The 59,627-nt window shown below is 39.2% G+C and overlaps 11 protein-coding genes across 11 annotated transcripts; 5 read left to right on the forward strand and 6 right to left on the reverse strand.

Moving 5' to 3' along the window:
* Positions 1-7,501: 7,501 nt before the first annotated feature.
* Positions 7,502-7,865, reverse strand: MELLADRAFT_90374 (uncharacterized protein; the record flags this gene model as incomplete). The annotated part of the gene is made up of 2 exons (XM_007413593.1): positions 7,502-7,698; positions 7,862-7,865. 2 exons carry the CDS (start codon positions 7,863-7,865, stop codon positions 7,502-7,504), a joined length of 201 nt encoding a protein of 66 aa, XP_007413655.1.
* Positions 7,866-22,347: 14,482 nt separating this feature from the next.
* Positions 22,348-24,324, reverse strand: MELLADRAFT_109503 (uncharacterized protein; the record flags this gene model as incomplete). The annotated part of the gene is made up of 7 exons (XM_007413592.1): positions 22,348-22,387; positions 22,447-22,737; positions 23,029-23,305; positions 23,378-23,449; positions 23,751-23,822; positions 24,069-24,143; positions 24,168-24,324. The coding sequence occupies 7 exons, from the start codon at positions 24,322-24,324 to the stop codon at positions 22,348-22,350; spliced, it is 984 nt and encodes a 327-aa protein (XP_007413654.1).
* Positions 24,325-28,462: 4,138 nt separating this feature from the next.
* On the forward strand, positions 28,463-29,580 carry MELLADRAFT_65780 (uncharacterized protein; the record flags this gene model as incomplete). Its single annotated transcript, XM_007413463.1, has 5 exons — positions 28,463-28,702; positions 28,961-28,970; positions 29,037-29,185; positions 29,252-29,340; positions 29,406-29,580. 5 exons carry the CDS (start codon positions 28,463-28,465, stop codon positions 29,578-29,580), a joined length of 663 nt encoding a protein of 220 aa, XP_007413525.1.
* A 598-nt stretch (positions 29,581-30,178) lies between these two features.
* Positions 30,179-30,800, reverse strand: MELLADRAFT_90376 (uncharacterized protein; the record flags this gene model as incomplete). The annotated part of the gene is made up of 4 exons (XM_007413591.1): positions 30,179-30,224; positions 30,291-30,316; positions 30,389-30,401; positions 30,505-30,800. The coding sequence occupies 4 exons, from the start codon at positions 30,798-30,800 to the stop codon at positions 30,179-30,181; spliced, it is 381 nt and encodes a 126-aa protein (XP_007413653.1).
* Positions 30,801-38,454: 7,654 nt separating this feature from the next.
* Positions 38,455-40,037, forward strand: MELLADRAFT_109505 (uncharacterized protein; the record flags this gene model as incomplete). Its single annotated transcript, XM_007413464.1, has 3 exons — positions 38,455-38,617; positions 38,707-39,754; positions 39,851-40,037. The coding sequence occupies 3 exons, from the start codon at positions 38,455-38,457 to the stop codon at positions 40,035-40,037; spliced, it is 1,398 nt and encodes a 465-aa protein (XP_007413526.1).
* Positions 40,038-40,682: 645 nt separating this feature from the next.
* On the reverse strand, positions 40,683-42,864 carry MELLADRAFT_117395 (uncharacterized protein; the record flags this gene model as incomplete). The annotated part of the gene is made up of 2 exons (XM_007413590.1): positions 40,683-41,761; positions 41,841-42,864. 2 exons carry the CDS (start codon positions 42,862-42,864, stop codon positions 41,016-41,018), a joined length of 1,770 nt encoding a protein of 589 aa, XP_007413652.1.
* A 466-nt stretch (positions 42,865-43,330) lies between these two features.
* Positions 43,331-47,636, reverse strand: MELLADRAFT_90379 (uncharacterized protein; the record flags this gene model as incomplete). The annotated part of the gene is made up of 13 exons (XM_007413589.1): positions 43,331-43,691; positions 43,734-43,869; positions 43,956-44,229; positions 44,296-44,379; positions 44,446-44,805; positions 44,885-45,025; positions 45,103-45,299; positions 45,368-45,524; positions 45,729-46,176; positions 46,272-46,539; positions 46,642-46,865; positions 46,936-47,487; positions 47,563-47,636. The coding sequence occupies 13 exons, from the start codon at positions 47,634-47,636 to the stop codon at positions 43,331-43,333; spliced, it is 3,276 nt and encodes a 1,091-aa protein (XP_007413651.1).
* Positions 47,637-50,782: 3,146 nt separating this feature from the next.
* On the reverse strand, positions 50,783-51,721 carry MELLADRAFT_65785 (uncharacterized protein; the record flags this gene model as incomplete). The annotated part of the gene is made up of 1 exon (XM_007413588.1): positions 50,783-51,721. The coding sequence occupies one exon, from the start codon at positions 51,719-51,721 to the stop codon at positions 50,783-50,785; it is 939 nt and encodes a 312-aa protein (XP_007413650.1).
* A 4,167-nt stretch (positions 51,722-55,888) lies between these two features.
* Positions 55,889-57,479, forward strand: MELLADRAFT_49604 (uncharacterized protein; the record flags this gene model as incomplete). Its single annotated transcript, XM_007413465.1, has 5 exons — positions 55,889-56,206; positions 56,271-56,306; positions 56,434-56,819; positions 56,903-57,130; positions 57,215-57,479. 5 exons carry the CDS (start codon positions 55,937-55,939, stop codon positions 57,477-57,479), a joined length of 1,185 nt encoding a protein of 394 aa, XP_007413527.1.
* A 170-nt stretch (positions 57,480-57,649) lies between these two features.
* Positions 57,650-58,288, forward strand: MELLADRAFT_38247 (uncharacterized protein; the record flags this gene model as incomplete). Its single annotated transcript, XM_007413466.1, has 4 exons — positions 57,650-57,777; positions 57,856-57,918; positions 57,981-58,149; positions 58,223-58,288. Coding segments are annotated over 4 exons (426 nt in total), but the record flags the coding sequence as incomplete, so codon positions are not given.
* Positions 58,289-58,457: 169 nt separating this feature from the next.
* Positions 58,458-59,062, forward strand: MELLADRAFT_72619 (uncharacterized protein; the record flags this gene model as incomplete). The annotated part of the gene is made up of 1 exon (XM_007413467.1): positions 58,458-59,062. One exon carries the CDS (start codon positions 58,484-58,486, stop codon positions 58,820-58,822), a length of 339 nt encoding a protein of 112 aa, XP_007413529.1.
* Between the last annotated feature and the right edge of the window lie 565 nt (positions 59,063-59,627).

A 59,627-nucleotide genomic window follows, 5' to 3' on the forward strand; every position in this document is an offset into this window, starting at 1 on the left:
AGCATATACACAGCATATACACAGCATTTGATCATAAGAATAGAGATTAGTCATGTTTTACTGGTCAAATTAGTAATGAATCTTATCAGATGATGAATAGAAGATCACATCCCATCATAGTAATGATCATAATGGGGTAATGAGCTACTGATGGCGGCATTTAGGAGTGTAGAGAGTGGTTGAATCATTAGATCATAGCTGTTTACCAACATTTTAGTCATCTTTTGGTTTTTTAGATGGTAAAGAGGGTTTTTAAGAGCTGTTGACCACTCATTGATTTTTATATAAACTTGTGTGCTTTGTGCGAAATTATGTTTCCTTTCTTCTTCATCTCTGACAGAGCTTGAATTTTATTTATCATTATAAATTTATTATAGCAGTACTAGGTCACTCAAACCAGCCCTTCATCAGAGGAGAAATTTGTTTTATGTGCTTTATATGACACTGTAATTCTGGAATAATATCAAAAAGATATTGAGATTATTTTTCTACATTTTGACTCGACTGGAATAACACTAAAATTTTGTTGAGATTAATTAAATCAGGTGCTTTTCTCTTATCAAATCAGTTATATTTCTCTGGTGCCTTATCAGTACTCAAGTCAACAGTTTCTCTTCCTGATTGACTTGTTTTAGAAGAGCAGTCCTTAGACAACTTCTACTAGTCATTTTTATTGGTAGATTATCCTCTTCCAGCTCTGTATAACCCTTGTTGGGTTATAAGTTCTACAACGGGCTGATTGTGTTTTTGTTTGCGAATATGTTCATTCTCTTTGTCTGAGTCCTGTCGCTAGTCAACTGTGGGTGGACCCGATTGTTTCTGGTGTTTGACAGTTGGAATCAATCACTAAAACCAATAGAAATTGGAGATAACAACCAAAAAAATAGTGACTTACCAGTGGCCAAAGACGACCTGAACCTGATGTATTCACAGAGGATGGGCTAGCTACCCCAACCTCTGAGAACAAGACCAAACGTTCTCGTCGGTTTCGGTTCAAGGTACCGGTAGCAGTGCCCTACGTAAAGTTTGTATCAATAATACAAAAGAAAGAAGATCAACTAATCAGATACAATATTTATGAAATCTAAATAGAAAAGAAACCGGCTTACTTGGAATAATGAAACTAAAGCACAAGCTGGTTCACCAAGATCTAGAGCACCACGTAAAGAGGCCGAGCGCTCTCTGCGACGATGAACATGTCCATCGCGCACATCCCTACCTAACCCTAAGTCTACTAGACCACGGCGAGAGTCGGAAGAGGGAACAATCATTCCAGGCTGGCGTCTGGCAGGTGTAACTACACAAGAAGATCATTGAGGTTGACTGGCAGGTTCTTGGTCCGCAGGAAAAAGTGTAAGAAGTGCGAAAATGAGTTAATGAACAAATGCGTTTGTTAAGAATGATCTAAGCGGAATTTCTATATTGGGTGTAACATTAGTATAGTTGACTAAGGAAAAAGGTGAAAATGTACTTACTCTCTTTCCGAAAGATGGGGGAAAGAGAGCAGTACAATAGAATTGATCACATATAACCAGAACAGAAACTACAACCAACAGATTGGGATTGATGTTCACTAAAGGTTGTTGGTTTTGTGTTCACAACTCACTTCTAGACACAAAACCACTCTTACACAGAAACAGAAAAATGGAATACAAACAACCCCAACTGCACTTCTACACAATGCTACTTACAATTCATAATACTTTATAGCAATGTTCAGTCTTGATTGTATTTTGACATATGTAAGAACAATTGATAATGAAACTGAAATACCATAATGCAAATATGAAAAACACAACTTTTGCACTAAAACCCTTGAATTGACTAATGATGTGATAAATCTTTGATTTGTCTTGATTATGGTTGGTAGTTCCGAGAAGCGTCAAAGGTCGGACCAGCGAGTATTACTCTGCCAACTTGAGGCCAAGCCACAAAACTCACTGAATTTGGGAGCCAAGGATACTGTTGGACTCCTGAAATTAATGGCAATCCAGATATGCCACTGGAAATTCAATATTTGAACTTCTTGTTTTAGTTGGTTTCTACAACATAACTAAATCTTGTCTTGAAGTGTAGTTTTTGATAAATATCCGGTCCAAGATTTGACGCTTCTTGGCACTAGCAACCATACTCTTATAAATAAATCACCACAACATGCCAAGAATAGCTGTTATGATAAGATCTCAACAATCCTCACTTCATGGTCCTTTGGTCAACGTCGCCACAGTTACTTTACTAGTAAAGTATTGTTGATACCCGGTAAAGTATCAAAAAAACAATACTATAAATTTGGTCGGCAGTAAAGTATTGGTTGACCAATACTATCCTCAATACCATATCAAAAACCACAATACCAAAAAGACCTAAGTTGAGTAAAGTATCTCAAAGCAATACTGTTACTATACTCAATACTGTATTGGTATTTGCACCACAATACCAATACTGTACTCGGTACCTAGGCCTAAATGAGAGAAATTATTGACCAATACTTCTCCTGCAACTGCTGGGTAAAGTATTGGTTTTCTGATAATTTACTCAATACAGTATCAAAATCCACAATACCATCCCAAGGACCTGGGAGTAAAGTATTGGTCAGACTGATACTAAGTATCAAGATACTTATAATGGAAAAAAGTTACTTTACCATTACTTTACTGTAAACAGTAACGTAACTGTTGCAGCGTTGCTTTGGTTCTGAACACATTGATCAATCTGGGCTTTGTAAAACATTGTGATATGTGAACCCTGCCAATTTGGGCACTTCAAATTGAGATTGACAAGGGGGTATCTGAGATCAAAGTCATTATTGGGTGTTTGAATTCACTCTATTCCTTAGTTCCTATCATATGGACCTCTCCAGAGGCTCTTAAAAACCTATATCAAACATGTGTTGTGTGTGCATGTTGGGGTGCTAAAAAACCTTAAATGGTGATTGTGAACTGGAAGTATTGGGAATACAAGTTTAGTCATATCAAGCACATTTACATTGAACAACCTCCTGACAAACTTTGAAGTATGTGCAATGACAAAAGTGAACAGTCTTATTGGAGTGTTTAGAGTTGGTGTTCCTCTTTATTATGATTTGTCTTGTAGGTGTTGGTCATCTCTCAATTCAATGTTGAATTATTTCACAATTCAGCTGTTGATGGCATGCCCACACATTCTCTACTGTTTCAAACAATCCACTAAAAATTAAGCTTGCCCTACAGAGTGCCAGGAGCCCCGCCATGGGCCTGGGCCCTCAGGGCGCTGACCCTGACATTTTTGGTCCAATCCCTTCAATACAGGCCCAAAACAGGCCCTGGTCTGCTTGAAGATGCAGCCGGGCCTTTTAAGGGCCGGCCACATTGCGCCAGGGCCAGGTCATAGCCCTAGTTTCAAGAGTCACTTAAGCAACAAGACTTACTATAATTTAACTAGTAATAGCAAACCTAACCCAAACCTAACTCAAAGAAACACAAACCTAAGTGCCAACCACAAGTTGACGCCTAGGTCTGGAATATATAAACTCCTCTTCTTCCCACTCTAGAAGAAGAACCAACTTATTATCATTCCACAACTCCTCATCACATCTTACTTGATTCTTCACCAAGAATACTTAGTATAGTGATATCAACGCTGCCACAGTTACTATACCGGTATAGTATTGGCGATACCGAGTAAAGTATTGAATCTACGATACTAGGCTCAAGGCACTTTAGTAAAGAACCGGCAATCCGATACTGATACCCGATACGGTATTGGATTTCACGATACCATTGCTGAGCAAGTCAAGTAAAGTATTGCCAATACCAAGTTCAATACCGGTACTGTATTGAGTATCAAAAATCTTTCCGATACTGTCACGATACCGATACCCATACTGGTATCAGCGCCAGAAAAGCATAACAAGGCAGTATCGTTGATTGCATTTGAGTGGGGATTGAAAGAGCAAAAAAAACGAGGCATGATTCAAAAAGGAATGGAGAAAAAAAACACGTGTGTTTGACTTGAGAAAGGAGGACTGAAAAACTTGAACCGGTTTCAGAGAAAGTAAATATAAAAGATAAAAAAAGACAAAAGCAAGATTTGTTTTATTCTTTACATTTGGTTTTACCCCCCCCTCTTCTCTTACAATTTGCTTTGTCCAATGTCATACTCTCTGCCATACATCTTTGAGGTTCAACAAATTCTTCACCTTCTATAAGAACCCCATCCCTTGTCCACATACAAGCTCCTACCGAGCGCTCTACTGTTGCAGGTTTCAAAGCGCCTCGATCGCGGCAACAGACATCTGCAGCACATGAGAATGTCCTCTCAACTGCACACGATGCCCCACATCCAGCTAGATAGTCTCTGGCCAAATTCAATAGCACTGGGTATCTTGATTCATTCACCTAGTAAAACAAAACTTAAGTCAGCTTCGAGTTAGACAAATGATCAATAGAAATCAAAATTTATATAACCTTCCACCATTCTAACGCCAGATTTGCGTCCTTTTCAACTGCCTTGGATGGCTCATCAACACGCTCAAGGTAGTTGATCAGTTCGTTTTCCGAGCAAGTCTGCACCTTCTTTTGATGCGCTCGAAATCCATTGTCCTCTTCGTCCTCGTCCTCGTTTGATTCAGCCATACCATCTGGATTATTCTTACCTTCATTCATTTTGCGTTTTCAACCGTCGAAGCCAGTTTGTAACAATCCTTGAGCTACCTTGAATTCTTCAGAGCCATCCCCAAAAGCGAATTGAAAATAATCCGTGCGCCAGCTGGGGTGAAGGATAGTGGCTAGGATCAAGACATCCGATTTGAGGGCTTCAGTCAAGTATGACTTCACCCGGACATGCATTGCATGGTACATCGGGAATAGAGGGTCGGCTCGGGAACTACAGGAATCAATCTTGTCTTGAAGCGATTTGACGAGTTTGACATAAGTAGGAATGACTAGAGAGCCAGTCGGAGCATCGGCTTTGAAGACCTTGGTCAAAGTTTGAAATTCCTGAGTTTCCAGCACCATATTATCAGTATATTATTGTTAATATGTAGATGTAGTTACGAGAGATTGAGATTGATGATGACTTACACGAAGCACCTTAATCAATTTCCCTACTTGCTTCCATTGTTCAGGGGATATGTAAACTTTATTGAAGATACCACGAGGTTGATCTTGATTCGGATCACTAGGTCCCAGTTCGGCATTTTGATGTTTGCTGTTTTTGCCTTTAGAGATCTCCTTCTGATCCACTTTGAGCATTCTGTCAATGACCTGATTTTGAAAGAGCAAATCAGCAGCGGAAATTCGATTAATTAGATATAATATATGAAATGAAAAGAAATGTACAAACCTCTTGCGCGTTGAACAGCCTTTCCCAACATTGAAGCTTAATGTTCCAACGGATTCCATATCCAGGGATCGGCCGAGGAAAAGAAACATCCATACTTTTGCAAGTGGCATCAAAAACCTGTAACATTCTGGAAGATCCGCCAATCTTCTTAGCGATTTCATCAAGCTGAGAAAAAAAACATTAAATTAATTATAAAATTGATCCAGAAAAGACAAGTTCAAAAAGACTTACCACGAGTGTCAAAACATATACTGCATTTGCCTCTGTACAATCGGTTGCGGGCTGAGCGGGAGGATCCGTTGCAGATTGATCAGGAGATGGATCAAATGGTCCATCAATCACATTGTACCATTGATCTCCAACTTCTTTTCCTGGTAAGTGAGTAAGGTCGTTCTCTTCTTCATCTTCCAATTCAGATACTTCAACTCCTAAATCTTGTTCTTTGTTGACATCTTCTTGTTTATCTTCTTCTTCTTCAGGAATAGATGACATCGAATGTTCGGAAAGGAGGAATTCGCCAAGGATTGTAGACTTAACCAAAGGAGGAGGTGGAGCTTGAATTCCCAACGCTTGAAGGCCTGCATTAACTACCAATGCGATTTTGTGACCGGCACATCGAACACGGTCAGTTGCCTCGTCAAATTCAAAATCTTCATGCTTGTCCTTGGCAACTTTTGATAGTCGTGCTTGCATGGCTCGAGCACATGTGTCGTTATTGCCACCGGAATCATGAGTCTGTGAGACCATGTGTAATCCATAACTTATGTATGTCAGCCAGGTTTGATGAGCGTATATGTTTAAAAAAAGTAAATATTAAAAGATAGTGACTTATCTTAGAGTAAAGCTTGTGCTTGACAAGTACATTGATGAGTGGTTCGGCCAACCATTCACCTTTATGGTGCCACACTATCATTTTCATGGACAGATGTCGAGTGATATACTTCCACTGAGAATTGATGTATGTGACCGACGCCGATATAAATCCGTATCGGTTTCGAGGTGAAGTCCAGGCATCGAGGATAAGGCCAAACTTGGAAGTATTGGCCTGATTTAAGAAACATCAGTGTTTGTCAAAAACAAGCGTAAAGAGTGCATAAATAATCCTTACTTGGAGTTCCGATATCACAGTGGATCTAAGCCCAAGATACATCTTGTGAGCAAACCACGCCACCCAAGTTCGTCCATAGAGTTGAGCCAGAGGGTTCGCATATCGAAAAGCCGCCCAAAGAGCCGGATCTTCAATTTGCAGCCAAGGTTGAGAGGTCCGTACAACCCACATTCCGACGAGTTGATTTAAGATCAAGTTGGAAAAAGCAGTGGACTTTGGAAAATACGACTCCATGGCGGTTTGAGTCATGGCGGCTTGTTTAGCTTGTCTAGATAGAGCTCGTTCTTCAGCAATGGTGATTGGCAGGCGACAACCGGCCGCTTGGGCTTCCTCCCGTCGGGTGCAACCTGGTTTACCAGATTTCCCAGCCTGAGTGGAGCCATCTCTATGAGCCAAGAGGTTGGAACCTGAACCTCCACCACCACGAACTAGCCGATCACACCACTTGCAAGGGAATGAATTCCAGGGACCTTCATTGGGCTTGATTCAAATGATTACATTAGCTTAAGGAGGTCAAACGATGAGAGTGTAAGGATGAGTAAGGAGAAATTGACTTACATCTTGAGCTCCTTGCTTCGGAGCTTCGAAATAGTCCTTAATGTTATCATAAAGGTTCTTGTCCTCGCGATCAATGGCTGTTTTCACTTTGTCGTGTTTGTCTTCCGAATCTTGTGTAAAGTCGACAACAAGCTTTGGTCGTTTTGTAGTACACGGCGAGCTCTGTGACTATCACACAAAACATTAAAATGTGTCAGATAATGTATTTCTTTGTTGATGAATCTAACAAAGAAATACAATCTACTTACCTTGTTCTCGGGTTGATAATCTTTCAGAGAAACCATTGACTTCTTGGTTGCGTTTGAGGTGCTACAGCGACTCCGAGATTTGGCAGGCCTTTTTGTTCGAGGTTTAACTTTCGATTTTTGCTTTTGCTTTTGCTGAACTAGAACTGAGGCATCTGATTCTGATTCTGGTTCGTCTTCGTATGTACTGGCCTCATCTTGAACTCGTTTATTTTTACCTTTCTTCATAACCTGAATTACTGACTGTTCTGATTCGGATTCGGAATGGTTATTGCGAACAGACTGGATCGATTTTCGAGAATCTGATGGGATTGAAAGCATTGTACGAGAAGATGGGAGCCGAACTGGCGTAGTTCGGGTGCTTCGACGTGGACCAACCGAGGAGGATATATGTGTAGGAGATGATGCTGCTAGTCGAGAGGAACTTATTTGACGAGAACTCGGCGACATGATGGCGGAGGACAACTGTTGGTAATAGTTTCGGAAATGTGAAATAGGAAAAGTGAAAGAGGAAAAGTAGAAAAGTAAAAAAATAACAGAGTAAAAAAGTAAAAAAGACAAGAATGGGATGAATACGAGGTTCAGCTCTCATCTCTCTGAGTATTTAAAACCAAGAGAAAGGACCTACACATTCATTCGTTGTGTCTGGAGCAAAATCGTTCAGATTCTGATTACTTACGTACGGTGCTATGAAAGAGGGCCAAGTGAACATGGCGGCAATGGAATCGTTTTGTTGAATATCCTGCGAAAAGAAAAGGTGATGGTGTTGACCAAGGATGATACAATCATTTTGATGTTGTTGATATCGCAGAAGCCCTGTCGCCATTTGATATTTGGCCATATCAGTTGACTCCGACTCCGGTGTGATCAAAGACTAAATTTGACAGTTCTGTGATTCGATACTGTCATGATACTGACCAATACCCGATACTGCCGGACGGAGATATCAGTAAAGTATTGGTTCTTCCGGTACTTTACCCGATACCGTATCAAAAACCACAATACTGCTTCCCAGGGCTGAGAGTACCGTATCGCCCTGCCCGATACTAGTACCGCCGTTACTATACTGTAAAAATAGTTACTATACTGTTACTTTACTGGAAAAAGTAACGTAGCTGTGGCAGCGTTGGTGATATTGTTGTATCTTGATTCTCATTGTTCTAATCATATCCAGGTTAGTGTAAAACTCAAGTGGTGTTCTGAGCTTGTGGGATCAATAGCTAACAGAACAAGCTTGGAATTCACAAAGGGGTCCTCTTCAAAAGATTCTAAAGTACCCCGTGACACCTCTGAACCCTCAGATTCTGAAGTAATGCAGGGTCCAGAGTTGTAAGATCAACCAGAGCTCCAAGTAAGATCCTTAGAGGGATTACTTAGCCATCCCACTGGCATCAAATCCTCCTTTTGAGGTCAACTAACTGTAGTCTTCACTAGGGTGTATCAAGTGAAGACTACTGCCTTCTTTACTCTTCATCTTTTTTAGTGAAGAGTCAGCCTCACTGTGTCCTTGTGGCAGTCACCTGACAACAAGCGCACACAAACTGCCTTTGAGGCACAACGGCCACTTGTGTGCGCTCATCAACAAGCAAACACCACATGGACATGGTGTCTAATTGTTGCTGACTCCTCACACATATCTACTACTGTTTGCAGATTGAGATATATATAGACTATCTAACTTGGAGGCTGTGTGTCATCTTCAATGGGATGAATTCAAAGTTGAAAGTTACAATGTTTTGTTTGAAATTCATATATCAATATCTAAAATTTAATTTCAAAGTTGAACTACAAATGTTAATTGATTTCAATGACACTTGTAGTACAGGTCCCCAAAGGACGTCAGAATCTCTAGTACATGTTTTGGACCTCACTTATTCCACTGATGCATTTTTCAAATTTACTCTGATTCAATCTGGCTAATTGACTTTCAAACCATACATGATTCTGAATTGGTTTGGAAATGATTGTGGGCATTGGTATTCACGTCTTGATAATTTAAAAAGGGCATCCACTCTAGATGTTAAGATCTTTCTCCCTCAAATTCATCTGGTGTCCAATCTTTTCAAATTTGTAAAAGGATTCAGAAAACCTTCAGTACCAAATTGTTCAGATACATAAAGTTACATTTCCTCCTTACATTTTTACCTTTACCTTTTGTTCCTTTCTGACCCTTGCATACATATTCTCAAAGGATAAATCAAGTACCAATCTCAAGTTTTCAAACTCCTATTGATATATTCATTGGCCACTCCAAGATGAAATTTGTACAGATTTTCTTTGGTATAAATATCTTGATGGATCACCAAGCCTCTGCTTATGTTTTAAGACTACCAGAAACTTATAAGTCTGCTGGAAACGACATTTCATCTAGCCAAACAGCTTCTGAAAAAATAGGTGTGGTATTCCCAGCTGCCAATTGAAAATACTTGGAGGACAGAAAACTTTCAGAACAATTGAATGCACAGTCACAAAATGATTTTGGGCAATCCCAAGAAGGAAATTCTTGCTGTCATGACCAAGTCAATCATATACCTTTGATGGTTTCAATTCCCATTGGGTGTGTGGCTCTTGTGGGAACTGCTTTGGCTTGCGTGTATTGTGGTAGAAAGTATATGCAACTCTATTCTATTGTTCAACATGTCCCTGTATGTGTGTTTCTTCACTGATATGCTGTCTGATTATTTCTCCAGAAATTCTTGAGCTTCTCCAACACATCATGCTTAGTGCTTAAATTAAAAAATGAAATACCCAAATCAAATGAAACAATTTGGGTCACAGGAAAGGGATTTTTGGGTGTATTTTTTGTACCTTGGGTTGTGTTTCATATCAAGCATACAAGATCAAGTATCACTGTGCATTCATTCCATGTTGTCAAATTTCACCAAAAATGAAAGGCTATTGAGTATACTCTAGTGAAAGTGCATCATCATCACAAACACTTGTGCAATTTGAAGTATGTCCAAGTGACAATGCAGAAATCTGAAATCACGTCTCTGCTCATGGCAGAAATGCAAATGACCAAAGTAATTCCACATGTTACCTAGTGTCAAAGCTGCAAATATTTGCTGGGCTCTCTCTGTACTTACCTGGCTCTGCAGGTTCATGTTGTGTTGAATCACTGCCAGCATTAAAGAGGTTCCCAGATGGGAATATGGGTCGTAGGAATCAGACAGCCTTTGTGACTACATATATTACAATGGCGGTCTGATCCCTACGACCCATATTCCCATCTGGGAACCTCTTTAATGCTGGCAGTGAATGCTACTTTTATGACTTTTCATGGATCTAGAGATCAGAAAGGTGTCCTTCATAGACAAATGAGATTGAAGTATAGGGATCAAAACTTGAGTACCTAATACTACACTGGTGTAATACTACCATCTCACTACTAAGTACCAGCATACATGATATAACAATATCAAGTATAGGCTGTATGGGTTATAACAGACCTTGACACCTCAAGTACCTGCAAATTCACAATTTGATTTTTTCTTGTGTTGACAATATGACAATGTGTTATGTACACAACATGGATTTGCCTCAATTCCATCACATTTCTCTTATCCATAGTCAGACCATAAATCAGGGACATACCAAGCCACCTTATAGCTCCTATGAAATGTATGGATGGAAAATATGTTTTTCCACTTGATTGTTCTGGCCATGTAATCACAAGCTAGGTATTTAGCCCCTGTTGCTATTGAATCATAGCAAAGTCAGAAAAACCTCCATCCACTATGGTATGTGTAGCACTTTATTGTGTGTGGTGTGGCACCACACACTTGTTTGCAGTGCTAAAGTGGTCCACTATATCAATGTATAGTACCATTCATCTTGTCTTGTGCTACACTGGAGTGGAGCACAATCCTATATAGTGCTTCAAAGCACCAGGGAGAGAGATGTATGACTTATATGCTGAAGTCCTGTACATGTAGCACTAAAACACAGATACCCAGCTCAAACCTTGTTGCCTTTAGGTAGCCAAAACCTCAATGTGATGCACTCCTCTGTCAATGGGACCCATACTACACATTGGAGAACATTACAGTCACCTCTGTGAAAACCAATACCCAAAAAATTGGGTCCAAAGCTATTGGTTTTCACCGAGTATCTGTTTTCTCAGAGCAAAATTCACCAAAAATGAAGATTTATTTGCTCAAAAAAGTATTGGTTTTGTATGATTATTGGTTTTGACATGTATCGGTTATTGCAGAGGCAACTGTAGGATGGGATACATATTTTTCAGATGTTGAAGTTGAGTTTCCATGAAAAGGCCCCTGGAGAGTGCTCAGAGAATTCACAAGGCTGCCTGTATTGTGTGGGCTCACAAAACTGTCAGGTCTCAAAGAGGAGTAGTACGTTCAACACAGTGACAACAAGCAAGAGTCTTTGCAAACACCTTCCACTACATCAAATGACATATTATCCCAGTGGTATAGAAAGCTATGGGTAGGGGACTTTTCTATACCCATAAAACATTTCTTTTGATATACCCATGTAAAAAGTTTGAGATTGGGCAATTTAGCGTCTTCATTTGAGCTGGTTCAGCTGTATGTATTCAGACCCAAAAGAAGTCACCACACTGCCCAACTTAACTAATTCCCTCACCAAAGACCCAATGCTAGGGACTAAGTGAAGTTTGCCACAGTGCAGAGGATCTTGAGTTCCCATTTTTTTGACATTTGATCCATGCTCATAAAAGATATTCTTATGAATTCTCAGCAGTGTATGTGAACATGTATGTACAATCTTGCACAGGTTGACAGGTGCCAGTTACATGAATTGTCACTGGTTGATCACACTTGACTGTTGTATGAGGGTTGAGAAGCAGTTTGGTTATAGATTTAAATGTATTTTACACAAGTATAGTAAGTTGTTATCTGTGGATATCAAACAGAATGTTTTGTATGGAGATAGATGAGTAGATGGAGCCTGAGCCCTGCGCAAAACCCGTCCTGCGAAGAAAAGCTTACTGCACGTATTATCTTGTGCTATTCCCCGTTCAAGTACTTGAGTAGCGCCACAGTCTTATTCAACTCCTCCTGAGAATACTCGCGGAGGTATAACTTGTAGCAGTTCGAAGTCCACCTTCCAAGGTGCTTGATATTGTTGTGCGAGACGCCCAAAGCCGCCCTAAAGGAAGCACCGCCAACTCTGAAGGAATGGCCAGATAAGCCCAGCCAACCGTGTTCTATCCACACCCGAGTACATTTATTCAAGAGATACAATCTGGTTAAGTTAATGCGTCCACCGCCGTTATAATAGCCGAAGAGCAAATCATCACGCAATTCCATTGTCATCAGTAGTTGTCTAACTGCCAGAACCGGGCAGATAACGTTTGGTTGAGCCTTCAATAGGACCATTTGAGCTACCCCAGCTTTTGCAGTCTTAGCTCCCCAAACTGCTAGAGAAAGGCTACTTGACGCCGGCGAGTGTTGAGAGACGTTGCCACAGTATACGGAGTTCAACCAAGGAGCCTGTCCTGTTAGCGTATTGTATCACTACAACAATTGACATCTTTACCCAGGGGTATAGAAAAGTAGTGTGGGCATAGAAAACTATTGGTAGGGTAGTTTTCTATACCAATAAACAATGCTTGTGATACACCTATGTAAGATATTTGAGATTCAGAAATTGAGTATTTTCTTTGTGGTGACTCAGCTGTATGTATTGGGACCCAAAGGCAGTGCTACAGTGCACAGAATCTCAATTTTCTGTTTTTTTAAAATTCTTATCCTGAAATACAATTCTATGCTGATAAAAGAGATCCTCAACCATGTTCAGCAATGTATGTGAGTATGTATGCACAATCTTACACATATTGACAGACACCTTTTACATACGTACAATATGACTGATGGAACATGCTTTCCCATCGGACAAGACTCAAGAAGGGCTTTGAGTCTAGATTTATATTCAGTCCTTGTGGTCATGTGGATATTTTCATACGTGGGTATAGAACAGAATGGTTTGTCTAGGCATAGAGGACACTATCTCTATGGGTATAGAAAAGCACTTCACCCATAGTTTTCTATTCCCGCACTACTTTTCTATACCCCTGGGTAAAGATGTCATTCGGTGTAGTGTATGTGACTTCCGCCAACCGCATCATTCCCCAGAAGGCTAAGATGACACAGTCTAGCGAAGCTTGATTGTTGGCGGATCCCTTCACCCAAGCGTGATACAACAATAAGAGGTGTTCCAGAGTTACGGCCGGTTTCAGCGCTGTCGCAGGTGTCAACGCATCTTGTCTTTCGCTCGCACGAAGCAAGATCTTCACTCTTGCTTTTGACATGTGAGGGTAAGGTCTGTCGTGGTAATTGTGCCAAGCCTCGACGCCGTACAAGTACTTCTTCACACTTTTTGAGTCGATGTCTTGTTTCTCTGGCCTGAACTCGCTTCAACCGGCCCAAAAACAGAACTCGTAAATGTCTTGCGGGCTCGCTGGTAAGACCCATGGATCCTTAGATTCGCTCGCAAGGAAGACCTTGAATTTCTTGACCACACCATTGTGTCAAACTGTCAGAGCAGGATTAGATATGATTCAGAATGAGAACCTTGAATCTTATCACAAATCCCCGAGTTGAGACTCACCTTCATCCAAGAATTAAATAGAAGAACTTGGATCAGTTTTGATATTTCAAATCATAAAACAATATGAAAACACAAAACAAAGTTATGAAATATGAAATGACAACATTAGAATAACTTACCTGTCAGAGCAGGATTAGATATGATTCAGAATGCGAACCTTGAATCTTATCACAAATCCCCGAGTTGATACTCACCTTCATCCAAGAATTAAATAGAAGAACTTGGATGAAGAGAGAAGAATCCCATACTCGGTGCTCTTCCAGGTATAAATATGCGATACAATTTGAGCTATTAGGTTTGAATTGAGTACAGATGAAAACATACAAACATGTAACGCTACACAAATATGAAAGTAAATTAGAAATGAAATATAAATCAAATGTAAATGTCATGCACGTGAAATGAGTATCATGTAACTAATCTATTTACTTCAACATCCCCCCTATTTCAGCTACATTTCTATCATATGATTAAGCTGTAATGCATGTTTGAGTGCTATAGGACCTAATGGTTTAGTTAAATGATCCGCTAACATCTCTTCAGTTGGTATGTGATGAATGATTAAGTTGTTTGATTCAATAAGCTCTCGAATATAATGAAATCTTCTGTCGATGTGTTTGGATCTTGATTTGATTCCATCGCCAGTTGCAGTGAATATAGCCGAAGTGTTATCTATGTAAAATGGGGTAGGCTTCTCTAGTTGATGCACAATGTCAAAATAAAATGATCTCACCCACGACATATGTTTGGCACACTCTGTTGCAGCAAGGTATTCAGCCTCCGACGTTGATAAAGCCACCACCGATTGGCGTTGAGACTTCCAACTTACGGCTCCATTTGCCACCGTGACAACATACCCAGTAACAGACTTTCTAGTCAACGGACATTGTGAGAAATCGGAGTCGGAATACGCTTGAGGCTCCTCAATCCCCCCAGAGTAAGTGATTGAAAGATCTTGAGTGCCCTTGAGATAACGAAGTAAGTGCTTTGCCGCTGTCCAGTGAGTGATCGTCCAGGCTGAGTTGTATTTTGACAATTGAGATACTGCGTATGCGATGTCTGGTCGTGTGCATGTCGCGATCCATTGAAGGCATCCAACCAGTTCTTGATATGGAATGTTCTTTGCCTCCTCGATTTCGTCAATAGTACCAGGAGTGAGCACAAGATTTTGAGGAAGAGGCGATTTAGAAGGCTTGCAGTTGACCATCGCGAATCTCTCTAGAACAGCCTCGATGTAATGAGATTGTGAAATTTTAATAACAGACCCGTCTTGAGATATATCCAGCTTGATGCCTAAGTAAAGTGTTGGTTTGTCGGTCCACTTAAGCTGGTACTTTGAATTTATGAAGGTCTGAAATTTGAGAAAGAGATCATCATTGTCGCAGAAAATAAGCGAATCATCGATGTGAAGATGTAAGATAAGAAGACCCAGAGTTGATTTTAGAACGTATACAGCTGTATCAGAAGTGGTAGCATGAAGTTCAAATCCAGCAGCAGTTGCCCCGAAGTGTTGTTGCCATCGCCTGGCTGCTTGCTTAGTTCCGTAGAGTGATTTGATTAGTTGCCAGACCCGGTGACGTAAAGTAGGGTTCTCAAAACCTTTAACCTGAATGGCATAAACTAGATCCTTCATGTTTCCGTTCAGAAAGGCCGTGACCACATCAAACTGCCTCACCTTCATACGTCGGCGTGTGCGTCTATTGGTCTTAACAGTAGCCAATGCCAACAGGATGCGTAGAGAGTCGAGTTTGCCTACAGATGCATAAGTGTCGTTATAGTCCACACCTTTGATTTGATGATTTCCCAAAACCACCCAGCGAGCCTTGAATCGTATTACACGGTTGTGCTCGTCTCTCTTCTTGTTGAAGATCCACATCCCCCCAAGCACATTTGCTCCTGGAGGGGGTTCGACAAGTTTTCCGACACCATGCTCAGTTAGGGAATCAAACTCCTGTTGCATCGCATGAACCCATGCCTGTTTGTCTGGCCCTGACATGGCTTGCGAATATGTTGGACTATCAGGATCCGTTCCGTTTGTAGCAGAGAACCCATAATGATTTGGGATGAACGTTTGATGCGGAGTGATCAACATGGGTGACGTGGACACCGCAACATTTGATTGCGACGGAAAACCGTACCGGTCCGGTGCCTGACACGTTCTCGACGATCTGCGCATTGGAGGAGGGTCCATTTTCACGGCAAGCTTGGTAGGAGCTACCGGTGGAGGTGTAGGTATGCGAGGCGGCGGTGTGGGCAATCGAGCTGGCGGAGAAGGTGATTTGGCCGGTGATGTAACCTGAATTTGGACTTCTGGGCTTGGTGATTTTGATAGCTGTCTGTCAGATGTCGGTGCAGATGGAACAGGCGATAACGAAAGCGAGCGAATGGTTTCATGTACAGATACAGGTGATTGGATAGATGGTGATCTGTTTGAAGCCGGGAATGTGACATCCGGTTGGTCGTTCGAAGATACACCTGATGACTGATTCACAGACGATGCCGAAGAGTGAGACGATGGGGGAGACAAGGATTCCTGACGCCTTAGTCTGAGATCTGTGATGATTGGGGTGATCTTCTGGTTTTGGTTGGGTTCCTCTGCCGGCATCGGTTGAGATGAGGTGCCAGGCCTAGGAGCATGGATTGATTGAGATAACGGAATGATTTTGGATGGCCGGAATGATGGCGCTGATGAGGATCCGTCGCTCTCGAGGCTGTGAATCGAAGGTGTGTTATGAAGGCTTTTTGACTCATCCTGGATCGGTGACATTTCTTCGGGATTGTTTTTGTCTGCTGAAGAGTCTTCAGGGATGTTTGATGGTCCTGGAGACGTGACGGCTTCATCCGGATACTCAGGTAGAATGAATTCGTCCTTGACATTAGGAGATAGAGTGGGATGATGAGCTGGAAAAACCCCCTCTCGGTAAACCACATCTCCAGTCACAAAAACCCGTCCGGATGCCTTGTCCCACAAACGTGCCGCTCGAGCACCATCTTCCAGACCAAGAAAAATGTAACGACAAGCTATGGGAGCCATCTTGGACTTACGATTACGATCTACAGCAAAACACAATGAACCAAAAGGTTTCAGGCAATCTACGTCAAAAGGATGTACATGCCCAGGAAGAATAGATTCAAAAACTTCTATGGGCGATTTATGACGAAGAGCGGCAGTCGGTGAACAATTGATTTGAATGCAACAATACTTCACTAGCTCCCCCCATAAGTATAAGGGAAGACCTGACTGAATGAGTTGTGATCGCGTCTTGCTAAGTATCGTGAGGTTGTATCGTTCCAATACTGAATCTGCAGTTGGACGATTTGCAGGACCTCGTTCAATCTCAATACCCTCCTGCTGAAGGAAATTGAGGAACTTGTTGGAGGAGTACTCTCCTCCTCGATCTGACTTGAGTTTCTTAATCTTGCTGCCACATTTGTTTTCCATGAGAGCTTTGTATTGTTTGAAAGCCTAAAAAGTCTGATCTTTGGATTTCAACAAGTAGACCATACTATATTGTGTGTGATCATCAATAAAAGTTACTATGTATTTCAGACCGGTTTTAGTGGCAGGAGATATAGGACCAATTAAGTCGCTATGTACAAGATTGAGAACACCAGGAGAACAATGAAATGAATGAGTGGATGGGGATTGTTTGAGTTTACCCATCGCACAGGAATCACAGGGAAGGAAATCCTTTCTTGACAAAGATATCAGTTTATGTCGGCGTAGAAAAATGATAACCGCATCCGGGTGAAGGTGACCAAGTCGTCGATGCCAGGTAGAAGCAAGCTCGGCCGGATCTGTGTAGGTGAACATAGCCGTTGAGTGAGTTGACTTGACAATTGGCGTCCAGAGTCGATTTGTCTGCTTGTTACGAGACATTCGAAGGACTTCCTTTCCTGATGAATCTGTTATCACTCCTAAGTTTTTGGTGAATGAAGCATTGAACCCATCATCACATAGTCGACCAACAGAGATAAGATTTCCGGTCAATTGAGGTGAATACAAGACGTCTCTAAGTATAATGGACTCGAACCTCACAGTTCCTTTGTGCTTCGCCCAAATCGCCCCATCCTGAGACGCAACACCGATTCGAGTAGGACGAGTGTGTTGTAGATCTGAGAAAAGGGTTTTGTCAGAGAACACATGACTGGTAGCCCCAGTATCGCATATGATGGGCGCACTAGATGATGTTGAGGCTGAAAAAGCCGACTCCCAGTATGAAACGTCTTCATCGGCTTCAGGTATGGATTGAGATAGTTGAGCAGATACGTTGACGTGATTGGAAGAGGATGATTGTTGATTCTTTTCATACTCAAGAAATGCTCGGTACTTCCTCGTTCGACAGTTTTCATCATTATGACCCGCATGACCCAGAGAACACTTCAGAGATGAGTTGTGATTGGTCGGTCGATCAGGTTTCTTACCGGGCCTTTTGAAATTTGGACGGCTGGCGGCAAGTGCAGTATCCGATGGATTTGTCGAAGAGGCTCGAGTAGCTTCTATCTTGAGTAATGAGTAGAGACGCGGAAGAGTGAGGGTCTCAAAGTTGGCAAGTAAGCTTTGAACAAGGGGAGTGTATTCAGATGGTAATGACTTGATTAGAATTATCGCGATGAACGGTTCAGATATCTTGAAATCAGGGGTCAAGGACAAGTTGCTTAGAAGATCGTTATGTATCTTTCGGAACTTAGATACGTGATCAGAGAGGTTGTCGTCGGGATTCATTCGGAGCGTCATTAGATCAGAGAATAAATGAGCGGTAGATAAACCACCCGCATCATCATGATGTTGACAAAGAGCCTTGAATGCCTCACGAGGCGAAGTACAAGATCGTATCACCTGAAAATTTTCAGCATCGATGGTTGAATGTATCGCAGCTAAAGCTTGGAGAGAATAGGTTTCATATTCTTCAAGCTCATCAGGATCAGTGGGTGCTTTCAGATCCTGGAGAATATACTTAGAGAGCCTTTGAGCCCCCAAAGCAGTAGATAGACGAAGTTTCCAATCGTTGAAGGTACCGGTGGATAACTTGACTATATTGGAATAAGAATCTAACGAAAATTTTTGATTGGTAGAGTTAGATGTCATTTTAAATTCTTTTGAAGGAAATGGTATAGAGTTTTTAGGTAACAAAGGTTGAGTCTTTTGGCTCGAAGGATTGTGTGAAGTAGATTCTGATGGTTTAGATTCTGAAGTGGCGTCTGTGGGGTTCATTAAGACGAGTTGAGATCATCGAAGTCGGGGTAGTGAATAGATTGATAAGGTTCTAAACTGAAACTGATAGAATGTAAAGGAATGTTTACCGCAGACGTGGATCACGCTGGGCTCATAACCTGTCAAACTGTCAGAGCAGGATTAGATATGATTCAGAATGAGAACCTTGAATCTTATCACAAATCCCCGAGTTGAGACTCACCTGTCAGAGCAGGATTAGATATGATTCAGAATGAGAACCTTGAATCTTATCACAAATCCCCAAGTTGAGACTCACCTTCATCCAAGAATTAAATAGAAGAACTTGGATCAGTTTTGATATTTCAAATCATAAAACAATATGAAAACACAAAACAAAGTTATGAAATATGAAATGACAACATTAGAATAACTTACCTGTCAGAGCAGGATTAGATATGATTCAGAATGCAAACCTTGAATCTTATCACAAATCCCCGAGTTGAGACTCACCTTCATCCAAGAATTAAATAGAAGAACTTGGATGAAGAGAGAAGAATCCCATACTCGGTGCTCTTCCAGGTATAAATATGCGATACAATTTGAGCTATTAGGTTTGAATTGAGTACAGATGAAAACATACAAACATGTAACGCTACACAAATATGAAAGTAAATTAGAAATGAAATATAAATCAAATGTAAATGTCATGCACGTGAAATGAGTATCATGTAACTAATCTATTTACTTCAACACATTGTAACTAATCAATGTTGACTCTCTCCATCCTCTCAATAAATGTAGTTGGAGTGTCGTCGGCGTTGCGTCATACAATCCAGTTGATAGAAAAGCCGTCAAACAATGCAATGGGAGCGCGTCTGTCATCTAGTTCACCAGTAGTTTCTAAGTCAGCTAATCTCTCTATGAGGGTGAAAGTAAAAACAAATGACTCACAACCCCTCATTCTGCACTACGGTGTGTTTTCGACTGAGGTGTGTGGGGGGGATTCGACTCGTTCTGGAATCGAATCCTTGAATTGATCTGAATCAGGTAGCCAGTTTCACTCCGACCAAAATTGCGACAGATATCATTATCTGTGCCTGATCAGCCAAGCTAGGTACTTGCTACTGCGGCTCTTGGTCGGTCTGTTTCTCTCGGTCACTCGCTCAGAGACCCTTTAACACTTATATCATCTCCACAAGACTTTCACTCGGTCATCTGCTCACAAATCCTTTAACATTTATTTATTTCAAGAAGACATATTTTAAGAAACACAAATGGTAAAGACATGTCTTGAAAGACTAAAACCATTTGCAAACAATGTTTCAAACAATTTATGAAAGAGTCAAGGAACGTTCATAATCACATGGATAATCTAGAACTGTCATCATTAGAAACTGTTGATTGTACAAAATTTAATCTTAAATCGTGTGGTAAAGATAATGGGAAACTGTCTTTTTCTAAGCAATCTCCTTTGATACCTCTTGAAAGTTTGTCTGCATCATTATCTTCCGATGTCACCCGTTTCGCGTGTATTTCAATTTGATAATGAATTAACAATCCTTGAATAATTTTCCATTCTTCGTTAACTGCTTTATTCTTTGACTTTTGGTTTTTTACTGCTGCTTGTGCCATTGTATTGTCGGTCCATACAATCAGATTTCTCCCTGGTCTGCTTCCTAAACCAATTACCATGAGTAGACCAATTTGTATGGCTACAGTTTCAAGGTAATTTATATGTTTATAGTCACTGTCTTCAGTTTTCCATCTTTCTGTCGTTTTCCATTGCATCCATTTCTTTCCAATTAATACACCAATCCCATAAGAGGTCGACACATCTCCCATTCACGAGATTTCTACCGGTTCCGGAGCTGCAATAAGACGCAAGTGCTTGAATGAGCCTAGAGTCTGCTTCCAGAAGAGTAAGTCTTCTCGTACATCTTCTGTTATCGCTCTTGCAGCCTGCAAGTTATGCCAATCTTTCTTCATCCCATACAGTCCGCATAAATAAGCCCTGAGCTGTGGTAGTAAGTATGACACATGTGTCAATCTCCCCACGAATATGTAAATTTGATTATATGAAAATGTTTCTCCATTCAATACTTCGTCAATTTGCTCTTTCCTTTCTTGCAGCTTATCCTCTGGTAATTGAACCGTTTTACTCATGCCATTCCAGATGAAGCCAATAAATTTTTGTTTGTGTTGAAATTTGGATAATTTGTCTTCGTTTGTTTGTACGCCTAAAGCCTTCAATCTCAGAACAATGTCCTTCATTTCGGTCGTTGAATCATACCTCTTGACAAATAAATTGTCATCGACCCATTGGAAAATCTTAACAAAGTTGTTTTCATGTTGCATTATTTGTTTCCATGCATCTGCTGGTCTTCCAAATGAACCGCATCCAGCTACGCCTCCGAACGTAATCCTAGTGTCTAAATACAGTTTTCCATCGAAATCTTGAACAAACAAATATCGCCATTGCCTCAATGACGTTGGGATCTGTCTGTATGCTTTTTCCCAATCGAAGAGACCTAATAGCCATAATTCCTTTGAAGACTTAAAGAACGCTGCTACGGTGGCGAAGTTGTCCCATGTTGTTTTGAAAGCGTGTTTGTTTACGAATGAATTTACCGAAGGTTCGTTCGCCACGTTCCTGGGATACGACAAATCCTTTATGGGTCTTATCTTTCCATCTCCATTAACGACCGCCCCTAACGGGTTTGATCTAAAGAATGGGAAGATTTTCCCCACCTCCTCATGAGAAAGCGGGCCAAACATCCTTCCACTCGCAATTTCGCTGGCGATGTTTGTCTTGATCTTCTCTGCTACGATCTTTGCCGATGAGTGATTTATAGGTGTAAAGTGTGGCTTCCCCTTCATCCGATGGGGAGGAATCCCTTGATCAAATCCCTTCTCAAACCCAACCAGAACATCTTGGCATTCTTCTAATAATCCAGCTTTCCTCAATGCTTCCTTCCACAGAGGAATGTCCATTTTGCATGTGACTCTGGTCGGCCAATTACGCGGCAACTCTTGAGGATTGTCAAAGTCTACTTCACTAGGCTCTCCATCTATCGTCGTTTGCTGATTTTCAAAGTCCAATTCTCCTGGGTCTCCCTCTATCGTGACCACGTCCTTTACGCTTGAAGATTCTCCTTCTTCTCTTTTGTTCAATTTTGATCTCTTCACTGGTCCCTTTGTCTTAACTTTATCATTTGATTGCGTGACTTTGGGTTGATCACGAGAATTTGTATTTTTGGTTTGGTCATGAGATTTCATATCATTTCTTCATCAAGAAACAAAAACAAGTATGCATAAATTTACAAAGAATTACAAAGGAATACAAATCAGTCATTACACATATTGGAATTGCATGATGTTGTTACTCTACAAGAAAAGAGTTGAAGAAGAGAAATTGAACCGCCGCCTGCTAAGTCCTCACTTACGATGTGAGGTTCTTCGCTTTGGTTGCTGCCACTGCTGCCGCCTCCTTCTCTGCAAAATGAGGATCAAACAGCTCCGGAGGGCCTCTGCAGCCTGATCTACCGCCTCTTCCTCCACCTCTCGCCACATGACCACCTCTTCCTGAAGAACTTGTGCTCGCGAAGCTGGTATTGAAGCTGTTGATTGCGGATTTAAAGGTCTGATGAGGTTGCTTCTGATTCTGATGCTTCGGTTCACCGTTCCTTGGATTCCATCCTTCCCTCTCGCCTCCTTTAGAGTAGGGGCTTTCCATCCTGTAAGATAACTCATTATATCTTCTCGCGTCAGCTTAGCATATGTCTTCTACATCCTTTCTATGTTTCCTAATGTCTGGAGCACCTTCAGTCGTTCCATCGGAACATTTCAAACAGAATACACTGTCGCGGATTTTGACATTGTATCTCAAAGCTGTCATCCAACCGGATGTCTCTCTGATGGTTTCAACATTTTCTCTATGAACTTCTCCCATTTTTGCAAATCTATCAAAGCAAATTCGTGATTCAGTATTTTCCTTTTTCATTTTCTCAAAAGTTTTCATAGCTTACCTATGCCACCTGTAAGGGTTAGCAAAAGTCTTGAGAAAGTTCCGATAGTTGATGCACCAAGCTCCGTACGTTAGCGTAAGATCATCTGGGTAAGGATATCCAGTATAGTTGGTCTGTTTCACGTCATTGGTCTTCACTTTCTTTTCTGCATGATAGCTGTCCGCTAGTGCTTGCCAATTCAGGTTGAATATAGAGAGGGGCATCGGTCCCTTGAATTCCTTTATGTTTTTATCAAAGTAAGGAGTCAAGAGTGAAGTCGTCACACTTGGAACGTAACCTAAGTAAATATGCATTAGTGTTTTGTCCCTATTTGCAAATAAAATTAAAACACTGTAGAGATCTTATCTACCTGGCATGAACGTGACCCCGTTTTCTACAAAAGGTTGTTCGTCTTCTTCGATCGAGCTGAAATCTCTTTTAGCTTGATTGTTTGATTCATCATTGTCATCTATGATTTCTATAACTTTCTTGACGATCTTCTCGGTTGTGCTTTCCTTGACTGAACTCGGAATCACCATCCTGGAATGCATTCGAAATAGAAAAGTCGCTTCATCTGTGTTTCCCTCTGCTGCCGCCTCCATTGCCTTGGTTAAAGTGATTTGTTTATCAGCAATCAGTTGTCTTTGTTCCTCTTCTGGATTGTCTTTAGTATTATCTATGATATTAATCAAATGTTATTCAGTTGTTTATTTATCTTTATCATTCAATTATGATGGTCTTACCTTTTACTGATTTGTGTGTTTTGATTCCTAGTGTCTCCAAATAACTTGTCAAAACTAGCTTTTCAGGGACTACTATTCATCACACGTAAGAATTGATAGTTGATTATATATTAATCTTACTTTATCTGAATTATTCATGATAGCTTAATTGAATCTTTTTCTGCTGCTATGTCAGTGTTTTTCTTCTTCTTTGTCTCTTTGCTTCCTTTCTCGGGTTCTTTATCTAACAAACAAATCAAGAACATAGTCGTGATTAGATTATGATGCGTGTAAATTTTGAGATATGATATGAAACTTTGGCCTAGGCTGGATTCTTACTTCTTACACCTCCACCTCCTGTGTCTTTAGTGTTGGCTGGACTATTAGGGTTGGCATCGCCATCACCGTCTTTAGCTGTGGCTGGACTGGTCAATTAACTAATGTCTTTAGCTTGCGCTGGATCATTAGTGTTGTTTAAGCAAGGTGGAATGGTTTTCACGTTGGCCGGATCATTCGGGTTAGTCAACATGTTGACTATCGATCCATTCTCTGATGTTGCTCCTTCATTCGTCTTCTTCTGGTTTCTAGTTGTCATGTTTGCGATGAATTGGTCAATAAATAAAGGATTTAATTTTTTAATTTTTTAGAGAAAAAGTGGATTTGAAAGATTATTGTGAATAAAAGAAATGAATGGTTTCTAGCTCTTGGACAAACAATGGAAATGAAATAACGATGGAAATTTCCAAGTCTAATAGTGTGTCACAATAATCATCAAAGAGGAAAGGGAAAGGAGCGCAAACGAGGGAATAGTCGAGAGATATTCCCGGCGGCGAGAAGAGAAAATAGCGATGGGGGAAGAAGGGAGGAGCGTCTAAGGGCTTCAGATCAATCCTTATTAGGAAAGGTCTTCCCTAGCGGTCACAACAGCAGGACGCGATCTCCTCTTCCTATTTTCAAGGGCGGATCCAAAGCATGTACCTGTACGCTACAACTTGGTCCGCTTTTCTAAGATAGCCGGGATCTCCAAGAGTGCATGGAACTACGCAACCTACCTCGTGCCTTGTACGGGTACTACCCATGACGATGTCATTCTGGAATAATATCAAAAAGATATTGAGATTATTTTTCTACATTTTGACTCGACTGGAATAACACTAAAATTGTGTTGAGATTAATTAAATCAGGTGCTTTTCTCTTATCAAATCAGTTATATTTCTCTGGTGCCTTATCAGTACTCAAGTCAACAGTTTCTCTTCCTGATTGACTTGTTTTAGAAGAGCAGTCCTTAGACAACTTCTACTAGTCATTTTTATTGGTAGATTATCCTCTTCCAGCTCTGTATAACCCTTGTTGGGTTATAAGTTCTACAACGGGCTGATTGCGTTTTTGTTTGCAAATATGTTCATTCTCTTTGTCTGAGTCCTGTCACAAGTCAACTGTGGGTGGACCCGATAGGTTCTGGTGTTTGACAGTTGGAATCAATCACTAAAACCAATAGAAATTGGAGATAACAACCAAACAAATAGTGACTTACCAGTGGCCAAAGACGACCTGAACATGAAGTATTCACAGAGGATGGGCTAGCTACCCCAACCTCTGAGAACAAGACCAAACTTTCTCGTTGGTTTTGGTTCAAGGTACCGGTAGCAGTGCCCTACGTAACGTTTGTATCAATAATACAAAAGAAAGAAGATCAACTAATCAGATACAATATTTATGAAATCTAAATAGAAAAGAAACCGACTTACTTGGAATAATGAAACTAAAGCACGATGTGGTGATCTATTTATGATATCAAGCAAGAAAATTAATCATCATTACTTTACCAAGTTATTAGAAAACTTCAGTATAGCAGGAAATTCGAAATTCAGGTTTTCAGATCAATTGAAGCTCTTAGAGGCTTATGTATACTTATTAGCTCAATATTATGTCATCTCATTTCAAAAATATTCTTAAGATCAACATAGTTTACTTACAAAGTTATTACAAAAAGACAGAAAAAGAAAAGATAAGAAAAATTTGAAAATATAGGTGTAAAAGTTGGAAAATGGTTTTTAGGTTGTTTATAATTAAGTTATGGGTTTTATAAGGTTAGAATATGAAAGAACAACAATTTATTATACAGTAGCAATTTTGATCTTCAAGGTTGATAAGGGAAAACAGAAGTTATTAGCAGAAAGGTACTTTTTTGAAGTTGGTAAACAAGGGTTATGCGTGTAGTTTACATATGTAATGGTGGTAGTAGTGGAAATTAAGGTTGCCAAGAGGATTTTTTGGGATTTTTTAAGGTTATAGAAGATGATGACATATTACATGAGCAAGAAAAAGAGAGTAGTAGCTGTGGAAAGTGAAGAAAATGGGTGAATTTCATGGAAAATGAAGGTTTTCAGCTAATTACATATGTTAAATGACGTCAGATTAAGTTGATAGCTGATAGCTCATTCAACGCGGAAGAGTGGATTACATAATGTACAAACTTTCAATCATCAGTAACGGAGGTGTATGTAAAACATTATAAGGCAAATAAGAAATTGGTGTGAATCTTGAATTTACAGTCACAAGTCAACATGTAACACCAAAAACCTTAACTTCACAGCTCAATATCTTACTCATCACTCATCAGAAATAGGTCATATGGGTGTCATAAATGATCAGTATCACGAGGGCTACAAGATGCACTATAGTAGATCAAAGTTGGACCACTTCTGAAAAAATTCGTAATCTCAAAAATTGGTTTGCAGCTAGTTTACAAGGAAAAAAGCACCTGTATTCATCTTGAGAAGTGCTGTACATTAAATCATTGCGTCATTGATCACTTTTGGCTGTGAAAATTACATCATACATTAGTAACAAGATCATTACATTGCGTCATTACATGGTTTTTAGGGTTCTTTAGGCGGATTTGACTGGTTTTTGAGGCTGTTGACTGTTGTAGAGGTTGTTACATGTGGATATAGGTACTCTTTGATGATTTTGGGATTGTTGTTCCCTTTTCTGCATCTTATACCTCTGTTGTAGTGTTATAAATCATCATTTATTTACTATATTTGTACTAAGATCACTTAAATCCGCCCCTTCAAAGCAAGGAGAAATTTATTTACGTGTGTTGAAGACTATAAGTCAAATTGGGAATAATACTTAACAACAGTATTGCTAGTAATAACATAGTGTGTGGACTTTTTTGCGCTTAAAACTGGGAATAATACTACACAACAGTATTGCTTCATTTCTCTGGTGCTTTATCTTTTTCTCTGTTATCACAAAGTGGTCAGCAAGTGCCCTTGTGCTGGTTTCTTTGAAGAAGGCAGTCTTTATGCAACTTCTACTATATTACATGTAGTAGATTATCCCTTCTTAGGTGTTGTAAAGCTCTTGTTGAGCTTTAAATACTACATATTGGTGACTCCACTGGGGCTCTTTACTTTAAACAAGCAACATCCGCCAATTATATTTAATAATTCCCTTAATTATTATCTTAAAACATTAAAAATTTATTATTAAAACATCAACAATCAAATTAATAATAATATAACTCATCATTTCGAAATAAAATTATATTCAACAAATATCAACAATATTCAATTAATTAAATTCAATATCAACTATTAATATACTAAACAACATCAATCAATCTTTCAAAGAAAGAATATAACTAAAAAACCACGCATATATTCACTTTTAAACTTATTATAACCTTTAAAATTCATCAATATTTCGAGTTTCTCTTTGTTTTATAAAATCATTTCATTATAATTAAATCAATATTATGTCTTCAATTATTCAAATTCATGAACAAGAAGGAGCAGAAGATGGAGATTCGGAATTAGAATTACCACCAACTTCTCATTATAAAAGAACTCCACGTAGTAGCAGAACTTATGCTTTAGAGACTCCTATCAATTACTCAACATCTTTACCCTCTGGCTCTTTACCACCACCACCAGGACCGGCTTCAGGATCAACTGTGCGTGGAAAACAACGTGAAGAATCGACTTCTGAGGACCCTATTTCACTTTCAGCATTTACTGGATTTAGAGAACAAGATGCATTATTACCCTCAGACCACGAGGAAGAACCTGATTGGCAACAACAGTTTATTAATCAACAACAACATTGTTTAAGAAGAGAAAGAGAAATGGTGGATATAATTAATTCAATAAGACTTAAAGAGGAGAGTGGGAAGAAAGAAAGGATTAAGGAAGTTATTAAGGTGGTCAAGAAGGGAAAAGGAAAGAAGATAAGTAGGAAGAAGGAGGTTATTAAGGAAGAAGAAAGTGATGGAGATTCAAACGCCTCAAGCAGCTCAAGTGATGATTCAAGTTCAACTTCAGAAGAAAGTGAAGAGGAAGAAGGAAATGAGAGAAGTAGAAGTCATATAAAACCACGAAAAATTGACAATTCTGATACTAGTGTTAGATTTGAAGTTGGAGGAAATGTTAAGAAATTTAATCACACTCATTTCTAAAACACTTTCGTTATCTATCTAATACGTTCATTTACATTAATTAATTATGTCCACAAAAAATAGCCATCACCTGGACCATCCCACTGACATTCACTTTATAGGTCAAGTCGGTGCTAAAGTAATTCGCCATTTCGTTTGTTACGAATCTTAATTGCGTGCCATCACTTATCATTGTTATCGTATGTAGATTCACGACCATCAATTTGCTGAGAAGTTGTTCGATGTGCACCACGGAGTTATGCAAACCTGCGGTTTCAACGGCAGTGAAATGACCTCAATTTCCGTGAAGCTCTTCACGAAGAAGTCCGACAATGTACAACTCACCACTGGCGGCTTATACTCAATGAGATGCAAACTGATCGCTACCAACGACCTGTGTGATGATCATTTGCACTTCAACAGTGCCACCCGCATCATTGAGCCTTCCGTACCTGGTGTCACTGATAGTGTAGTGGAAAGCCCCGTCAACAGAGTCCAGATCACGGCAATCGGTACTATTATTGAAAAGGTCATCACCGCAGGCAATGTTAAGGCAGGGGACAGGGTCTTAGTCGACAAGGGTTGAGGTTCACTCAAGGGTGTCTCTTCTTATGATAATAGATTGTCGGATGCAGTATACAACAGGCTCTTTCGCCGCTCATCTAGAGTACGATGAGTCATCTGTGACATGTGTATAAATGTGTCACGCGTGGTACATATGATTCATAACAGGCAACTTGCCCGGTGATCCGCCCACAGTTATGATCACCTTAAAATCAGTGGATAGGGATCCTACAGTAAGTCTTTTTCTCTATGTGCTCATGGTGTTTCAGTCGATGTAATTGTGTGAGCTTTGTAGACAGGTGGTGCTGTGGTGTGGTTCACTAAACATAGATTGCTACGGCCCCCAACCATGGAGTGTGCTAAGAATCTGTGGAGAGTCGGAACCGATGTCCACTTATCTGGTGTGGTAGTTGGGTATGACACCGAGGCTGCGACCTGGATCAGTGATGTAAGCATTGTTGTTTTCTGTTGTCCTTCTGCGTGCACACGCTGACGCTGTTCTACCTGATGCCAGATTTCTTTGATGCAGTTGCTTGGTGGTGACGCACCTGCGGTGCCCGTCCCTGCAAATGTGGGAAGACGCCAACCAAGCGTGAGGGGACTGTAAGTAGATGTCCTCTGTAACAATACATAATGCAGAGCTGACTGTGATTTCCACTATGTCTCAGTCCTACGAGACATTTCAGCGGTCGTCGTGGGTGTAGGTTCATGGGCGGTTATAATGGGGGAGGCTTGCGTAAAGGAGCCTTGCGCCAAGCGCGTATTCTTAGGGAGGCTAGGGTGCCGAGCGTGTCTACGGTTACTCAACACAAATATGCTCATACTCAGAGCGGTAGCGTGTAGACTCCATTGTCATTTGGTCTTTACATCCTCTCGGATCGTGCTGTTGTTGTATCTTCATTGCCGTCTACTGTCTGTAAATGAAGCATACCTCATGGAAATATAAAAATGCATATCACTGGCACCCACTTCCTTTGACGTTTTGGTGCACAATTCTCAATCACAACACATTGCACACTTCTACAGGATTTCAATGTTCTGCCCTCATCATACAGACTCCATCACTACTACTACGTATTGTGGATCAACCACCATCCTAATATACAAAACTTTGCGACTTTCAATGTTTGAGATGCAATAAACATGGCGATGCCTACAACTTGCGCCGGGGAATGCATAGGGCCTCATTGTGAATAGTATCAATGGTACTATTGCGATTGCCTATGTGTGGATCAGGACGCCGTTCAACGACATAGATCGTCGTTACAGCACATGGGAGTCTTTGCTGGGTGGTTGACGGAATGAGACGCACTGCTAATGCGATTGTAGAGTGCGTTCCTCATGTCAGTATCAGCACTGACTTCAGGAACGTCACCTACAGCCTACCTACCTTGATGCAGATTTGGGTAAGCTTTGAGCACAGGTTGGAACGGCCCAAGCATTAGCGTTTGACTGGACGGCTGTCACCGTCGTTGCCACCTTTGACTCTGATTCAATGCGTGATCAGCTGACGGGGGAGGATGTTAGGATGTGCAAAGGGTCCAAACACTCACTCAGCTGTGATTGTAGCTTCCGCCGCCTTGCGTTTTGGATAGGCAGTGACTGGTACTCTGAGACCAATGGGGTCGTGTTAGTAATGTAACTTACTTACACTTATTGGAGCACTTACGACGTGTTCTATGCGTCAGTTGGGACGGAGCTGCCACTCATAGTCAGTAATTAGTTTTTTGTGATGTTGTGTGTGTATGAGGCGTCTGGGTTGCTTACCATGATGCAGCGGCGGAGGTGCTAGAGACCTTCGGCTTGGCCAAATGCAAAGTCGCCATTGCTTGCTCATACGCAAGTTCCGGATACACAGCAAGCAGGCTGTACATCCGGCCGTTTGCCACGAGCCGCCAATCGTCAAATTCTTCGCGCCGTTTGGAGCCTTTCACGGGGCAGTCGACAAAGGAGTGACCAAAGAGTGAGCAGGTGAAACATTGGTCTTCCCCAGCTATGACCTCAGGCATAGCAGTGTCCGGAATGTCAAGATAGCTTAATTCAGACATTCGGCGAGCGGACATGCCAGGAATGATGAGGTCTGGACGGCGAACAAGGTCGGTTCTTTGATAACTCCTTTTAGGGGTAATTCGAGCTCACATTTTGGGTAAAAAAAAGGTGCTACGGGTGTTGGACAACATGCTTATCAAACAACCTATGTATAGTGACAACAGGAACGTGGTGGAATATGTTAGGAAGATCTGGAAATGGAGGACACGGCGGATTGGAGGAGAGCATGAGGGAGTACGGGTCCTTCACGATTATGTAGACTTTATGGGGAATGGATGCCAGGGTACGCGTTGATCTGCAAGCTGCCTCTGTATTTGTGTCGTGTTTGTTCCGCGGAACACAAGATCAACCATGGGGATAGCGGTAGGGGAAGCGCATACCATATCAACACACGTTAAGATATCTTATGCTTGGGGGTGTGTTGGTGTAGTTGTTTGCGTGCGTCTGGCAGGCTGAACGTACGGCTCCTTTGTATACGTGATTGGGATATAGACAACAAATTGTTAAGATACAAGGTGGTTAAGTGTTATGGTATCTTATTTAGGTGTTCAAAGATCATTTTCCCGATTTGGTCATTGGCAGTATTGTATTCAGGGTTAGTAGGTTGGGGCGTGTGTGTGTGGCAACATTGTAGGAAGAATGGACGAAAGGGGTTAGCTGGAATTGTGAAGCAAGGGGTTGGTTGAAAAGTTTTTTCTTGGGATATCAGCTTACTGTTGTAGAATTCTCTTTGTCCCTCTTTTCTGGTTCTTTTCGTGTTGAAAAGAATCAGTAAGTTTCCCTCCATCCTATTCTCAACACTTTTACGTTTTTACTGATACATCACTCTGGATTAGATTTTATATCATTTTACTTTGTTTCATTTTATCTTACGCGCGCTCCTCATCTTTCTTCGAGCTCGCAGGTAGTGACTTCTCTTTCTAGATCAGACTTCTCATTATCTTTCTGATCTCATTTCTTGTTTTTCACTCTTTATTCTTGTCTTGTGATGACTGTAGGTTTGTCTAGTTTTCTCGACGTTGACCAAGCATAGAGCCAAGCCTGGCTCGCTGCGCAGAAAGTAGCGCGGAGCGCGGCGTGGCGTAGTGCCGGGCGTGGCCACTGCGTTACCCGGGTCTCAAAAAATCCAGCCGTTACGCTTTGCGCTAGGATTTCTGGATTGGGATTTTTACCGGTACGCTTTCCCCTACTCCACTATCTTCAATTGCAGTCAGCCCACACAATTTCCAGCCATCTCCTTCCACCGTTTCTCTCGACTCACCACCCTACTCACCTTGAAATCGATCTATTATTCAATTAATTTTCAATCCCAGCCTGTTTCTCTACGTGCATCATAGGTTTGTATGCAAAAATTGAACCCAGTCCCTCCTCTCAAATTCGATTCTGGCACTTTCAACCCCTACCCTCATCTTGATCCAAGACAATCTCGATTTTGACTGTTGATCATGTCAAGTAAGTCCTCATTTCATTCTCCACTCTCTCATTGTACTGACTTTCTCTGTTATTTTCTTGAATCCTTCTTCATTAGATCTTGCCTTCATCAATTTGGATTCTGACTGTTCATACCAGGACAAAGATCCATTTCATTTCGTATTTGATTGTAGGGTCTTCATTTAAGTAAGTAATTCATTTATGTTCTCTTTGTCTTTTCTTCTTTACTGATTCATTCTTTGTTTTATATGATTGCTTCCTCAATATAGAACAATCAATTGTTAAGTTTTCACCTCCCATCGCATCCACCTCGATTCATTTGCATTTTTGATCCTGACTCTACAGAGATTGAATAATGAGACTATAAACTTGTGATCGATTTGAATTTAACTGAACTCAATGAGTTTATAAATGATATAATGCAAAAAACAAAGAAGGTCATCTTTAATTATTATTGTTAATTTTCTGTTATCCTTTAATTCATATAGTTCAACTCTGGTATGAAATAGATTTAAATTTAATAATGATGTGTTTGAAGCTGGAACAGGCCTTGAGGATGACAATGTGAGCTCGGCAATTAAAGCTCTGTATGAGGCCTACCTGGTGCTTGGCATTGATATAAAAGAAAGAGGGTTGGATGGAGTTTGCTTTCCACACCACCAAACTCGTGTTTGAGTTTTTTTATCAAAAAATCTTTTTTATTGTTTTTTGTTCTTTACACTCCTCTACACTGTTACTTTGCCTTTTCTTTACACTTGTTTACACTATGTTGACTCTCACCTTTGTTTTTTTCTCATCTTCAAAAATAAATAAATAAACACTTTTTGCTAGTAACGCTGAGTAGCGCGGCGGAAATATTTACGCTTTTTGCTATGGTTTTGGTCCGATTTTTTTTTTCGTCACCGCTAAAGCTACCAAGATTTGTGGGTTTACTCCGTAACTACCCTAACGTTTTCCTGGCTAGTAGCGCTACGTAGCGCTGCGAGCCAGGCTTGATAGAGCTGTAGTCTTACGCGAAAACTTGTGCCCTCAGGTTAGTAAAGGGTGTCAAAAAGAATCAATTTTATATCATTTTACTTTGTTTCATTTTATCTTACGCGCGCTCCTCATCTTTCTTCGAGCTCGCAGGTTTGTCTAGTTTTCTCGACGTTGACCAAGCATAGAGCTGTAGTCTTACGCAAAAACTTGTGCCCTCAGGTTTGTCTAGTTTTCTCGACGTTGACCAAGCATAGAGCTGTAGTCTTACGCGAAAACTTGTGCCCTCAGGTTGTTTCTTGACTAGAACTACAGACTCGAATAAGCAGTGTCACCCTTAGGATTCTTTTGAATCAGTTCGTCAAGAACTTTATACAAATGCGCGTTAGGTAATGTTTGTCAAACGTGGGGTTCGGCTCCTTTTACGGGGGTCAGTGAGATAGTAATCATCACGAGCAACCACACATGACCACAGCACCCATCCTTGAGCGATATTGACGCAAGGTGAGGTGGGGATCTACGGCAGTAGAGCGACGTTGGTATGATGGCACAAACAAATCGTGGAATTTAGGTGATAATGCCTATCCTTCACGTAGTGTTCGGCAGCTGGCACTCCGGGCTTGGGCAAACACTGTAAATGCTCAGTCCCGCCTGCTTGGGGCTATTGCCGGCGCCAGCTGGAGGCGTGGAATTTTACATTGGGCGAGGCTTGGCGCGATGTGGTGTGGACGGTTGGCCCGGTGATGTACGTGGCACCTCAGCTGGTATATTTGTGGGCCTCAAGGGCGGCAAGCCGCCCCAATGCGCTAGTAATCAGCAAGAAGAAGATTGATTAAATATATAAAAGAGTTGAAAATATAAGTAATGCTATGGATTGTTCTGCTTACCAACTTAACATTTCAAACAATGAGTACAAGAGACAAGGATTAGCTGGAGTGTGTTACAATTGTGGAAAAACTGATCATTACATTGGAGATTGTCCCACAATGAGAAGCAGAGGGGGTAGGGGAACATGGAGAGGAAGAGGAGGGTTTGGTAAATTTAAAAGTAGAGTTGCTGAAATTGATGCTGTAAAAGAAGACAAGAAAGTTGGAGGAAGATTTGAGGCCTTAAATAATGGAGACGCTCTGGGGTGCTAGTGGTGCCTCCTCCGAGCAGTATTGCCTTAACCAAAAACTGTAGTATCATCAATTCACTTGAAATGAAAGACACAAGAAGGATGTATATTTTTACTTTATTTGAAGTTGAGAGTGCCACACCTATCCTAGCAGGAGCCTTAGTGGATATCAAAGCTACACATGAAGCTATGAGTGAACACTTTTCATCCACTCATAAATTCATCACCAAACTGCTACCACAAATCCAAAGTGTAACTGGATTTAGTGGTCATGAATCAAAAATCACTCACACAGTAGATCTTAAAGTTAATACCTGTGATTCATCAATGACAAATTTTATCATTGCAGAACTACAGGATAAATATGACAACATTCTAGGAATGCCCAGGATTAAACAAAATCACCATTTAATTGACTGGCATGATAGAAAACTGAAGAAAATTGACACATCCATTACAGTTGTTGAATCAACTTTGTCAAGACTGAACAACACCTCAAGGACCCCAGTGGAGGAGCCTGTGAGGCATGCTAAGAATCTTGACAAGCGGGCAAAGAACCAGTGTGGCAGAGTCAAGGCTGCCACTATACTATACTATACTATACTGTGACTAAACTCGGTATAGTATAGTTCAACTATACTGTACTTGAACTATACTTGGTATAGTATAGTACAACCATACTCATCTATACTATACTATACTGAATATAGTTGAGAAAAGTATAGTTCCAACTATACTATACTGAGTATAGTATAGTACAATTTAAACTATACTATACCCAACTATACCCATACCAGTATAGTATAGTGGCACCCTTGGCAGAGTGTATACACTCATTAACACACCCGCAATTTGAGTGTTTCTTGTCTGATCAAATTGAAAAGAAAGAAGCAGCTGGCAAGCCAGCACATCATTTGAATTTCAGTGCAGAGACAACTATGAATGAAGACAGAACAAAAGTAACCAAGGAAATCTGAAATACTCAAATGGCAGCTTACTCAGATGAAGATTTGTCTAGGCCAAAAAAACCCTTGTTGGACCAAAAGGAATTGGAGCCTACAAGGCAAGCTAGGCATGATGACAAGGGGGTACAATCTGTACCAGATTCTTTGAAGCCCCTGCTGAGTACATGTAAAGCTTCACTAAATTCAAACACACCTGAGGGTGAGGGAGGGACCAAACAGACCACCACATGTTTGGCTCAGCAACCGCGATGTGTTTGATCAACTGCCAGGGGCCGGATGATACAGCTGAGGTCAACCAAGCAATCATTGGATCACGGCTGATGGGGGATACCCGGGTAGATTCAGAACGGGGGACCTGGCGTAAGGTATCTGTGAAATGTCTGAAAGGCTCCTTTTGTGGCGCAATTGGGGCTTGTGGCTTTTACAGATTAAGCAAGGATGCTCTATGCCAGATAAAATTTTAGAAACATTTTGCCAAGCAAAACAAGAAATATTGTTTTTGCTGTGCTTTTGGTGGCTTTGATAGATATTGTGTCAACAATGGCTACTCAGGAATCCAAGAAATCTGAACTATGTTTGAATTGGTTCTAGCAACCAAAAATTTCAAAAAAAAAACCTTGCCCAATGCCTGATTACAAACAGTAACCAAGAGATTCTACTTGAACAATCTTTGAATTTGTAATTGCTAGAAAACATATATTTGATAAAAACAAGACTGCTCCTCAGAAATCAGTTCAAATTCACAGAATAGTGCCAAAAAAGCAGGTCTATATTGCCTCAAATGTTATTTGTAATCTGATTCAACATATGATATCTGTCAATTGATGGCTCAATCATTCTCAAGAATAATGAATTTGAGTCTCCAAATCACCAGACTGACACCATATTCCAATACAATCTAATCAGAATCAAAGCTCAAAAATCACACCACACAGACCTTCCTACATTACAATTTCTTCCATACTTTGCCAGACCCTAAAAACAAATGATCACACACACTTCAAAAGGCAAGCTACAACTGAGAAAAAGGGCCTAACCGGGAGTTGAACCCGGGACCTCGCCCAATCACTTGCATCAAACAAGGGAGTGTTGATCTCCGAAGGGCGAATCATACTACTAGACCATCAGGCCAATACAGTTTTTCACGTCTTTTGACTACAAAAAAAATTGACATTAGCAAAATGATGAACATTTAGAAGGTTTTATAGCTTCAACCAAACAATGATTTGGATCATGGTGTGCCTCAACAAGAGTTTTGGGAAAGTTGAGTTGCTGAAAGTCATTAGTCTACAAAACTGCAAGGTACTACTACTGGGTGTTATGGTATGAACTTTAGACATGCAAGTATGATGGGAATCTGGATGTTAGATAGGAGTAGATTTTGACTGACTTGAATGATTTTGCAAGATGATTTGATTGAGATGCTATACAGATGATCTCTTGAGATTTGGTTGGGATTCAAAGCATCAACAACCAATCTCAATAGTTATTAATATTCTTAAATCCGGATTCACCCCCCCGGGATCACTGAAACCTGTTACGATGACAGGGCTTCAGCATCTGGGGAAGTGAGCAACCGGGATCTCGCCGCTTCCCACTTGAGGCTCACCTGGGTGTAGCCGTGGGTAGCATTGAATGATGCCGACTCACCTATTCCGATGATGTCCTCTATTTATACCTTTTCCTTCCCCCTATCTTGCAGGTTGTCTCATGCATTTCCTGAAAAGCCTTCACCATATATGCGCAGTTGTCTACCACAGAGCCTCAGACTCGACTTTTTCAAAAGCTCTTGCCTCGATTGGTTTTGCTTTTATTGTCAAAGGCGGCCGCTGCCACAATTGATCCAAAAGCTCATTGCTATGCTTTTCTCATCTAGCATCGGTATGCATTTTGGTATGCATTTCTCATTTACACTTTCCGAATTCACCGGTCCCACAAAGATGACGTTTACAGGTCGTGTCTTTTGCCTGACCTGGCACTTTCTTATGCAGCTATGAAATTTCCTCGCTATCGATTTTGATCCTGAGGTATATGTTGAATTTCGAAAATTTCAAAAAGCACTCAAGAGAACTTTCAAACAGTATGACCTTCGACTTCCAATCAATAGCCTCCGGTGCTTTTGTTGCTGTCAAAACACCATTACCTTGAAATCTCTCGATATCTACTTCTCCAAACTTTTCGCGCCTCAATTTTTTCAAAAGCAATCTCAAAAAGCAATTACCCATTTGACCTACGGTTCTAATACACAAAATAAAGTTTTAAAAATCAGAAAAGCACTTGATATCACTTTTGAAAAGCACTTCGTGTGACTTTCAATCGAAAGCTTCTAAACCTTTTGTGTAGAAACACCATTACCTCGATAACTCTTGATATCTACCTCTGTGAACTTTAGAATCCTGAAATTAGGTCTTTCAAATCATCAACGCAAGATTTTCAGGCTAATTGTACCGATCAAAAGCAAATGGTCTATCTAGCTAAAATTTGATGTTTCAGAAGATATGAATCATCAATTTTTTATTCCAGTTTGTTCATATTCACATCTTCGATGATGTGTCACCAAGACTGATAGAAAACAGGTACATACATACCAAATCTATTGCAAGGGACAAGGTGGGTGGATCTTATTGAAACAAATCTTGCTTGAGTTCAGTCAACAAGACTGATTGTCTTCCTCTCTATGTATTCTAGAAGGCAGAAAACAGTGAAAATGGAACTCCTAGGAGATCCAAGATCCTTGAAGCACCAACAGTCATTAACCCCGAGGACCCTGTAGGAAAACATCACTATGAGGGGTTTTTTATCTTATGTGTGTTAGACCAGAATTAGACAACATCTCAAAAGCATGCTTTTTCGACCACCCTGTTTAATCTGCTGCTACATATTTTATCGGCCTCTATTGGGGGTTGAAGTGTTGGACGTGGGTTTGACCTTGAATTAGCGGGCGGGCCCGCCTATCCGCTAGTTACATAGAAAGATGATTACAGGTTGAAAATAGAACTTTCGACATATGTCATCGTAGCTGTAAGTTCTGTAACTGTAACTTTGATGCACATGTCATATGTAAATCTTTGATCTGTTTTTTTGTGAACTCGAACTCTTTTTCAAAAAGTTTTACAAAAATCCAAAGTTCAACTTCTCCAATCCTCACTCACTGACTCACCAATTGATTGATTTTCAAAAATGAGTCAAGCTCCAAAACCAAAGAAATCAAAACGTTCAAATATACATGAATCCACTTCAAAATCAAATCAAATCTCAGGATCAAATCAAAGTAATAAATCAGAAGTCACAGTGAAACTAAGTGGTGAAAGTAATAAAGGAAATTATCTTGGATCAGCATTAGGTAAAGTGATGATTGATAGTCGACCTTTTCGAAATCAAAATCTTGAACTGATTTCTTTTTGATTCTCAATGATAAATCAAACAAACCAGTCAAATTTCCAGATGTGAAACCCGATATAAAAACCCCATTCAATTTATACGCTCATAAAGTAGACCCAAAAGCCACAAAGATCTTAGCAGGAGAAACCGATCAATTAGAATTCGAATCCAATCGACAATCAACCGCTGATGTGAATTGTAATTATTTAATTGGATTACATTCGATTCAAGACCAAACTCTTACACTCTTTCCCACAAGTTTTCATGAATTAAGACCAACAGTTAAACAACTGAAAGATGCCATCAATCTTAAAAAACAAGAAGAAAAAGAAGACGAGGAAAAAGAAGGTCATCAGACTCATAAGGCTTCAAGAAATATGTTGGGTACTACGTTTGGTAGTAAGAAAGCTAGAAGAGCTATTCAAGCTGCTGCAAGAGATACGATTGATCCTGATAGTATGATGCATGTTCAAAGTCATTTGAAAGAAGCTATTACGACTAGTTCGATCACCTTGACTAATTCGATTCAAGAAGCTAATCGAATCGAATCTGAAAAACCTATACCACCTTATAATATAAATGCTACTAGTCCTAAAGAAGTTTATAAATTATCAGATGTAGTCACTAATCTTGAATTAAATTCGATTCCGATTGCACATATCACTTATTGTTCATCACCAGAACAGGCTATCCGAAACTTACCAAACTCAAAATCGAATTTTATTAATAAACGAATCGAATCATGTTGGAATAGATATCCAGAAGGAAAATTAAATAAACAAGAAGAACAAAGGTTAAGGATCTTAGTGTATATAAGTTATTTAATTAAATTTCATCATCATCGATTTAAGATTAAAAAAGATAAATTAAAAGAACTTTTGTCGGGTAAGAGAGATGGAAGTGAATCGTGTCCTGATTCGATTCTGGATGGTTTACTTGAAAGGTTTACAGAAAAAGAATTAGGTACTCAAGAATTCCTGATGACTACCTTTTCCAATAGGAAATTATTGTCTTATATTTGTACGTTGTGTTTGATTCATGAAGAATATACTTGTGCTATAACTGAATTAGCAGACGATTTAAAAGAAGATAAAAAATCGTAAGTTTTCCTTAGTTTCTTATACTTGAATATCATCCAGAATTTCAAACAGTCAAACAAAAACACTAACGAATTTGTATGTTTGAATGATTGTAGCTTAACTGAAATCTTTAGATCTTTAGGTTGTAAAATTGATAAATTATCTTCAGGTGAATTAACTGTTCAAATGGAAGAAGCCAAGAAATTAGGTAAAGATACTAAAGAGATTGATAAACAAAGATTAGCTAGATTAAGTGTACCTTTAGTATTTCCTGAACCTAGAAAGAAAAGACAAAGGAATTAAAATCACAGTATGATCGGATTGTAAGCTTGATTTGTGGTTTCTTCAAATTTGAATGGATGGTTTTTCTTTTTCTTTCTTCATCACTTCATGAGTATCTTTTCAATAAGATTGGAAATCATTTTTTTTCACAAACAAAATGAATGAACTAAACTAAAATCATGAGAACTTGAAATTATTCTCTATACAATCACTGGAACAAAATATGAAAAAGAGAAAAAAAAATCACTGAAAAGTCGAATTGAACATAATTCATTTGACCAATGAAAGAATACTAAATCCAATGTTTTCACTCAACAAAAAATAGAGAGATTATTTTTCAAGTTTGATTGAAATTCATTCTCCTTTTTCCAAAAGTTTTCTTGAATGATGAAAGACCAAAACTTTCAATAATTTCTGAAATGAATATGATGAATTCCACTGACCCAAACAACATTTCCACATACTCAATTGATCACGATTCCCAACCTGGTACACTACTACGAAAAACCCTCTCTCTTAAGACTTAACTGAAACTTTTCAGAAACGGATTTGTTGTGATCTATTTTGGGAGGGGAGGATAAACCTTCAAGTTCAAGCAAAGATTTGTAATCTTCTCACGAATCCTACTTAAGATACTCCACAACTCTCTTAATGTCTTCAAAAAAGTAAAAAGCCAACTATAATTTGATTGATTAATGAATCTCCTATGTATATATTTACATATATTTATAACCTTAAGAACCAAAAGAAAAATCAACAAGAAATTCAAAAAAAGTATGATTGATGAATAAGATATGATTTTTAGAAGGAACTTGAATATAAAAGCATATGAAAAAAAAACTTGCAAAAAAAAGCTGATCAAAACAAATGATAAAATAATCAAAAAAGAGAAAAAGAAAGAAGAAAGTGTGCATATTTACAACAATTCTATATAAAAAAAATCTATCTATTGATTGATATATTTAAATCAAAACTTCATTCATTGATTCATTCATTCATTCAAAAAAGATTCAATAAGACTTGAACTCCAACATGAAACCCAATCAATCCAACCAAACCCAACCACTGAAACCTTAAATCCGAAGCACTTCCCATCCTATCAAAATTCAAATCAGATCCTAATGCATTACAAAACACGTTCCCGAACCGATCAGTAGACCTAAAGCCACCCATCCGATTCCCATTCTCATCCCCACCCTGTAAATCAATCGAATTCAAATACTTGGTATACCCATAAGCCGAACTAATAGACTGTCTTGAAGGACATTTCCAACCGAAGAACGGAGGACAAGTAGCAGCTACATAATCACATGTTTCAATACAAGGAGGGATTTCACCATACGAGAATGAAGGAGAGTTGGTAAGGTTTAGTAAGGTAGGAGTTCTAGATTTAGAAAGATCGGCTCGGTTTAAAACTAATTGAGGTATCCAAGGGTCTTGAAGATCTTGAAAAGAAGAGTTCATCAAGAAAGGTGAATCAGTACACCTAGGTAAGATCATCCCACAAACCCAATTCGTGTAAGCTTTTAAACAATCACCACAACCGGTGATAAACGAATACCTGCCAGAAGAATCATTGTTACAGGGATAGGTGTTTAAGACGGTTGAGAAGTTTTGGAGGTGGGGGATCAGTTGTGATTGATAGAAGGTGATTAGGTCGGGTGTTGAGATTGATGGTGGTGATGGGACTGAGTATGCTAGTTCTGGACAAAATGAAAGATCACGTAATAGTCTACAATTATTAGCTAAACAAAATCAAACAAATCAAACAATCAACATCAAAATTTAGGATTTCTTGATCAAATCTTGAAAGAAAAAACTTACCGATTTTAGTTTTAAAATTCACATAAGGCCAAAGTTTACCAGTTTGAAGATTATTAATCACCAAACCAGGTTGAAAGAGCCAAGCAGTATAATTAGTGGCAGCACTAAGACCTTGTAACCAATACTGAGTACGTTGACCAACGACCAGATCCGAGACTCTAAAATCCCTATCTAATTTAATTCCAGTATTTTGAGACGAAGGTAAATCGATACCTAAGTTTCGATTTGTTAAAGAAGTTTGAATTTGATTGACTTTAACCAATTCAGTTGTACTAGAAGAATTCAATAATTGTATAGCACATAAAGAAGAAGATAATCCGAGTGGAAAACTTGAAGGAGTTTTGATGATGAATGGGAAAAAATCTTTGATTTGCAATGGAGATGTGTCTGTTATTGGTTGATATAAACTTGAATCTGATCCTGTCAAGAGAGCATTAGTTTGATCTGTATCTTCGACTTTGAATGCAGGAAAGGAGTTGACTTGATGGATCGGTTGATGATCTATAGCTAATTGAATTGACCAAGCTTGAGGATCATCAGGTGTAGGAGACCTTAGATAAATCCATAATCCGACCGAATTGATGATGGTCAGATTAGCAAAGCCAAGGTAAGAAGAAGCAGTTGAACCTAGTTTGTGATGAGTTGGTAAATGATTTGGATTAGGAGATTGATTGACAGTCGAATTTGATATGATTAAGATCTTATCATATTCGATTTGAACTTGATTTAATTTAGAAAGTGGTGGTGAACAAAGATTTAAAGTGATATAAATCAAATCTGATGTTTCTTTTTCTGTTGTTGTTGTTCTTGGTGGAGGTAAATGATATAAGATTGAAGTTGAGATTGAAGTGGTATTGAGAAATGGTAAATTGTTAATTTCGATTAAAGTTGAAGTTGATTGAGAGATTGAAAAGTGAATCAAGTTAAAGATGATATTGAATCGTAGCAATCTTATCAAGTTGATGTTCTTGTTCTTGAGAATGTTCTTTTTCTTGAGAATCTGATTGTTCTTTTTGTTCAACATTTTGTTTTGTTTTTCTTCTTTTTTCAAGTTTTGGATTAGCACTAGTTCAACTTATAATACAAACTTAACCATCACTTAAACTTATGTAACACTTAACATCAAAATATCAACTATCACTATCACTACCGAATCTTAATCCCATCCCAACAATTAAGTGGATACTCTCCATGAGCCAAGAACTGACTCTTGCCTCACAAATTTAACATTGGTTTGATGTTGTCTGTTGAACAACGAACTCATTGCTATTTGGAAATGTTGTTGTATATCAAAACAAATTAAAAGGAATAATTTGATTGAAAGGTCAAAATCAAGTCTCTATTAAACTAGCTCTCTTTAGAATCTCAATCAAAGAATAATTTAAACCCCATCATTCAAATTCACATCAAATCCAAAAAACCAACCAAACCAAACCTTCTACAACCATATCATTTTATACAATCATCATCTCTTTCTTTCCAAAGAAAAACTAAATCTTAACACCATCCAAAGAAAACATCTGAACCAAGCCCACTTCCTGAACCCATCCCTTCCCATCACCTCTTACTCTTTTCTCACAAGACCTTTCACAAGTATAAACCAAAATCGTACCAAAATCAAGTCCAGTCTTGACGTCTTCTTTTTCTTCAATTCCTAATGAACTCAAAACAGTTGAAAGGATTTGAAACTCAATCATCAAATTCGATCGACCACAATTCCCACAAACTTGAACTTCTTCAAACCGGTTTGAATCTTGATCAGATGCCCATAATGGTTTAATAGCCGGTTCAGTGACTTTTAAATACCTAAACCAATTCACCATTTCGGTACGAAGTTTAATAGATTGTTGACTAGAATTTTTATTTTCGAATGATGATGTTTGGTTGACTTACCGTAAGATTTGATCTGGCGCTCTTGATAAACGTGATTGGAATTTCAAGAATGTAAGATCGACTGGAGCTTTTGTGTCTTTCATCTTAGCATCTTCTTCATCTGTTTTCGATTCTAGTTCGTTACACGTTGAGATTGCTATAACAATCCAATCCAAATCCAAATTCAATTCTCCATTTTCAAACACAAAAAATAACATTATCATCATCATGAAAGACACCTACCAGATTGTTTTAATCCTTCAACAATCGTATCTTCAGGTTCTTCATCACAAACCAATTCCCATTCACGAAACTCTTTATCCAAAACCAATCCATCATGCTTCCCTTCTTCTTCTTCTTCGGATGAAATCAAATCAGATTCTTCTTCAGAAACTTGAAATCGAAAAACTTTCAATCCTCCTGATCGATTGGTTTCAATACATTTCATCTTTCGACAAATAAATATATAAATCGTTCTTAGATATGCATTAGGATTTTCATCATCTGGCGCATTCATCTATTGAATCTAAATCAGTACAAAACCAACTTTACAGACTAGAGAGAGAAGAGTACGATATTTTACCTGTAAAAGAAAAGCCATAGGTTCAGAACAAGTCGAACATTTGACAGCTTCATTCTCCAATGGCATCTTCGGATCCAACCAAATCTAAAAAACCCAAAAAGAAAAGTTAATGTTCAACCTCATTCCAACATAGTGAATCCAAACTCTTACAGGTCTTCCTCCAATCTTTCCAGTCATAGTCTTAATATCCAATTTCTGACCATTCATAGACTTCAAAAACCCAAGTTCAACTAAATCACATTCTTCCTCTTCCTCTTCTTCTTCCTCATCTTCATCTTCATTTTCATCTTCATCATACTGATCTAACCCACTACCACCAGATAATCTTAATGGATCAGATTCAGATCCTAATTCATCGGCTTCTGCTACATCAGACCTAGGTGAATCTAAATCCATAACCTTCACATCTTGATTAAAATCAGTCATATTGATCAATGGGTTCGTTAATTGGATGGTCGCAGCCTCTGAAAGTTCCTTATCAAACTCTTCGTTATCTTTCATAATTGCAGCCTAACCCAAAAATCAAAAAAAAACTTAGTTTAAGATGAGTTCTCTTCAAGGAGTAGTTTATACTATTTTGTTGACTTACTTCAAGTGATGGTCTTAGAGGGATACTTGCGGATTCAGTTGATGATTCTTCTGGAGTAGACCTCTTAACATAAAGTGCAAAGATATGACCACCATTCATATGGATCCCAGCTGGATCATTCAAAACGGTTTCAAGTGTGACCTGGATTAAGAAAGAAAGATTCGAATTTGAGCTTAGAATTGACAAAGAATTTGAAAAGTGAAAGCAAATAAACTAACAGAGCTAATTTGTCTATCAAGAATCTTATACCAACTTCCGTCATCAGCTTTAGTATAAGTCCACATATGATCTCTTCCTGCGAATCCATCTGAAACTACCACTGCACATAAATCATGAGGTCCGACTTCTTTCATCTGAGGTATGTCAAAAACTGCCTTTGATGCAGCTTGAGCAGTTGCAGCTTTTAACTCAAGACCTACATAGGTTATCAAATCATCCACCGTGAATAGTATTTCATCAGAATGAGGATCAAGATAAACATACTGGTGATTTCAGCTTCTAATTTCTCTAAAGCGGCTCGAAATTTAGGTAACATTTCTTTCTTTTGAGATTCACGTTCTGTAGAGGTAGTGATTGGAAATTGACTTTCTTGAGATAAATAATCGACGACTGATTTCAAGTTAGAAACCACATCTTTACCCTACGAAAAGCAAATGATCAAAAAACAAAACCAATCATCAGTTTTTTGTTTCTTTCAAACCTATATCTTGATATCACAACAGAATCAAATCAAATCAAGAAGAAGAAAAAAACTGATCAACCGACTAAAAAAGAAGAAGAAAAAGGAAAACAGAAAGAAAGAGAAAAGTCTCCAACATATATAAGATATAAATTATTCATTCACCCCGGCTTTCGCCAGCTGATCTCGTCTGACTAACGAAACATCAGCTTCACCTTCGATCTTACTAATCTCTTCCCTTAAGTCAGTGATCACATGTCTCTTGTCAAGCAAATATCGATCCACATAAAATTCAGATTCCAATCCGAACGGTTTTCTTTGTTCTAAAGTAGATAAACATGAAGTATTCGAATCATTAGTCCATCCAAAGTTATTATGGTTTTTTCGATCGATTTCAAATGCAATGATTTGTGAAGTTCCGTCTAAGAAATGAGCTGAATTCGATTCTGGTAACCATACTTGTGCATCGATGCCTGAATAAATATCATTGAGCGCTGAACCCATCGTGTTTAGGATAAGACATGTGGTTGAGTTATCGGATTGAGAAGCTTGAACTTGAACTTCTGTATCCGGTAATGGTAATGACATTTTATGACCTCGCCAATGAAACAATCTATAATGAAAGAATTGTAAAGATTCAACATATGTCAACTTTGTTCGAGTCATTTGATCATCAATTCTAGATACATGATCCAATTAGAACTTTACCTTTTCTCATCTTCGTATTGTTTAGCGTGTTCCTCAGTATCACCTCCTTCCACTAATTTCAGTTGTTGATACAGATCCGAACAAAGTTCTTTCCATGTTTCTGCTATCGTTTCATATGCCTTATGACATCCCTTATTAGGTTCGTTAAGTGACCAAACAATATTCTCGCCTTCTTCATATCCCATACATAAAGATATCTCTCTGACATCCAAGTAAGACCGTTTTGAATGTGTCATCAATGCAAATAATCTTTGTACAGCCAAAATAACTGAAAAAGAAAATCAGAAAATCTTAGTCAGATTTGTAATGATTTGGGAAACCATTCTGATTGAAATTCAAAGCTTAGGGGAAACAAAACAAAATCACTGACGTTCTATAGGATAAGGTTCTGGAGACCAAGAATCTTCTGTTCGCCATTTACTTTCTCCCTTCCATAAGCCTTCTACATCATGGTCTACCAAAGGTTGAAGATCAGGGATTGCAGGTGGTTTGAAAGCTAAAATCCGATCCCTGAAAGGTTTAGCTGCATACAAAACATTCAAAACAGCAGGAAGAAAGACGAGATGTGGGTTTTGAACTCGTAAAGCAACTGGCCTGAAACAGAAACATTAGAACATCATGTTTTTGGTATCATACTTGTTGAATTGTGTATCGTATCGCTCACTTTCCAAGTTCTCGAACCCTTTGAGTAGGATAAGGATGAAGAAACCTTCCAGAGTTTTCCAGAGTTCTAGAACTACTCATCGCCAGACTTTCTTCTAAAGCTTTACTCATCTGTTCTTCCTCTGTTCCTAATTCTTTAATAGGTTCATTTTCAGATTGGTTTAGATTCATGACTTGTCCATTGGGTTCGAGACTTGCACGAATGGCTGCTTTTAATTGATCTTCAAATGACATCACTGGAACTGATGGTTCTGAAATCCCTTTGGTTGATGCTTGATTCTCAGATTGGTTTTTCGTAGGAACGGTAATCAAACTCGACGATCGAGTCACCGGTCCAGGTCGTGTAGAACGAGGAGGTTGGGATGAACTGAACACTTCGGTGGGGGTTAGACTACCCGTTACTGTCATTGGTTGATAAGATCCCTTGGGTGGTGAACTTGGTAGAACTAATGGTTCTCGACTTTCTTCTAGTTCTGTTTCGGAAATCAAAGCTGGAAGCTCATTTGATCCAGATGGATCTAAATCCCAAATTTTGCTAACATCTAGCTGAGCACTAGGAAATGGAATTGATTAACAAATGATCGAATTCCGGAAGAAACATCCTAAAACAAATTTTGATTCAACTCACTTTTGTTGATTAGAAGAAGATAGTTTAGGTGAAGGTGGTAATTGAATATCCGGTTCACCCCAAGTCGTCGTCATCAGATTTCTTTCACGATTATCCCAAGGAAAACTTGAAGGATTAGATTTCTGATTTGAATGAAATGCATCTGAGATAGATTGACGTAATTGATCGGTTGAATCGGTTTGGATTTCTTGATCGTGTGGTCCTTCTAAAAGATAATTTAATGCTTTTTCAAAATCGTTTTGATGAAAGTTTAATGCTTTGATGATTTGTTCATTGGAATATGTGTCTCCCATGACTTCTTTGACTCGACTTATGTTTTGGTCCATTAGTTCGGTCATGGTGATGATGATATTGAGTTGGTTTTTGAGATTAAGTGAAGTGAAGTGGAGTTGTCTCAGATTGTATGCACTTCATCATCGATTCAAGTCTTGGATCTCTTTTTTTCATTTCTTAATTTACAGTTACACAACCCTCTCAAGTCAGATCACATGATCATACAGCTTACATGTCGTCTACGTATGTAACTAACATCAGTCACTCATCTTCAGACTTCAACTGATCATGAGTGTTCAGGATTGCAGCAAAGACTTGGGAAAAAATTAACTTGAAAAACCTGTTCAGAACAAAATGTTATTATTCTGAAAAAGAATATCAAAATTCCAATTGATATGTCCCACAGAATACTACTCTCATCATACATCTTGGAATTGTGATGTTCTCGTGGGATGACCTCCATAATTCCTCAAGCAAACAATTGACAAGTTAGGTGTTGAACGCCAGGTGAATTTATGTCAGAAGAAGAATCCAAACACGATATGTACCATCAATAGTGCTGATGAATATTCTAACAAATGTGCCACTCAATAATTAGCATTGTTGTATTTTAAGTGTTCATAACATGTTATTCTACAAAATAACAATCAATGCAAACTCGGACTCAAGCTAATCATATCCTAAAGAAAAGTCAAATCTATCTTCTCTCTAGTTTCTGGATCAGATTATCTAGATTTCAATGAACGTAATGTTAAAAAAATTATTAAAAAACCTGACACTACTATTTTCTTAAGCCCTATCACACATTTGTTTCACTGTAAGATAAAGTGATATACAAAATAATTTAAACCTACTAAATCCTTCTCAAGATGTGATTCATCAAATAGGTAACTTTAAATATATACAATTCGAAATACCAAATCAAACAAATTAAAAGTTTATAATTATACAATATCATAATGCAGGAGAAGAATGAATTGAACCATTGGCAATTCTTAGTACCCGATTCGAAACAATCGAAGGACTTAAATAATTAGTAGGATCATCAACTTGATTCTCAGAATAAATCACATCATCCGGTTTTTCAATCTTCTTAACCTCTTGTTCTTCTTCCTCCTTCTCTTCATGTTTATTTTTATCTTTTGATTCATTTTCAATAACCATAGATTTCCTAATAGCTGAAGTAGTAGCAAAGATCCAAGAATCAAATTTAGGTCTAATCTTTCCTAACCAATTTTGATTTAAATTTTCAACTGATGAAACTTGTTCTGAAGTTTTAGATGAGATTGACCAAGATGATTTTAATTCGGTTTGTGGATTAATAGTCGAATTAGATAGAGTTGTCTTATACTGATCATCTTCAATTTGGTTTGATTGATTTCTTGTATTTGATTGAGAATCGATTTCTGGGTTTTTATAATTCGATTTCGAATTTCTTTCTCTTGTACCAGATTGATTACTTGATGGAATTCTTTGTGAATAGATTGGCATAAGGTATGGATAAGAACGTGCAGAGATTTGAGAATGAAGTGATTCACGTGGACTAGATGAGACTTTAGAAGTTGGATGACATTGGGCTGATGTTGATGGGATCCCACAAGCTGGTGATGATTCAATACCACTTGAGCTATCGAATTCAGGAGTAGATCGTTGTAAATTGGTGGATATTCGATTACTGGCTATATAAACATTACTAGGGAAAGAAGTTTGACTTGGAGGTCTTGAACCGTTCCAAGAGTCACTCTGTGGTGATGGAGCTTCAGATAAAATGAATGACTTGGTCACCTTTGAGTTACGACGTCGGTGTAGGCCAGTAGGTCTCTGAGGTGTTTGTTGGTTAGAAGACTCAATTGATTCGTGCGGAGAAGGGGGTAAGAAAGATCCTTCAGTAGGTTCTTCTTGAATGCTGAAACTCGAGAGTCTAGATCCACGATCACTTCCAAAAGACGAGGCAGTTCGATGGATAGGATGCTGGTCTCTGTCGTCAAACCCAGTTAACGAACTACCCAGAGTCATTGCTCGAATTGCGCATGGTCTGGTGACTTGAACAGCTGCCAGTGGTGTTAAGAAATCTGGGTTGATCGTAGAATTTAGGGTCTCAGAAGTGTAAAGTTGATTACGATCATATAGGTTATTTGATCCGGACTTTTGAACGGGTTTCCTTTGACGTGAGCGCATGAGAAGCAAAGCACATAATCCTAAGATGAACGATCCACAGACTGCCGACACTGCACCAACTATAGCTTTTTGATGCTGAGTAACATCTTTTGAGAGCGTATGATCTGAGTCGTGGGCGGATGTGGTTTGAATTGCTGGTGGAGCTGGAAGCCACCTAGAGGGTGATCCACCATGTGTATTAGGTTTGCCATGATCCTGATCATTGCCGTATATCGCGTTTCCGTTATCTTGGTCTTGGGAAACAGATTGGTTAGATTCGTCCCCAGAGGAGTCATAGGGAGGTATTGATTGAGAGTTGGTTGGAATTGGCTGCGAGTTGCCGTATGTGGATATATATGGGTTGCGATTTCTCGTATCGTTGGTGGTGCACCACGTTCCCCAAAGGTCGTCAGAGTTAGGGTCAGGTTCCAATCTAAGGATGAAGAATGCTTCTTGACCTTCAACTAAATGGTTCTCAGACTGAATACCAAAACTGATGAGAATTACATTTGGAAAGATGAGATGCATAGAATGAAATGCTCGATTTGGTGAAGGAAGTGATTGGTTTGTGATCTTGAGCTCAGTCCATTTCCAAGGAATTGAAGTCGTATTGAGAATTTGAACATCTGAAGTTACATTCTGACTGGGAGAAAGTCCTCCATGAACCAACGTCACGCCTAATGAAGGTACCATAATGCTTGCATGAGCTCTTCGTGGTGAAGGGGTAACTCCAGTAGCTGACTTTTTGAAAGAAGACAATAAAATCGCATGACTTTTTTAGCTTTTATTTTTACACAAATTGATAAAAATTGACAAAAAGTTGATTCATTCTCACAATATGTTCCAATTTTTCATGTAAAGTGTCCAACACAAGAATGTTTTCCATACTACCATATGATGCATCAACCATTTGTCCGCCAATATAAATGATTTTCTGAGCGTCATTTGATAAAGTCGTGACAGAATAGTCTGCAATTGGAGGCCTCAAACTAGTTGACTGATTAGCATGGATGCAATCAAGTTGAAGAGGATCCACCGTTGATTTCTGGGTATCCCACTTATCAACTCCAAGGTGTCCGAGTAAAGTCTTTGAACAGGTATAAGGATCAGATACCCCGCCTAGTATCCAAAATTCAGCGTGTCCTGGCGTTGTGGATTGATTTGATATGAGGGATGAATTGGTAAATCGCAAATCAGAGGTCAAATGTGAATGTTGAGCATGATGATTGGTCGAATTACGAATGACGCGTACTGCCTGCGTTTGTCTACGTCTTTTGATGGTCGAGTTGATCCCGTGATGATGCCAAGATGTCCAATCCGCAAGACTTCCTTTCTTCAGGTCACGTACATAAGCCAAAGAAGTATGATGACAATCTTCCACAACCCCACCAATTACCCATAATTTACCTTGATGATCAATCCCACCGCTTCCCCATGCTGTCGGTGGTAATCCGTTACTCAAGAAAGGGAAAAGTTGAGGATTAGGATCTGGTGATGACGGTGATTGATAGGGCTTTGTTGGACGGAACATCATCACGTCATTAGTGATGTACGTTCCTGTAGAATCTATCTGACCGCCAATGTATAAGATAGCAGGACCCGTATCTGAAGGTGATAAAATGAAAGATGGTAAATATATTGAGATATAACCGACGCGTCCAGGATACGTAAAATCTTCATTGCTAATGGGATGGTAAGATTCAGTGGTGTTTCCTAAAATGAATGACATGGCCAATGAATTCGATGTTGATGTAGAGGCATAAGGTTCTTTCGTATAAGTTGACAGTTTGGAACTCTCAACCAGTTGATGGTGTTGAGACCGATCCCGATGGGTATGCCGATGAAGATCTCTATTTGCTTGTGTGGTATCGAAAAGTTGATGATAAAATGAGAGACTCCACAATCGATATAAATTGGCATTACGAAATACTTTCATCCTGATCTTCGATAGGCCTGAGTTAAGATGCAAACTGTCAAAAAAAAAAGTTTGAACAGACCACAACCAACACTTAATCAGGCCAACAGGGATAAGAGCACGGTGAAGTAAAATAAAATCAAGCCAAAGTAAACTGCATAGGCCTTTGGTCTAAATCAAAACTGACCAGAAAATAATTGTGTGAATAGAAAGTCAAGTGGATTTGTGACATGAGAATCGAACTGTTATATGACTTGCCATTTTTGGAGAATTTGTGGTGAAGTAGATTATGAATTAAAAGAGTTGAAGACTCATTTCAACCAAACCATCAGATCGGGTCGACAACTCCCTCTCCAATGTTATAAGATCAGTTTTGGTCGTTGTCTCTTCAGATATAGCTAACTATGAAGATATGAGCTATGTATGCTGCGTTGGATCACGAGTCGCGAAGAGTGACAGTTTTGTATACCTCATGATCCCAAACTACCGAGTCCACTGGCTTCCCCAGTCACTATGACTCGCAGTAATCGGCTTTCAAAAATCCACCCAAGGGGCAGAAATCTCAAAGAAAATATGTACGGCACTGTAACAATTGCCATCGGAGTGCTCTGGGTTCGGGAATGATGTAATCCAGTCTGAAAGAGTCATATCCGCAGCTTGTATTTCGATGAATCCCAATACCCAGCTGTCGATCTGATGACCATAATGATAACTTGTCACCAAAGATTTGATATAGTATTTTCAGCGTCAAGCAAGACTCATGACCATTCTAACATAAACTGACCAGGATGCTATCAAGTTTATAGTCCCATGAGATGTCGACGAAGAATTGTTGAAATTCAAGTCGAAAGATACTATATCATGAGTTAGGGTTTGGAAGACAGATTTGAGAGAGATTTTACGAAAAAAGAACGCACTGGAAGAAAATTCACGAGTCACAAAGATTCAAGGATCAACTTGATGGGAATAACCAATCAACAAAAAAAAGAAAAGAACATTCATAACATCATATTACTATATTCCACACTTTGGGAACCTCTAGAAATCATCCCCAATAATGTTCTCAATCACATTTGATCAATCTATCGCATCTGCAATACCAGAGCAGCAGATGTGAATTCTTTTGCATTGAACATTTGGGTCAAGACTTAGCCGAACATATGAACCCCTTTATTTGGTATCATGCTGAAAAACAAAACAAAGATTGTTTGTGGATAGCCGATTTGTGGTACACACTTGCAAGTTGCAACTTTGAAAAAACTCGAACAATTTCAACGCGTTCTTTCGTATTCAGTTGTTGACTACTCAGCTCCGAGTCCACAGCACTTTTGAAAAAATAAACAATTCTAGTCTTTCAGAAAAATCGAAGCGAAAAATCGTACATACTTGAGACCTACATCATGTGCTTCTGCATAAGATCAATACGTCTCCGAAATCACCGATCTTGGGTCAAGATTTGACTGATTTCTTTCCATAACCGTGTAAAAGTAACTGAAACTAGTTTTTACCACACACACACACAGCATTCCTGATTCTTTGTTGTTGTTGTTGTATGAATGATGTGTATTGAGATTTATGAGAAAAAGCAAAAGAAAAAAATGATGAATATCTTGATAAATCTTTGAAATGATGATCTGCTTTGTTTGTGTTTGTTCATATCAAAATCAAGTCCTAGAATCGAATTGAAGGAAGAAACACTTGCTGTGTTCACTTCTTGTGAAATCAAACTTTGATTTGTAAAGGATAACTTATTCTCAATTATCTCAAGAGCCCCGGCTTGATAACACCAGGCAGTACGCACCAAAAGTGCAACGTTTGATTTGAGTAGGAGACTCGGTTCGCTGTGTCGGATCGTGAATTTCCGTGATGTGGAAGTTTGAGCTCCATGGTGATCAATCAATTTGTTAGGAAGATGTACAGCCAAATCAAGAATGATAGTTTTTTTTCTTTCAAAAAGTACATCATGGTGTAAATTTTCTTCATGACCAAGTATTGTTCCTCTGCTCGTTTTCAGAATATAAAGAATACAAAAACCTGTAAGAACACTTTTTGCTTGGTTTAACTTTTGCTCACTTTGACAACACATTTTTCTGAAAAAAAGAAAGAAACCTTCCTCAAATTGGCTGTACAAGAGACACTTTGTGTTTCCCAAAAAAACAATTGAATGAGACTTGGTGATCAGAGGAGCTTTCTAGAAGCCTGCAAAGTGGGGCATGGTGGATTCTGTCTTGAGGATATATTTTTGAGGCAAAAAGCAGGCGTGAAGAGATGTAGATACCATTGTTGGCGTCTGTGCCAAACACACATAATTCTGTTTTCAAGGATGGCACTTGGAGCTTGGCCTTGCAATTGGAGGAGCCTATTCAGTGAGGTGTACCTTTTGACTCTTGCCTTTGTAGGGACAGTTGTCTGATATGTTGACTTACTTTTATCTAGTGATAGTGTGCTTCATGAAAGGAGGATTTGGCTGTCTCCTTGTTCTTTGGCAAGGTTGAGGGTTACCTTGGATGAAGTATTTGTTGCATGACTTTGGCCAAGTGTTCTTTGATTCTTGTTCATCATGTCCTTGTTGTGCTTTTATTCCTTTACCTTTGCCAAATCTACACTTTTTTGCACTATTGACCCTCATTCACACCAAAAGACCTCGACCACTTGTACACTTTCTGTTGACCAACAATCACCACATGCAATCAACTAGATCTGGCAAGACGGCTAAATCACAAGCCGGCTCACCACCCATCAGGCAAAGATTCCAGCACTGTTGACTGCCAACACAAACGGGTTTTGATATCCATCCACCTTCCAACTAATTCGTACGGGATACTTCCCAAAAACCACTTTCCCTGATCCCTTCATGTGACAAACTCTACCTTGAGAGGCCAGAAATGAGCAGGACATGTTATTTTCTATGAAAGTGTCCTCGCATTGGATCTTTCAAGGTAACGTTTAAGATGGCAAGGCTAGGAAATCTCTTGACACACTCAAATCCGACCATATGTTTCCCTCTGGTCATCATGGCCAAAAACTTGCCACGAGTGAGCAAAGAAGTGGTTTTGTGATTGTTGTCTTCTGGTAAACCACCTTCACACACATTCAACCAACAATTACCAATGATAGTAAGACCTCTGTTGGTTGCAATTCTCCACCAAACTCTTCACTCACAACACTCTTACCGGCAATCTCGAATTCGAGCCATACTCTCTCAAAAGACATCTGTAAGATGTGCCTTTCCAACGTCATCAAAGCTTGTCTCAAAAAGCACGTTCTTTCTAGCTCGAGATAGTGTCCTGTGGCTAAACTTGTGCTGACGAAGTCCTGATCTCTTACCTCTAAAGTCCCATGTCACATTTTATTTCCTTTGATTTCCGCATTCTTGACTCTTGTGAGCTGTGCAAATTCATGTACATATTCGAAGTTTTGTCTCTCAGTCTTACTCATCAAGTCGCTTCGGATTGATCAGATCGAAACGCTTGTACAAATTCAATGCATGAATAGATATGTGGAGCACCGGTCTTTAGGCTTGTTCCCGAGGGTGGGGCAGCCTTTGTAGATAGGTGTATGCGTATGTATGGTGATAAGATGGGATGAGAGTTAACCGATTTAGAATGATTTGATTTTGATTTTGATTTTGATTTTGGTTTTGTTTTGGTTTGGTTTGATTTGAATTGAATTGAATTTGAAATGAAGCTGTGAGTGATCAGTGAGAGTGATCAGTGAGAGTGAAGAGTGATTGAGTGGAATGAGAGTGGATTTTGAACTGCAAATGAACTGTGGAGCCGAAGAAGCAGACCTGATGACGAAAGATGTACCTTTTTCAATCAGACAACATCAAGATCAACCCATTCAACCAACCGCAATTTGAAGTTCCTGGTCTCTGATTATATAATCCATCCACTTCAAACTCAAGCTTACTTAAAAATCTTTAGTTTTCTAAATCATTCCTGATCACCAGATTCGATTTCTTAAACTTTCAATTCTCATCCTCACAACTTTTTAAACATTTAGATCATTTTCTTTAAACTTATTAAAATGTCTTCCCAACCAACTCATCATGATCCTAATACCACCTTTCATCGTGAATTATATTTACCAATCTTACATCAAATTGAAACTCATTCGATTCAAGAATCAAATCAAGATCATCATCAAATCATCATCAATGGTTCAAATCTATCGATCTCTGATTTGATTCGTAACATCAATTCAAATTCCATCAATAAAGGTTTGAAAGTCGTTTTGTCTGATCATGTTGAGGTTCAAGATGGGATACAAAAATCTTATGAATTCATGACGGCTCGTGTAAGTCTTTTTTTCCCTTTTCGATCATGTTGATCGGTTAACTGATGGTGTGTTTGTTTTATAGACTAACAAGAGTGTTTATGGAGTGACTACTGGATTTGTTGAGTTTCATTTTTAGTTTGGTTTTAAAGAAATCATGGACCAAGTTCTGAAACTGACTCTGTTTCGATTTTTCGATCACTTTGATTTCCATCTGAACTATCAATCAAATCAAATCAAATCAACAGGGTGCAGCAGCAAATACCAGAACGAGTGATGTAGAAGCCTTACAAGTCTCAATCCTAGAACACTTATTAGCAGGAGTCCATGGTTTCGAAACCCAAGACTTATCCCAGCTCGTTCCATCATCCGATTTAAACCAACCCTTGAACCTTTATTCGATGCCCGAATCGATTGTGCGTGGGGCGATTTTGATCCGATTGAATTCTTTGGCTAGAGGTCATTCGGCTATCCGATTGGAAGTTTTGAATAGGTTGATGGATTTGTTAAATTTAAATATCACTCCGATTGTGCCTTTGAGAGCTTCGATTAGTGCTTCGGGTGATTTGTCGCCGTTGTCTTATATTGCTGCTGCCTTGTGTGGTCATCCTGATGTATATGCTATTGATCGAAGGTAAAGTCTTTATTTCAATCTTCTTAAAAAGGAAAAACCAAAGAATCCTTACTGATCTCAACTTGGTGTTTCTGCTTGGGTAGTAAATCGCCACCTGTGATTGCTTCATCCGCTGAAATTCTTTCATCTCATAAGATCACTCCTATCAAACTCGGTGCCAAGGAAGGTTTAGCTCTAGTCAATGGAACTAGTTTCAGTGCTTCTGCTGCATCCATTGCACTTTATAGTTCTCACTTTTTAGCCATGTTGTCTCAAGTCTTGACGGCTATGATGACTGAAGCGATGTTGGGTCAAATCGGTTCATTTCATCCGTTGAGTCTTATCTTTCTATACAAACCTCTTGAGATTTCAAAAACACTCAATCTGATTCATGTTGGATGTGGGGGATCTTTTAGATTTATTCATATCACTGCTAGACCTCATCCTGGTCAAATCGAAGTAGCAGAAACGATTGATAGATTATTGAAATCGAGTCAATTAGTCGATCATACTGATCATGAAGAAAAAGATGTTAGTGCTGAGATTTCTAAACAAACTTTGAGACAAGATCGTTATCCATTAAGAACCGCACCTCAAGTAAGTCGAGTTTTGTCAAGTTTGAATCAAGCCTTTTTGGATCTCTTGAGGTTGATTTTTTTTCTTGGATTTGACGTGGTTTAGTGGATCGGTCCTCAATTAGAAGATTTGATAGTTGCTCATACCACTATCAGTCGTGAATTGAACTCTACTACAGATAATCGTATGTGACCTATCAGATCATCCTCATCAGATTTCCCTACAAAACAAACTGATCAATACCTTTTTCCAAATCATCAGCTTTGATCGATGTAGAGAATGGAATCATTCATCATGGTGGTAATTTTCAAGCTACCTCTGTGGCTACTTCTATGGAAAAAACTCGTCTTGCACTTGCTGCGATTGGAAAAATTATGTTTGCTCAAATGACGGAGCTTAACAAGTTGAGTAATCGGAATAATTGTCTCATCAATCATTTTTTGATTATATATTTACCTTGTGGTCATTTATTTTTACTTAGTCCTTCGATGAATAAGGGGTTACCATCTTGTTTGAATGGCTCTGAACCGAGTACGAACTACCAGTAAGTGATTCTATTTTTGTATAATCAGTGTATACTCTTGTTTATTTATGGGTTTCTTTCAGTACCAAGGGACTCGACACAGCTACTGCTTCATACTGTTCTGAGCTTCAATACCTTGCTTCACCTGTGACGACTCATGTTCAAAGTGCCGAATCTCATAATCAATCCGTGAACTCACTTGCTTTGATCAGTGCTCGTAAGACGATTGAAGCTGTTCAAGTTCTCAAACTGGTTAGAAATTCTTTACAACTTGATCTGTCATCAGACCCAAACGCTAATCATCTGAATGATTTCCTTTTTGTAGCTCATGGCCTCTCATCTTTACTGTTTATGTCAAGCTATCGATTTAAGAGTGTTGGAAATCAAGTTTAAGTCCAACTTGAGATCAGAAATGGAAAGATTAGTGACCGAACACTTTGGATCCCATCTACCGAACCAAAGCTTGAGCGAATTAACTCTACGAATCTTGAATAGCTTTCATGAAAGGTATTCACAAACTTGTAGTTTAGATTCGATTGTTCGAATCCCCGACGGATTAGAGTTTGTAACGCATTCGATTATAAATATGTTTGATTCACAACAAGCGTCGATTCAGGTTGGATCAGTTAGCAAGTTTCAAGAAGAAGCCAACGTGATGATTTATGAAGTATTGAAAACATCTCGTGAAGAAATGTTTGCAAGTGAAGATGGAAAGTATAGTGAAAAGTATTTAGGTAAGACTAGAGAGCTTTATTTGTTTGTGCGTAGAGATTTAGGCGTTCGTACTAGAAGAGGAGATGTGGCATCGGGAAAACATGGGGTGACTGTAGGTAGTTTGGTGGGAAAGATTGTGAAGTCTATGGAATTTAATGGTGGATTAGGATCGGTTTTGGTCAAGGTGTTTGAAGGGATTAGGTCTAAATAAATTCAAATTAGTTTCTTTCGGTTTCTTTTTTTAGAGAGAGAGATCTTTGGAGTGTCCTCGTATAGAATTGTTGAATGATTTCATGTATCTCTTCTTTTTATTTATCTATTTCCTCTTTCTTTCTTTCTTTCGCTCTCTCTATGTGTGTGTGTGTGAAGAAATTATATGTCTGTATGGGTGTGTTTGATGATAAGGTATTTAGAGATAGGTTATATATATATTGGATCCCACTATTTAGAGCCCTCGGAACAGTATCCGGCGCCCCCTCTCGGGTCGGACACCAGGCTACAAACACTTCAGGCGCCCCTTTTAAAAAAAGGGGCTCCTGATTGGGGCTCCCACATTTCATCTCATCTTGTGTATTTATACTTATCCTCCATTGTTCATTGAAGGATTTCCTCTTTTGTATTTACATGATACACCTTTAACCTTGAACCCTCTGAAGTAAGCGAAGTAAAATACTGAGCCAATGTCACTTCGATGATAGTCCGAGAAGCTGAGCTTGATAAGCACACAAGACCACATGCATCGGCATGAACATATCTTATGCATCGGGGGTTGATACAAGATATCGGTCTTAAAACATAAGATGGGACATTGGTAGATAATACATCATTTTGACTGGACCGAAGATATACGAGGCAAAAAAGGGGATTGTTAATGCCTCAAATATGTAAGCTCAACTCAACTCTTTTGAATTTGAATTGAGACTATCCCAGTCAAAAAAGAATAGATTTAAAAAAAATCAACTCGGCTTCTTGTCCTTGTTTTTCCCATCAAGAGCTACAGCATGCTAATCTATACG

The sequence above is a fragment of the Melampsora larici-populina genome (genome assembly GCF_000204055.1).
Source record: "Melampsora larici-populina 98AG31 unplaced genomic scaffold MELLAscaffold_37, whole genome shotgun sequence".
Lineage (NCBI taxonomy): Eukaryota > Fungi > Basidiomycota > Pucciniomycetes > Pucciniales > Melampsoraceae > Melampsora > Melampsora laricis-populina.